The following is a 72,089-nucleotide window of genomic DNA, read 5'->3' as shown; positions in this document are numbered from 1 at the left end:
ACTTGCTCGTGTCGGGATTCCTAACTCCTTGGAGGATCTTACTCACCTAGCCACACAGATTGATCGTCGGTTGTGAGAAAGAAAGGCCGAGCGGGGTTCCACATCTTCTACCGCATTTACTAACCGTTTTCTGGCACCTTTTCAGCCCCCACTTCAAACTAGTTCCACCGAGGAACCTATGCAGATTGGTCTAGTGAGGGCCCATTTAACACCTGAGGAGAAGACTTGACGCTGATCGTTGAATTTATGCATCTACTGTGGTAAACCAGGACATTCGTTCCAGGACTATCATAACCGTCGCCGTTTACAGGATGGTAAGATTACCTCCATCCGCACTCAGAAAAGACTTATTGTACCTCAAGTATGTACCCCGCATTTATCCATATATCTTTCCTTGAAGTGAACTAAGGGGCCTATCTACTTTTCTGCTATGATCGATTCCGGAGCTAGCGGGTGTTTTCTGGATGATCTAGCTAAATCTCTGAAGGTTCCCACTCAGCTGAAAGCTACACCTATTCATATTAACTGGTCGACGTCAGCCCTCTCAAGTCGGGACCCATTACTCACGAAACGATTCCGCTGATAGTCTCCATAGGCGACAAGCATCAAGAACTTATGCAATTTGACATTGTCCCTGCACCTACATTTCATGGCTTCGTAGGCTTCGTAGACACAACCCTGCTATCAACTGGGAGACTTTTTGAAAAAAGAAATGCTGATATTTTGCCCCCTCATCACTCCTATGACTGTCCTATAGATCTGCTCCCTGGGGCCTCCATTCCTTTTGGTAGGATTTTTCCCCTCTCTGTACCTAAACTATCCACCCTAAAAAATTATATTGATGAAAATCTGGCCAAGGGGTTCATACGGAGATCTACCTCCCCTGCTGGCGCTTGCATTTTCCTTGTTAAAAGGAAGAACGGAGAATTACGTCCATGTGTGGATTACAGAGAACTAAATAACATTACTATTAAGAATCGTTACCCTCTTTCACTGATCTCTGAACTATTGAATCATGCTCACAAGGCACAAGTTTTTACTAAAATCGATCTTCGTGGCGCCTATAACCTCGTGCGAATACGTAGCGGAGACGAATGGAAAACGGCCTTTAGGTCCAGATACAGTCACTTCGAATATTTGGTCATGCCATTCGGACTTTGCAATGCACCTGCTACATTTCAACACTTTGTGAATGATATTTTCCACGATGTTTTGGACAAATTTGTTATCATCTACCTAGATGATATTCTGATTTACTCATCTTCCCTGGCCTCTCACCGTGAACACGTACAGATAGTGCTATCTCGTCTTTGTCAACACCAATTGTATGCCAAGGCAGAGAAGTGTAGATTCAAAACTTCTACTGTGGAATTTTTGGGATTTCTTTTATCACCTAACTGTGTCAAGATGGACCCTAAAAAAGTGACAGCTATTCTTCAATGGCCTCCCCCACCGACCACAAGGGGGTCCAATGCTTTGTCGGATTTGCCAACTTCGGTCGAAGATTTATTTGAGACTTTTTCGGTATTACCCAACCTATTACTGCTCTTACCTCCAAAAGATCTGTTTTTCATTGGACCCCAGCAGCACAAACGGCATTCGAAGCACTTAAGAAAAGATTTACCACAGCTCCTATTCTGACTCTCCCTGAAGCATCCAAACCATACACCTTGGAGGTCGACGACTCGGACTTGGCAGTAGGAGCTATTTTGTCCCAACGTCACTAGAAGGATGGACAATTACACCCAATGGCTTTCTTTTCACGAACTTGAACTCCATCAGAACGTAATTACGATGTGGGAAAACGGGAATTGTTAACAATTAAGTTGGCTTTGGAGTAATGGCGGCATTGTTGTATTGAAGATACTACACCATGTTCAGTTTTATCTTTTAGATTCTATATGAAGATTTATTAAAGATATTTTCCAACACAATTTGAAGGGCCTGAAGCATCCTATCCGTTTGTGAGTGCAATCACAACATCACATATATTTTCAGTACCTATACTTTTCACACTATATATTTATTTTCTTCCCTTACATGTACCTGCGCCCCAACTATTTGGCTATCTGTACATTCGCACCCTGAGGAAGTGTTTTTTGGGCTGCTGCGGTCATTAGGGAAGTATATCATATTCTTATCACCTTTTTATTTTATTTACACTTGTGAACACGGGAATTAGGCATATTGTATCTTGTCCATATTTTAGCCTCTACCCAATCTATTTGGAACACGTTACGCAGATATTCTTCTCCCTCCAACATTCCTACTCAATCCACTCTTTCCCTTCACCAAGGACTATATTACCATCACCAGAAGATATATGTGCCACCCGAGGTCCGTCTTCAGGTCTTACGACTTCATCACGACTCTCCAGCTGCAGGACATGGAGGTATACGAGTTACTAAGGAACTAATCAAACGCTCTTTCTGATGTCCCAATTTGGAACAGGACGTCAATTCTTACGTGCCATCCTGTACTAGATGTGCTAGAGCTAAAGACATACATACTAAACCCTCAGCTCGGCTACAACCACTTCCAATCCCAGGGAGACCTTGGGGAGACATCTCCATGGATTTTATCACTGACTTACCTCCTTCTCAAGGATTTACCACACTGATGGTTGTTGTGGATCGTTTTACTAAAATGGCACACTTTATTCCTCATGCTTCCGAAATGGAGACAGCCACCTTGTTCACTTGGGAGATTTTCAGATCACATGGACTACCTGAGAACATTGTCTCTGACCGAGGGACACAATTCACCTCTAAATTCTGGAAGGCCTTTTGTCAAGAACTTCATATTCAACGTTGCCTCACTACAGCCTTCCATCCACAAAGTTCATTTTCATAGTACCATAAATATGTCCCCATTTTTTTTTGTTTGCTATGTTTACCATCCATCCATGTTTCCGGGTTCCCCTATTCTCAGCCCTGTTCCTTCCGTTATGGAACATATACGTAACCTCATGCATACATATACTAGGATTCGCAACACTTTACGGCATGCTCAACAAAGTTATAAATGGTTTGTGGACTCACATCTATCTCCAGAACCTACGTACCAAGTCGGGGACAAAGTATGGCTATCCACTAGACACCTCAAGGTATCCAACCCCAGAAGAAAATTAGGCCCAAGGTTTATCGGCCCGTATCCCATTTGTGAGGTCATCTCGCCATTAGCCATCAAACTGCGTCGAAAATACACCCTGTATTTTGTGTATCTTTATTAAAACCATGGATCGTGAACCAATTCTCAGGAAGACATGTTTCTCCGCTTGAACCTATCGTGTTGGACGGCGCTGAAGAATACGAAGTGGAGGACATATTAGATTCCAGAATACACAAAAAACAATTACAATATCTCATTCATTGGAAGGACTATGAGGCAGTTGACAGATCATGGGAACCAGCTAAAGATGTACATGCTCCCACGCTAGTGCGATCTTTTCATTCGGACCATCCAGATCGTCCGGGTCCTTTGCGTGTCCAGAGGCCCCGCCTTAGGAGGGGGATCTGTCAGACCCACAGCCACTCACCTGAGTACCCACGGGTCGGTCCTCTGCCGCGTCCACGCTGATCCGGCTGGCACGCACGTCTAGCCCCGCCCCATTTTTCTCCGTCGCCGAGAGGCTGTCAGCTGTGCGCTCTCTCGATTACATCAGCCCGGGAACACTTAAACTCCATCTTCGCTACTGCTCGTTGCTTTGTGTATTTTCTCTGCAGTTCCAGTTTCGTGAGTTCCTATTTCCTGATTATCAATTCGGCTTGTTTAAAAACGGACTTTGCTACTTTTCTGGTGAGCCTGACATCGGCTTGTTAACAGACTTTGCTACTTTTCTGGTGACCCTGTCCTTGGCTTGTTTCCTGGATTTTAAGGACAATCGCCTAAACAGTGCTCGCTGGATTTTGGCTGCTTCTAGGTCGGTCTGCTTTTTCCTGCATACGAGTCTCGTCTTCTTATTGAGGTAAGCCTCGGCGCTGCCCTTATTAGGGCAGTAGAACACTGTATTGCTAGCTATACTTCCGTATATTACAGTGCCGCCGAGGTTCCTGAAGAGCTGTGTCCTCTGCTATGATCACTTATTATCATTTTGAGGACAATAGCCCCACGTGTAGCTCAGCTACGGCTAGTCACAGTGGTAAAGCAGCCCCTTCTCTCTGCAACGCTGGTTCTGTCTGGCGGTGAAGGGGTTAATCGCGGGTATCCCGGTGGCCATGGGGAGGAGGAAGCAAAGATTGGCGGGCCTACCCAGTTGGGGTACAGGTCGGTCCCGTCACAACTTTCTTCTGATGTTTGGTGAAATTATGTGTGTATTTATGCTTCCGTTTCCAATACCTTTTCAAATCACTTGTAACTAGCATCATAAATGTACTTACTGCACTTTTTAACAGGAGGTATGAATCTGGACCTAAGTTTAGACACTTTAGGTGTCCCTTGTTGTATCACTGCAGATCCACTTCTTGCTTTTGCCAATTCAGTGCTTTCCCTCTGTCCATATCAATGAGGAAAACAATTCAGATGGGTCAAACTTGGTAGTAGGAACAAATGAGAGGCCAGTATTAAGAAGTTTTACCTGCTGTAACATTATACTGTGACTCTGGGTATGTCTCTCTATAGCACTTCTCTCAGCACTTTATTTAGCCTTCAATTTTTCTGTTGATGTGCACCGCCGCATTGATATTAATGTACCTCCTAGCATTTACTGTTGACTAAAGGACTGATTGATAGAATGACACACAGGTCCGTTTTTATGCACAAATCCCCAGGGAGGGGTTTGGTGCCGTTAGCTTTGAGGCCTGCACTGGACAGTGAGTTTCATGTGCTAAAGCTTGGCAATAGCATAAACCTCACCATTATCCTGAAATTCTACCATTTATGTACTACAGTCCTGTGTGCCACTGAATGAACACTCACTGCAGAAGTTTTTCAGCCCTGAGTCACCTAGAAATGAGTGGGGCCCCAAGCTAAGCGGACACAGACTTATATGATCCCAATAGTGAGGAAGCTCAGGTGTAGGCAGGTAAACTTCGGTACTGAGTGTAGTAGGCAATGCATAGACAGATTCAGAAACCTGTATACGTAATCTGTAGGCTGGAATCACAGATGGGTGATACAGAATGCCACGTTAATGCAAATTGGATGATCAGACATAGCTGGATTCGGTACACTAAACAGGTAGTCATACAAGCCAGAGGTTGGTACAAAGCACAGGTACGGCAGACAAGCCAGGTACGGTGCAGAGGAAGGGCAATGTAGGATCAGAATCTCTAGGCAGAATAGTAGTCATGCTAGCCGAAGATCAATAACAGCAAACACGAAATCCAACTTCAACAAACAGAAAAGCAGGACCACAACAGGATGCCTGTCCTGAGCAGTTTTGGATTTTTAAATCCAGTGCCCGCTGGCAGACGGGTGACTGCTGGTAATTGGTCCCGATAAGGTGGCACTGTGTCCGCAGCACAGTTTGGAACTTTCTAATTATGCTGACCTATAGACAATTTGAGTAGTCTAGTAGACACGACTGGTCAACAGGTGTCTTCTCATCCTAAAGAAAAAACAATTACTTATATACACAACTAGGACTCATATTTTCCTTAATACAGACTAAGCACTAACTCAGAGTGCCAATTAAATGTCACAAAACTACAGGTAGTAAAATTTTACATTTTCCCCAGGTCTACCCATTTTTTGTATATATCACACTGATTAGCCATGTTCTGCACCTCCCCAAACTTTTCATTGCTGATTTTAGGACATGGGGCAGGGACAGATTATCAACGAGAATTGTCCCCAGGGCCCCCAGTGGTAAGGGGTTTCACTTGCAGATTACTTGTGTTTGTCTGCAGATGGGGGACCACTTGGTGCACGGGGTTCCTCTCCTTAAGCAGGGGTATATACAGAGACAAAGACAGACTCAATTGTGAGAGTATCATCAGTAATGGCAAAGTGAGCTCCTACTTCCTGTCATGTGACAGGTTCTGCCATTAAGTAGTTCATTTTGTTAGTCACGTGTTGCAATCTATAAGAATGCAAACTGCATTGCTCTCTGCTTAAAGTAAAATGGCAAGGATCAGGGTTACTCTATTAGGATGCCCCAGCCAGGCAGCTGCACACAAGCTGACGATTACAAAAGATAAGTATCAGTTGGAGTGGTGTAAAGCAGTGCCCCTCAGGCACACCAACATTCCAGGATTTAGGTATTACTTACGTGTGTCTAAGGTGTTTTTATTTTTTTTTTATTTTCCTACTCTTTACAGTAGTGGCCAAACGTTTTGAGAATGACACAAGTATTGGTCTTCACAAAGTTTGCTGCTTCAGTGTTCTTAGATATTTTTGTCAGATGTTACTATGGTATACAGAAATATAATTACAAGCATTTCATAAGCGTCAAAGGCTTTTATAGACAATTACATTAAGTTTATACAGAGAGTCAATATTTGCAGTGTTGACCCCTTTTTTTTTCAACACCTCTGCAATCTGCCGAGTAACTTCTGGGCCACATCGTGAATGATGGCACCCCATTCTTGCATAATCAATGCTTGGAGTTTGTCAGAATGGGTTTTTGTTTGTCCACCCGCCTCTTGAGGATTGACCACAAATTCTCAATGGGATTGAGAAGGTTGGGGGAGTTTCCTGGCCATGGACCCAAAATTTCGATGTTTTGTTTCCGAAGCCACTTAGTTATCATTTATGCCTTATGGCAAGGTGCTCCATCATGCCGGAAAAGGCTTTATTTGTCACAAAACTGTTCTTGGATAGTCAGGAGAAGTTGCTCCTGAAGGATGTGTTGGTTCTTCATTCTTTATTCATGGCTGTGTTCTTAAGCAAAATAGTAAGCCCACTCCCTTGGCTGAGAAGCAACCCCACGCATGAATGCTCTCAGGATGCTTTACTGTTGGCATGACACAGGACTGATGGTAGAGATAAGCTTTTTTTTACGGATGCCCCAAACAATCGGCAAGGGGATTCATCAGAGAAAATGCCTTTTCCAATCCCTGTACTTTTTGCAGAATAGCAGTCTGAACCTGATGTTATTTCTGCAGAGAAGTGGCTTCTTTGCTGCCCTCCTTGACACCAGGCCACCCTCCAAAAGTCTTCACCTCACTGTGTGTGCAGATGCACTCACACCTGCCTGCTGCCATTCCTGAGCAAGCTCTGCACTGGTGGTGCCCCCATCCCGCAGCTTAATTAACTTTAGGAGACAGTCCTGGCACTTGCTGGACTTTCTTGGCTGCCCTGACACATTCTTCAAAACAATTGAATGGTTGATTTAGGTACAATCTTACTAGCAGCAATATCCTTGCCTGTGAAGCCCTTTTCATGCAAAGCAATGATGACAGTACATGTTTCCTTGCAGGTAACCATGGTTAACAGAGGAAGAACAATGATTTCAAGCACCACCCTCCTTTCAAAGCTGTTTTTCTAACTCAATCAGCATAACAAAGTGATCTCCAGCCTTGTCCACATCAACACTCTCACCTCTGTTAACAAGAGAATAACCAATTGGTTGATGCCAGAGGAGGCCCCTGCAGGCGACCAATAGGCTCACTCACACGGCCTTTTTAACTCCTGACGGCAAACCTACGGATTTCCTCTCCCGTTAATCCCTGTTATGCTGCGTAGATAAAGGGAACGGAATCAGGAGTTAAACTTGGAGCGGGGAGACAGGCCAAGTTCCCTGTCAGGAGTTAAAGGGCCATGCAAGCGACTCTATTGTTCGCCTGCGGGGGCCTCCTCTGGCATCAACCAAGTTGCGGCACCAGGATTTTAAAAGTCTGTACGAGCGACTCTATTATTCGCCAGCAGGGGGCTCGTCTGCCATTGACCAATGTGTACTTCACTGGTTGATGGCAGAGGAGGCCCCTGCAGGTGACCAATAGAGTTGCTCGTACAGACATTTAAAATCCTGGCGCCAAAGCTGCTGCGTAGTCCGTACAGCGTTAACCCCGTATTAACGCCTTCTACAAAAAACAGCAAAAAACGAAGAAGAAAAAATGAACACGAAGAATGTACACGAATATTCGCCTGTACCGAACACAGGAACGGGCGAAAATTCACAGAATGCGAAGATTTACATAATTTACATATATGCATATACGCTAGGGTGACCACATTTTATTTCTGCCATTCAGGGACACACTATGAAGCGCCTGAGATCACACACACAGGTGTGTATATATATATATACATGGGCGTAGGAACCGGGGGGGACAGATCCCCCCCAGTAACTCATGCGGGGTGGACCGATAATTAAGAAATCCCCCCCAGGGCCGTAGGAACCCCCCCAATAGGAACGCCGCAAATGCGGCCCGCGAGACCTCGAGGTGCGGCCCGCGTAAGATCGGCAGCCAGGGCAACCGATCTTACACGGTCCGCACCTCGAGCCCTGCTAATTACCTGTGGGAGGGTCTTCTGTACTGCACAGAGGAACCGGAACCCAGCAGAGTTCACGTGACATTACATCACAGCCTGCTTCCTCTGTGCAGTACCAGAGAACGCAGAGGGAGGCCGTGCCCTCTGCTGAAGCCTGTGAGCGGCATCGAGGAGCTGCAGTGCACGTAAGCGGGTGGGGAGGGTGTTTGAATGAGTATGCGTGATTGAGGGAATGAATCTGTGAATGAATGAGTATATGAATGAATGAGTGTGTGTGTTATAGCATGGATGTGTAAGTGCTGGAACCTAGGCATGATGGGACTGTGATTGCTGTTAGCAATCGCACACCTATCATGCCAAGTCAGCCAGTACATGCTGAAACCTAGCTAGCTGCCCCCCTTGTGTATTGATGCTGCCAGCAGTATGAGGGTCTGCACATCACTTACAGCCACCCTGTATCAGCATGTACTGGCTGACTTGGCATGATAGGAGTGTGATTGCTAACAGTGTGATCACAATAACTAGTGTGATTGCTAACAGCAATCACAGTCCCATCATGCCTAGGTTACAGCATTTACTGGTTGGATGTGTAAGTGCTGGAACCTAGGCATGATGGGACTGTGATTGCTGCTATCATGCCAAGTCAGCCAGTACATGCTGAAACCTAGCTAGCCCCACTTGTGTATTGATGCTGCCAGCAGTATGGGGTCTGCACATCACTTACAGCCACCCTGTACCAGCATGTACTGGCTGACTTGGCATGATAGGAGTGTGATTGCTAACAGTGTGATCACAATAACTAGTGTGATTGCTAACAGCAATCACAGTCCCATCATGCCTAGGTTACAGCATTTACTGGTTGGATGTGTAAGTGCTGGAACCTAGGCATGATGGGACTGTGATTGCTGCTATCATGCCAAGTCAGCCAGTACATGCTGAAACATAGCTAGCTGCTCCCCTTGTGTATTGATGCTGCCAGCAGTATGGGGTCTGCACATCACTTACAGCCACCCTGTACCAGCATGTACTGGCTGCCTGGGTATGATAGGAGTGTGATTGCTGTTAGCAACTCTGCCTCCTGAAATGCCTTACACCTCCCTATATGCCGCTCTGCACCATAATATGCCTTTTAACCCAGAGTGGCATATAGGGGTATAAGGCATTTCTGGAGGCAGAGTGGCACATATGGGGACAAAAGGCATATCACAGGGCACAGTGGCATATAGAGGGTTAAAAGGCATATCATGGGGCACAGTGGCATTTAGAGGGTTAAAAGACATATCATGGGGCACACTGGCATATTGGGGTATAAGGCATTTCTGGGGCAAAGTGGCAAGCCTGGGGGCAGATGTGCATAACTGGGGGGGGGGCAGGTTGGTAAATAAAAGGAAATAAAAACAAAATATTTTTCTCAATCATAGCTTTTATTAAAAAAAAATATTTCTCATAGTTTGCATGAATTAACATTTACAAGCCTTATTCAGGCTTTTTCTTTTTTTTCATAAATTAATATTCAGATTTTGGGGGGTCGTCTTATAATCAGGGTCATTTTATGATCTAACAAATACAGTATATAATTTTTTTTTATTATCATTTATTTGTTTTTTTACATTTTTTCCCCTTGCCTGTCTACAGTTTTTGGAATGTTTCCTGACCATGAAGAACCTGAAGCCTCCTGCCTCGGACCATCCGACCACTCTTGTTGGAGCTTTGTTGATCAACACCAACAATCGCTTGAGGTGACACTCCTTTCTTACGAAAGGGGCTTCTTACTTCTCACTTGAAGCTATAAGAATATAGGAAGCTAATTTTGCAATTATCGATCATACATCTGTAATGGAGTCTATCTGAGAGTCTGCAAATACCACTGTGGCAGGGGAGGGGCAAAATGCACCATCTGGGCTCCAACATCACCCAGCACTCAGAAATAATACTGCATCGAGCAAGCAGCAAGTTGGCCCCCCTAGCCACCAGGGGCAAAAACACCATTTCCTCCATTAATAATCTAACCCTCAAAAATTAATGAAACTTATCTTGATTCAAGTTGCTGCAGAAATTTTTTTGCAGGAAAAAAATATTCTTAACTCAAAATGTCATCATAGATTTTGCCTTGGTTTAACCAAATATCCCTATTAATATAAATAACTGTAAAGTACACTTTCTAATGTTTTAACCATGTCACACAATCTAACTCAGGCATCAATTTATTTTAAGTATAGCAGATCTTCCTGATGTTCCAAATGTTCCTGATTAAATTTCAATTATTTGGATAATCATTATAACCCTTCCATATCCACCTGAAATAACACTGATGACTTGCTAGTCATAGTTCTAGGCAATACATACACTGTACATTTTGCAACCTCCAGAATCTATTTAACTGTGCTCCTGTATAGCATGAATGGAAATTTGAAACTTTCATTCCAGAAGCTGAAACATGGTGCTCATAGGCAACGGTGGACATTCTTCTAATCATATGGAATGGAAAGTCTGGTTTTCCAGACTGCTTCTATTGTTATAGTATAACATTATAGAAAATAGTTTGGTAAAGTCCTTCACCATGCACAGAGAAGTAATAGAGACATATGTGTATTTCTATATTTCTCATCAATGATCCATGTCACCTAAAAACTGCATTAAAACTTTATTTCAGATACCTGTCCAAGCATGCTTGTCCTCCTGTATGTATTACATCAGTGTGGCCTCCTACAACAACTTCCAGTCATTTCAACTAGAAGAACTTCAAGCAATCGTCCTTCCTGTGATGTCATAAATTGGCATGCAGAGCAGCGTAGAGGAAGCAAATGAAGCTGTCCAATGAAAGGTTTGGACCAAGTAACTACATTAAACTGTATATTATTTTAACCTCTTGACGACAATTGATGTGCCAGGCATGTCACGAGGTCAAACATGTTTAGAAAGTGATCTAAGGTCACTTTCTTCTTCAAAACAAAACCAAAACCTGCAGCAGGGGCCTCATCTGATATAGTCAAAGTGCGCTTTAAAAGCAGTTAGGAGTAGACTTGGGCGCCAGCCAACTCTTCGTGTTCGTCTTCGTGTTTGTCTTCGTGGGGGGGAAATCTTCATATTCCTCGAATATTCGCCCGTTCCTCTGTTCAGTTCGGGCGAATACTCGCGTATATTTTAGGTGTTCGGTTTTTTCGTTTTTTTGCCTTTTTTGTAGAAGGGGTTTATACAGGGTTAACGCGGTACGGACTACACAGTAGCTTTGGCATACAAGCAACTCTATTGTTGCAGGGGCCTCCTCTGCCATCAACCAATGAAGTACTCCAACTTGGCTGGCAGAGACCACTTGTCTCCCTGCTTCAACAGTTAAAGGTCTGTACAAGCAACTTTTAACTGTTGGAGCAGGGAGACCAGTGGTCTCTGCTGAGCCAAGCTGCTGCACCAGGATTTTAAAAGTCTGTATGAGCGACTCTATTGGTCGCCTGCAGGGGCCTCCTCTGCCATCAACCAAATGTGTGGATGAATTGTCTGAATGAGTGAGAGTATGAATTAATGTGTGGATGAATTGTCTGAATGAGGGAGATAATTACCGTATTTGCTCGAATATAAGACAAGGTTTTTTCCAGAGCAAATGCTCTGCAAAATACCCCTCATCTTATAATCGGGGTCGTCTTATAATCAGACCTCAACTAGGTCTGACTATGAGACTAAGATCCAGATCCCCCGCAGCGATGCAAGGTGCTTAGTCCGGGCAGCGTGTAGAGCTCTACGCGATTCGTGTACACAACCTCCGCTGCAGCCGGGAGGAGGTGCGGTTGTCTGCGTCCATCGCGCAGACCTTCCCCGGCTGTCAGAGATCAGAGTTCCCCGTGTGAAATGCCTTTTAACCCCCTTAATGCCACTCTGCCTCCAGAAATGCCTTTTAACCCTCTATATGCCACTCTGCCTCCTGAAATGCCTTATACCGCCCTATATGCCATTCTGCCCCATACTATGGCATATAGGGGTATATAGGGGTATAAGGCAATTCTGGAGGCGAAGTGGCACATAGGGGGTCAAAAGGCATATCATGGGGCACAGTGGCATTTAGAGGGTTAAAAGGCATATCATGGGGCACAGTGGCATATAGGGGGTATAAGGCATTTTTAGGACAGAGTGGCAAGCCATAGGGCAGATGTGCATAACTGGGGGGGCATGTTGAAAAAAAAGCTTTTATTTAAAAAAAATTGTTCACATAGTTTACATGAATTAACATTTACTGGTAAAACTTTTTTCCTATAGGGTGGTCTTATATTCAGGCTTTTTCTTTTTCTCATAAATTAATATTCAGATTTTGGGGGGGTCATCTTCTAATCAAGCAAACACGGTAATTAATTTGTGAGAATGCATTAATGAATATGCGTAAATGATTTGTGTGAATGAGTGAGAGAATAAATGATTGTGTGAATTAATTATGTGAATGAAAGTGTGAATTAGTGTGTGACTGTAAAAGTATGTGTATCATAGATGTATAATTGATTTGTGGAAAGACAAAGATGGCACAAGCAGGATGTTTGAGCCTTGGGGACCAACATGGCACAGGCAGGGTGTTTATGGGACAAAGATGGCATAGGACAGGCTGTTTGGGTACAAAGTTGACTCATGTTGGGCTGTTTGGGGACAAAGATGGCAAGTCCTATGCGTGTTATGGGTTTGTGTGTTATTCTGTTGATCCATATTTGCTATGCTATGTTTCCATATATTATTTATGTATACCTTCAAATACAGGGTTTGTATGTCTTATTCAGTTGATCAATACCTGCAATGCTGTTTCCATGTGTTATTTGATCTATACCCTCAGTGCTGAGTTTACATGTGATTTACAGTTGATCTACACCTGCAATGCTATGTTTCCATACATTATTATTGTATACCTGCAAATACAGGATTTGTATGTCTGATTCTATGCCTTCAGTGCCGAGTTTACATGTGAATTTCAATTGATCTATACATGCAAAGCTGGATTTGTGTGTTAATGTGTTGATCTATACCTGCAATGCTATGTTTCCATACAGTATTTATGTATACCTGCAAATATAAGGTTTGTATGTCTTATTCAGTTGATCTATACATGCAAGTGTGTTGTTTATTTGATCTATAACTATTTCTTGGTGTGGGAGCAGAGGGAGTGATTGCATGCTAGGGAGCATGGAGCGGGGCCCAAGGAAATGCTTGTGTAGGGTCCAATTTTTCTCAATATAAAATGTATTGGCAGCAGGGTCTAATATTTATATATATTGACAGCAGGGGCTAATATTAATATATATTTGGGCAGCAGGGTCTAATAGTTATATATATATTGGCAGCAGGATCTAATATATATATATATATATATATATATATATTTTGATATATTGGCTGCAGGGGCTAATATTAATATATATCGGCAGCAGGGGCTAATATTAAAGAAACTGCCAGCAGTTATTTTAATATCATATTTCAACCATGGTCTTCACTTCAAAACTTCAAAGAGATAAGTACATATTATGTAGTTAAAAATGCATGTCTAAACACACACATATACATATATATATATATATATATATATATATACACACACACACACCTGTGTGTGTGATCTCACGCGCAACACATTCATTGAGTCTTTCTATCATGTCTATCTATTAGGACTGCAGCAGAAGATTTTTTAGAGCTGTTTTTTCAATGTAAAAATGTATTTAGAAGCTAATTCCTCTAGTATAGTTCCTAACTCCTGTTAAATTGTTCCTTAGTAAAATAATACATGTATACTACCAGAAAAACCTCCTATTTTGGGACAACACAACACAATAAGTCATTAAAATTGATGACAAAATTAAGCATTAAGCACAAGTGCAATGTATTTCAGTTCTTGAAATACGGTTCCTGAGCTGTGTTTACCTTGCATATTTACATTACTAGCAAAACCTCTTGTTTTTGGACAACACAAAACAATAAATGACTTATATTGGTGACAAAATTAGGCATTGGACTGTGCATGCACGCATTGTATTTTAGTTGTTGAAATTGTGTTGCCGAGTAGTGTTTAAGACGGCAACACATTTATTTTACAAGCAAAACCTCTAGTTTTTGCACATCACAAAACAATAGTAACAATAGTAGTGACAAAATTAGGCATTGGACTGAGCATTTGCGCAGTGGATTTTAGTTCTTGAAATAGGGTTCGTGAGTAAGGTTTAAGTTACCTGTTTATGCTGCAAGCATAACAATGTCATTAATATTGGTGACAAATTACTCAGGGCAGGCCAGGGGACTGTGCAATGCATGCAGTGTGTTTTAGTTCTTGGAATACTATTCATGAGTAGGATTTAACCCCTTAAGGACCAGACTGTTTTTTTACTTTTTGTACCCTTTGGGACCGAGGCTGTCTAATTTCCTATAAAAAAAAATAAAATATGATGAAAAATGTAAAAAAAAAAAACTTTTCTCAAATTTTTTTGAAAAATCTTTTACTCACCTAAAAAAGCTAATGAAAAAAACTGCTAAATAGATTCCACTATTCGTCCTGAGTTTAGAAATACCCAATGTTTTTCTGCAAGTTATTGGGCAATAAGTACAAGTAGGGTTTTGCTATTTCAAAATCATTTTTTTCCATATGTGCTATTTCAGGTATCTTTGAAGCTGGCCAATGCAATTTACCCAATCAAACCCTATATTTTTGAAAAGTAGACACCTCAAGGTATTTCAAATGCTGGTATTTTAACCCTTTCCATGCACTAATTCTACTACCACCCTTTGTCAAACTTTGTGGTAGTAATTTATTTTGTGTTTTTTTTATCACAAAAATTGCGCTTCAGGTATGGATTTACAGCTCCTGGTATACGTCACTTTCAAACAAGACCAATATGTGTTCAGCAATATCTCCAGAGTACAGTGAAACCCCCCATGCATGGGTTTGTCGGGTTGTTTGGGTGGTAAAACGACCACATTTAGGAAGTCTGCATTTTTTAACTTGGAACTTTTACATCTGGTCCTACTGTCCTAAGTGGGCCATCTCTGAAGCCGACTAATTCAATTTACCCCATCAAACCATATATTCTTGAAAACTAGACACCCCAAGGTATACAAATGCTAGTATTTTAACCCTTTCCATGCATGATATTCTACCACAAGCCTTTGCTAAAGTTTGTGGTTGTTTTGTATTTTTGTTCACAAAAATGTTACTTCAGGTATACATTTATAGCTCCAGGTATAAGTCACTATCAAACAACACCCCAATGTGTTTTCAGCAACATCTCCCAAGTACAGTGATATCACCCATGCATGGATTTGTCTGGTGTTTGGGGGTTAAAAGACCACATTTGGGACGTGCACTTTCTTGGTTAGTCTGTGCCCATGCCCTATCAAACCATTCTTTTTTTTTTTTTTTTTGTTAAATTAGACACCCCTTCGGTATGTAAAATGCTTTTACCTTAACTCTTTCCATTGCAAGATTTTTGGGAAGATACAGCGCTAATTTTAGCACTTGCTCATAATAATGGTCTTTATTTTATTTATTTTATTCTTTTAGAACTTTTTTTTTACATTTTGCTGGAGCTGGATGGTTCCTCTGATGCATAATTATTTTTAAATGTTACCACTTTCTTTGTAGCTTTTCCCCCCACACTTTTTTTAAATTATTTTTTAAATATTTTACTAATCACATTGTGATTAGAAAGCTGGGCTACATTGACTTGCATGGTTAAATGTAGTACCTGTATTCAACCTGCAAGTGGAGCAAGAGTTCTCAAGAGGGTCTGGAGACCCTCTATCGAACTTTTCCAACTTTATTATTTTTTTAAAGGACACGCCGCCAAAATCACTCGCAGTGGCGGTTGTGTCCTGGGGTGAGTGTTCGGTGTTGCTGAATGACTCGTTATCAGTGGCGTCGCTGCAGGGGGGCAAGGGGGGGCAATTGCCCCCCTAGGTTATTCCTTGCCCCCCGCCGAATTTGGAACCACCCAGGACAGTCCCGCAATGGGACTTTAACCCCTTGACTGCTAACGACGGCATGGTGCCGTCGCTAGCAGTTCCAGTCAGGTGCTAACAACGACACCATGCCGTCGCTAGTACTACCCTACCTTGATGGAGGGGATCACCGGGGCCACCCGATCTGCCCGGTGACATCTCGCGCAATGTCGCGATGACGTCACCGCACAACTTTTGTCAGTTAAAGAGGTATGGGGGCATGCTGCTTAGATGCCTGTGTCTGCAAATAGTGTACCGATGTAAACTATATATTGTTTTTTCAAGGAGAGATAGAGCTTTCTTTTGATACCATAGTTAGATAATTAGCTGAAAATTTAGGATGAGAAATTTTGTAAAAACTAGCAAAAAATTAATTTTTTTAATATATTTTCCTCTCTGAATCCTCACAAAATTAGGAAAAGTGACAGAAAATTTCATCCAAATTTAGCAATTCTGGTGTCCTGATTTCAGAAATACCTCATTCATATAGAATTTCCATACTTTCTCAGGACTTATAGGCAACATACTATAATGTGTACATTATTTTTTACAAAGCCGTAGAATTGTTACATTAGGTATGATGGGACTGCAACTCTAATTTTAAACAAATAAACCAAAAATACCCACAAAATGTGTTACGGCAGAGAAATCCAGCCTAAATTGTTGAGCCGCCTCTCCTGATTAAGGAAATACATGCATAGTTTTTCTGTGGTTTTCTGGACGTTACAAGGCACAAACTGGACTATGCGCGTTATAGATGCCAAACGTGAAATTTCCACATTTTGCTTTTGTTGACCTATGTTTCATTTGGGCATGTGTAGCACCCCCCTAATTATAAATACACCCATAAAAGTATATATTCCTGTAAAACAGACAACCCAGAGTATCTCATCAGGGGTATTTGGGCATTCTTCATCCTTTGCACAGGGTATGTGTTACCGCAGAGAAAACCTGGCCACAATTGTTCGGCTGCCTCTCCTGATTACGAAAATACCCCACGTCCAGTTTTTTTTTCTTTCTAGAAGGCCATATCCATCCCATACATATAGTACCCTATAGGGTAGTATTTTTTTATACTTATGGCTTAACGGGTTTGGGGGTTGTGAACGGGGGCAGGAAGGTTTTACCTTTTAGATGATGTGTTAGGGCAATGGGACGTAAAGGTTTTTTTCTTTTTTTATTAGTATTATCTTTTTTTATAATTTTTTTGTATTTTTTGTAATAATTTTTTTTTTTGCTGATTCGTTTTTCAGCATGTGAGAAGAGTAAGAAACATGGTTTCTCACTCTCCTCCCTGCGATCCCCTTGTGATCTCTATGCAAGCCCCCACAGACTTGCACAGAGGTCACACTGTGATCTCTATGCAAGCCTCTCATCAGAGTCTAGACAGACCCTGCAGGGGACAGAAGGGTATGCCCGATCGGGCATTTCAAACTGTAACAGTTTACCGGCGTTCAAGCTGGAAGCTGTTACAGATGCACATCGAAGTGATTGGATATTCTGTCCTCTGGTGAACTTTCGGGTGATTCTAACTTTTCGGCTAATTGTAGCGGCTCTCTGGCGTTCAGCTGATCGTGCAGCAAAGAGCCAGCACTCGCTGGCTTCTGCTGACAGGGGGGAGTCCAGGCTGTCAAACAGGCTGACAGCCTGATCTCCCGTGTAGCGGCAGGGATGTGTCCTTGCCACTGCAATAAGAGCAGGACGTACCGGTACGTCCATAGGGGATTCTTGGGATGAATTTTATGGACGCATTGGTACGTCCATAGGGGACTGAAGGGGTTAAGCAGGGTAGGGGACTTTGCGTGCATGCAGTGTGTTTTAGTTCCTGAAATACTGTTCCTACACTAGTACTGCTTCTACCCAGGGTCATAGTAAAATGTGGCATCTTTTTGAGAGTGGGGAAGATGGGCATGATGCAAGGTGCAAGTTGTATCATAAAGAAATGAGCCAGGGTAAGGTGATAGGACATCTCACGAATTCTTATATGAACCAACCCCTACGGGCAGCTTTGCTTCAGGGGGAAACTGGTGCCAACAGCAAACTTGCAACAACTGCAACCACCACCAGCAGAAACCAGAGCAAATGGCGTGGTTTCCAGAGACAGGTAGGGCAGGGACATCCACTGCACCAGCCTTCCTTAGAACACTTTGGTGCTTTCCATTCAAAGGGCATGTCACAGCAGCAGTCAACTAAACTGATATGGCCGCTTCAACAGATTATCGCTGTCAGGTGCTTCCTTCTACCAGATCCCCGTACTCCCCACTACTGCCTCCACTGTCCCACCACCTTCTTCTTCACTCAATGTGCTCTAAGCAGAATATTGGGGTGTGCAGCTCATTGGGCAGAGGGGAAGTGGTGGCAGTCCTAAACCATTCAGGCAGAGTTTAAGCCAGAGCACTGCAACTTTGGACCAGGTCACCCCGTATTTACCTACTGATCCAGAAAATGCATGTTTAAGGCAGTCTAACTCACATTTTGATGTTGGAGCCCAGTAGCAATGGAATCACTGAGACAGAACCCCTACGGTATGACCGCAAGCACGAGCAATATATATATATATTTTTAAAAAATACTAAAACAATTGTATCAGTCCTCAGTAAACCACAATGACATTTGGAAAAAGCAGTTTAGGGAAATAAGAAAAATCTTGAAATAAATGTGACAGTATAAAAACCACTTTTAATAAAATCACAACTGTCGCTAGCAGATCTTTTCCAGTGCAATGCTCGAACTGGGAGATATGGCTCTGGATGGAAGGTAGCCTCTCACACAGGCGAGCGCACTGGCAATCACCGGCGTCTGATGTAACAGTCAGATGATAACCGTCAGTTGTTAACTGTGTGTAGGACCAACTCAGTGATGGTATTCGCTGGGTGTTCGCATGTATTCCACAGTCAATCAGCATACAGGCAAAAAGTGCAAATAGTGCCTCCCAAACTTCCACAATTGCCGCCGGCTTAGCAGCCAGTATCTGAACAGTGTCCAATATAGTAGTGTGTTTAAACACAAGCCAAACGCGTTACGGGGTATAGTAGCTATTAGAGCAGTCCCCTTCCTCGGTAGCTGTAAGTTTAGAGGTATCAGACCTCTCTTTTATACTGACCATAAAAGTCACATGACAACAATAGAACAAAGGTGGAAATGATTAAGAGAGAAAAAGAAAAAACATGGAAAGAGTACGCGAGATTCCATATTTAATTGCTATTTGGTCATTCGTTCTCTTTATCTACATGAAACTAAAAGAGTAAAAAAATAATAAATAATAAAAAAATTTAAAATAAATAAAAGATAAAAATAAAAAATAAAATAAAAAATAATAAAAAATAAAAAATGAAAAATAAAAAATAAAATAATAAATAATAAAAATTGAAAATAAGATACAAAAAACCTCTCATGAAAATACCAGTAGGTGATAGGATCCCTCCCGGGGGCCACTCTACCAATTGTTCCAGAGTGAGTCACGGGTAGGGAGCCCATCTTTCTACATAAAACCAAAAAGTTCTATACTTGAATTCCAGCCATGTTGTTCCAAACTTTGGAATTCATAGATCTTTTTGGTTTCTGCCCTCGACATCTGAATAAGATAAATGCCCCCTCGCCAGTTTCTTTCAATGTAGAGCTATAAAACTCAGTTCTAACGGATTTTTATTGTGGAAGTGGACAAAATGAACAGATAATGGATGTTTTAAATTTCCTTTTTTGATATTATAGACATGTTTTACCACTCTTGTCTTCAACGATCTCTTTGTACACCCTACATATTGTTTATGACAACTACATTGTAATATATATAACTCCTTTAGTGTTACAAGTGATTAATTCTCCAATTTCCCACTTAAAATCATTGACGGTAGACTTAACCATAACCGTTTTTTTCTCACCCTGAATAGACAGGAAATTTGAACAAGACCCACATCGAAAAAAGATGAAGATGAAGCATCACTGTTGACCTCTCAATTTTTGGAAAAAGATCTCCAGATCTATTAGAAAACTCTCTGGACAAAAATAGGAGTGCTGATAGGACATCTTTTTTTGAGGTTCGTGATTGTGAGAAAAACATGAAAATAGCACAAGAATTTTTTCGATGTGGGTCTTGTTCAAATTGCCTGTCTGTTCAGGGTGAGAAAAAAACGGTTATGGTTAAGTCTACAGTCAATGATTTTAAGTGGGAAAATGGAGAATTAAATACCAGTATTTGAAATACCCTGGGGTGTCTAGTTTTGAAAAATATATGGTTTGATGGGGTAAATTGCAGGACCTGTTCATTCATACCTGAAGTAAAATGCAAAAAAAAGGACTACTATAAAGTTTGACAAAGACTAGTGCATGGAAAGAGTTAAAATACTAGCATTTGAAATACCCTGGGGTGTCTAGTTTTGAAAAATATATGGTTTGATGGGGTAAATTGCATTGGCCGGCTTCAAAGATACCCGAAATGGCACATGGAGGGAAGAATTACCAGATTTGGAAAAAATGTTTTTGAAATAGCAAAATGCTACCTGTACTTATTGCCTCATAACGTGCAAACAAACATAAAAACATTGGATATTTCTGAACTCAGGACAAATAGCAGAATCTAATAAGAGTTTTTTTTCATTAGCTTTTATAGATGAGTAAAAGATTTTTCAAGTAAAAGTTTATAGATACAATAAAAAAAAAACTGAAAAAACAATATATAACTTGTGTGGGTTCAGTAAACTGGAAAGAATAAAATTACAGCTAAACACGAGGACCGGTATACTCCAGGTTTCGACGGGGGAAGCCCGGTCGACATCCGAATCCTGACACACCTTACTCCCTGCCCGTTTCCCCCTTAAATGGACGTATGTTCCGCAGCACTAATGTTGTGGCAACGTCCACTGACGTCAGTGGGTAGTCCCGGTCACATCCGGCAAGGGTAAGCTCTGAGTAGCCGGAGCCCAAAAGTGACTAGGTAAGTATATACACCACAAAAACTTTTAAGGACTACTCAGCTATCATATGCATTAAAGCACACATGGTGACAGTAATGGTTAAAATGTTTCTTACCTTTAAAAATGCAAAACATAAACACAGGTTAACGGACCTTAAAACACACCAGCAAACATAATAAAGCACACACACTACAATTTGTAGCACATTGATGTTGCGGTGACCAGATGTAATGTACAGCAAGATCTTAGATGAGTAGTGTTATTGGTTTTTTTTATTCTTTTATCTTTACAGAGTATATACTGGGAGCAGTTGTGGTGCATAGAACTGAACATGGGACAGCTTGTAACAGCATTCCAGTGGGTTTTCTTGGCAATACATCCATATTTAGCTTTTTCCCTGAATTGTTCCTATTTTGCCTTTACAGCCTCACCTGTGCTGCTCTCATTTTTTTGACATTGTAAAAAAAAAACAAAAAACTAAAACCACTATAGTTTGAATTTATTTTTCTACAAAACAATAGCAATCAAATATATAGAGGTGGTGTCGGGAAACAGTTTCACACGGGACAGGGGACTGAGTGTTTGCTCATGGATCTGTGCTTGTTTGAGTGTGTGTTAATGTATGTGTAACCAAGGACCGGGGGTGGGAATTGCTCTATGCAAAGAGTGGTTCTCAAAACAATCACTCATGTGCGGGGCTATCTACCATCACTCAGGGCCAACTGCAGTTACTGTATGAGTTTACGCCATACACCTGTTTATTGCTACATAGTGATACACATCTAATCAGACAGCACATCTAATCACTATGGTTTTCGATATAAGCTCTGAGATTCAGCAATCTTATACTGTATTCCTAACAAAGCTGCACAGCAAGCATTCTACAGCTGTAGCAGTCACTCCACATCTACATTGGTTGTATGCAGAGATGTTAGTGTTATCTATCAAAGTGACACATCTTGATATCACACATTGTATTACTTTTTTTTACCTCTTTTGGTGTAACACGCAAGTGGCCAGCATGTGTATCTTGATTCTAGGCAGATTTAGACAAATCGTCACCTACCTTTGCTGTCAGACTTGTATCATTTGAGCACTTTACTCATTTATCTTAGACACCAGTACACTACAGAAATCCCATGCACCTGTGCATACAGGATGTGTTTATCCCTCTCAGTACACTAAATTTTAAAGGTGCTTATAGGTATCTAGAAGTTTTTATGTAATGCAACTCACTGTTCTGTGATTTTCCAGCCCAGTGGGGAGTGAGTCAGAGAGAATCTTGAGAGAGACTGGAGAGAAAGAGAAAAAAAAATCCTGCTGATCATCACTTTAATCATTGCATAGACAGCATCTGCCTTGTGAACACTTTTCACTTTTTCTTCAAGAATCCGGTTCACGCACCACAAACGTACATATTATCTTAAAGGCATACCTGTCAGTAGACTTGCACATTCGAGGCTTCTAGCTCGGTCGCGGTGCTGGCATTTCATGCTGAGCGCTGGAATATGATGTCATATACCAGCACTCAGCAGTGAAGCAGCGCACACTGTGACAGAGCAGGGAGAGAGAGGCCTTGCGCTCTCACCGCAGGACTTGGTAAGTGAATTCCAAAGGGGGGAGAGGGTAGATAGTCAGAAGGGTAGATAATAAGAAGGGTAGAAAGTGGGGTAGATAGTAAGAAGTGGGGGAGAGGGGGGAGATAGTGAGAAGGAGGAGAGGGGGTAGATAGTGAGAAGGAGGAGAGGGGGTAGATAGTGAGAAGGGAGGGGATAGATAGTGAGAAGGGGAAGAGGGGGTAGATAGTGAGAAAGGGGGGTAGACAGTGAGAAGGGGGAGAGGGGGTAGATAGTGAAGGGGGTGGTAAGAATATTGAAATAAAGAGTGAGAAGGAGTGAGAGAGTGAATGAACGTGTGGATGAATTGTGTGAATGAGTGAGAAAATGAAATACCGGTAATTAATGTGTGGATGAATTGTGTGAATGTGTGGGAGTATGAATGAAAGTGTGGATGAATTGTCTAAATGAATTAAAGAATTTGTGAGAATTCATTAATGAATATGTGTAAACGATTTGTGTGAATCAGTGAGAGAATAAATTATTGTGTGAATTAATCATGTGAATGAAAGTGTGAATTAGTGAGTGACTGAAAACGTGTTTGTGTGTATCATAGATGTATAATTGATTTGTGGAAAGGCAAAGATGGCACAAGCAGAGTTATTGAGCCCTGGGGACCAAGATGGCACAGGCCCGCCCAGCTGTTTGGGAACAAAGTTGACTCATGCTGGGCTGTTTGGGGACAAAGATGGCAAGTCCTATGCCTGTAATTTGGGTGCTGGTCAGGATCCATGTGGCCAATGGGGATGCCAGGGCTGGCTTTTGGGTGTGCAACCTGTGCCTGTAATTTAGGGGGTTTATCCATACCTTTAATGATGAGTTTTTATGTGAATTCCAATTGATCTATACCTGCAAAGCTGGGTTTGTGTGTTAATTTGTTGATCCATATGCTATGTTTCCATACATTATTTTTGTTTACCTGCAAATACAGGATTTGTATGTCTTATTCAGTTGATCAATATCTGCAATGCTGTTTCCATGTGTTTATTTGATCTATACCCTCAGTGCTGAGTTTACATGTGATTTCCAGTTGATCTATACCTGCAAAGCTGAGTTTGTGTGTTCTGTTGATCTATATCTGCTATGCTATGTTTCCATACATTATTATTGTATACCTGCAAATACAGGATTTGTATTGTCTGATTCTGATTCAGTGTGGAGGATTTGATGCAGGAAAAATGGAGTGATTGCTAGGGAGCGTGGCCCAATTTTTTCAATATAAAATGAATTGGCAACAGGGTCAAATATTTATATATATATATATCAGCAGCAGGGGCTAATATTAATATATATATTGGCAGCAGGGGCTAATATTTATATATATATCAGCAGCAGGGGCTAATATTAATATATATATATATATATATTGGCAGCAGGGGCTAATATTAAAGAATGAAAACTAACTGCCAGTTCAGCTGTTACCGTATTTGCTCTATTATAAGACGACCCCCCAAATCTGAATATTAATTTAGGAAAAAAAGAAAAAGCCTTAATATAAGACGACCCTATAGGAAAAAAGTTTTACCAGTAAATGTTAATTCATGTAAATTTTTTTTTTTAATAAAAGCTATGATTGAGAAAAATATTTTGGTTTTATTTCCTTCTATTTTCCAACCTGCCCCCCCAGTTATGCACATCTGCCCCAGAAATGCCTTATACCCCCTATATGCCACTGTGCCCCATGATATGCCTTTTAACCCTATATGCCACTGTGCCCCATGATATGCCTTTTGACCCCCTATGTGCCACTCTGCCTCCAGAAATGCCTTATACCCCTATATGCCACTCTGGCATTAAGGGGGTTAAAAGGCATATTATGGGGCAGAGTGGCATATAGGGAGGTTTAAGGCATTTCATAGAACACTCTGCCTCCAGAAATGCCTTATGCCCCCCATTTAACACTCCCCTGCCCCCCCCCCAAAACTTACCGGTGCTTCTGACTCCCCTGTCATGCAGCCGGGGCAGTGTGTAGATGTCTACGCGATTCGCGTAGACAACTTACGCTGCAGCCGGAAAGAGGTGTGGCTAGCAGCGGGGGTTGTCTGCGTCAGCACCGGTGCGGGGAAGGTCTGCGCGAATCTCGTAGACATCTACACACTGCCCCGGCTGCACACCGGGGACTCAGAAGCACCGGTAAGTGGGTGGGGGGCAGGAGGATCCAGGTCCCCTGCAGCTGCGGGGGATCTGGATCTTAGTCGTCTCATAGTCAGACCTATTTGAGGTCTGATTATAAGGCGACCCCGATTATAAGACGAGGGCAATTTTACAGAGCATTTGCTCTGAAAAAAACCTCGTCTTATAATCGAGCAAATACGGTATTTTTAAATCATATTTCAATCACAGTCTTTACTTCAAAGAGATAAGTACATATTATGTAGTTAAAAATGCATGTCTAACGCATATATTTACCTGCCCTGTTGCAGACCTAGGTATCATCTACAAAAAGACATACAATATATGGAAAAAAATATTTGAACACATGACCATTACACTAATATGGACTTTTATGGCATCTAACATAGGCATTCATATGTAGTTGGTTTTCCCCTTTTTCAGCTATATCAGCTTCCACTATTCTGAGAAGGCTTTCCACAAGATTTTGGAGTGTTTCTGTGGTAATTTTTGACCATTCAGCCAGTAGAGCATTTGTGAGGTCAGGCACTGATCATCGACAAGAAGGCCTGGCTTGCAATATTCATTCCAGTCCATCCCAAAAGTATTCGATGGGGTTGAGGTCAAGGCTCTGTGCGGGCCAGTCAAGTTCTTCCACACTAAACTCATTCAACCATGTTTTTATGTATCTTGCTTTGTGTGCTGGGGCATAGCCATGCAGGAATAGAAAAGGTCTTTCTCCAAACTGTTCCCACAAAGTTAGAAGCATAGCATTGTTCAAAATGTCTTGGTATGCTGAAGGGGACATACCAAAACATTTTGAGCAATGCTGTGCTGTAGGTGAATATTTTAGTTATTTCCATTTAAACCAATCGTAAGCTTGATATTTCTGATAACAATTTCTAGCATTTCAACAGGTGATACAAAGGATACTGTTGATTTGATTGGAATTAGTTTAATTGTGTTGTCATTGGTAGGCCTTTGTATGGCTAAGTTGTGTCCAGTGTAAAGGTTGCCTTATTTGTTTGTACTACAATGTTTTCCATCCAAGTAATTTTACATGTTTTTGCGTGGACCTTGTGCTAGGTTACCTGCTTGATAGCAGTGCTTTGTAGAAGCAATTCAATGAATTTCCAATCATATTTGAATGAATGTTTCAATGTGTCTTCCAGTGCTGCCAGGATCCCCATGTCTAACGCCTGAGATTTTGAGTTGTAAATCTTATGATATGAACTAAGCTAAAAACATTTAAAGGCTTTGCAAATTGGTCAAGGATATTATTGGTTTTAACTGAAAGGATGTAAGGAAAGGTAGGTGTATTACTGGTGAAAACCAGTAACCTTTGGGTTTGTCTGATTACAGCTCCAAGGTCAGAAGATAAAGTCAAAAGCATAACAGGTTGTCCCTGGCTGGTGCCATTTGTAATGGGAACTGGTTTCAACAGGAATCCTATATTGAAAACCGGAGCTGCTGGTGAATTATATAAGGTGACTACTGCATTCAAAAATGTTGGGTGTAGGCACATTTAGTTTCCCACAGGTAATCCCAAATGGAATTGATGAAACCCATTATTATTATGTGGCTAATTTGGTAACATTAAAGAACATCCTTATTTTGCATACCATTTTTACACACACACACACATACACTGCCCTTACACACACACATATATATATATACGTTCACTGCCCTTACACACACACACACATACACTGCCCTTAGACACACATATACATGTATACTGCCCTTACACACACATACACATATACACATACACTGCCCTTACACACACATACTTGTACACTGCCCTTACACAAACACATACACATGTACACTGCCTTTACACACACACCCATACACTGCCCTCACACACACATATATACAAATTCACTGCCCTTACACAAACACATACACATGTACACTGCCCTTACACACACATATATTGTAATGTCTCTGTTGGTAAATGCAGGTAAGGAATCGAGTATGCAGGAAAGGTAGCAACAGGAACGGTTCGGACAGAGTCCAAAGAATAGTTGAGCAAGCCAGGTCAGGAATGGAGAAGGTAACATAGTCAGGAGCAAGCAATGGTTCAGCAACAGGAGGATCCTTAGACAAGCCGGGTCAGGAGTGGAGAAATCAGAATAAACAGGAACAAGCCGAGTTAGCAACGAGAGGGTAATCAGACAAGCCGGGTCAGGAGTGGAGATATCAGAGTAGCCAGGAACAAACCAAATCAGAAGTAAACGCAATATGCAGCAGGGAACAGCTCAGCTGGGAACAACAACCGAGCACTGACTGAGTGTCAGTGCTCAGGTTTTAAACCTGCCGCTTCTCCAAGCCCCGCCCCCAGCTGATGACGTGGGGCTGTGCGTGCAGCGTGATCTCCACTGAGGCATAGAGAGAGGGAGGGGGCGTGGCATGTGTGCGTGCGGCTCCTCCCTATTCTGGAGGGGCGGCATGGGGAGCAGCAGACCCCGAGTGCCCGCCGGACGCGGGCATCGAAGATTGGGCACCGGGGAAGGTAAGTGGCGAGTACCCGCTTTCCGCGGGTACTCGGGAGAATGGCTCCGCTGCGGTTCGGGACGAAAACGTCCCGGATCGTGACATATATACACATACACTGCCTTTACACACACCCATACACTGCCCTTACACACACATATATACACATTCACTGCCCTTACACACACATACACTGCCCTTACACACACACATACACTGCCCTTACACACACACACGTACACTGCCCTTACACACACACATACATGTACACTGCCCTTACACACACACATACACATGTACACTGCCCTTACACACATATATACATACACTGCCTTTACACACCAGCTAGCAAATACCTATACTGCGCTTACACATACCGACCCATACACACACAGAAGCTTACAAACACATACATACACATACACTGCCCTTACACCCCTTTCTCCCCATCTCTTACCTTTTCCACCATCCTTCTGCCTCCATCCTGTATCCTGCGGTGGGAGTGCGAGGTCTGTCACTTCAGCAAAGCGGGACAGAGGAAGGCATAGGCGGGACAGAGACCCTAAATCGTGACTGTCCCGCGTAAATTGGGATAGTTGGGGGGCATGTTGTTTTGTCCAAGGGCTGTCTTCCGAGGCTGACCCCAATCTTGTCATCTCCTAGTAAGGCAGGGAATAGTCTGGCTATCCTTCTCGCTAGTATTCTCACTAAAAAGGCCAAATATTGTGTAGTAGATTTTTTTAGCTTCATTATATATCACAAATATATCTGCAATTATTCACAGGTCACCTAATGTAGTCTTTGCATGAGAATATACCGTATGTAGGAAAGTAGCTTGTCTAAATTAGCATTGGTCCTACTTTCCTTTAATAGCATAGATTTTTCAGTTTTTGCAACATAAATGTTTTTCTGGGTGAAAAGGTAGACTTAAATCTCCACACTGGATTGTTTCCCTAATTTCTATATTGAACACTTTCTGTAAAAAGTGTATTTGGTTGATTATCAGTGCATGAGTACATTTGAAAGTGCAAAGGTGGTTGGGCCTGCATTTTAACATAACAATAGCTGATGTACCAGTCCTTAAAATGACAGTAGGAGATCCAGGTCCGCTGCACAGTGATGTCAGTGTTACAGATACAGAGCGGCAACGTTATATATATTACCGTATATGTGGTAGCCCTATGCATCATGGTGCTGAACAAATGATTAGTAGTCTTCTGTTTTTTCTGAAAGCAAATTAGCTGTGTCTTGTTTGTTTCTTCAAGAATCTTCTCTTGGGTGGAGAATTTAGATTCTTTACACCCTAAATGTTCTATAATTTATGATGTGCATGTAGTGATCCGTTTAAGTAAAATAATTTCAGTTTACGGTGTTCCAGGATCACTCATATTTTTTAAGGTTTTATTGCAGGATAGTTGCAAATGAGCTCCTACTGAATAAGCTCAAATTGTGATCAAAAGCTATATATATATATATATATATATATATATATATATATAAACACAGGAAAATACATTAACAGAAAGCATAATGTATTATGTTATCAATTTAATTGGCTAGCTTGTGAGTAGTATTCAGGGCACATTTTTCCTCTTGGGAGACCGAACTATTTTTTTGTAGTTTTGCTATAGTTGACTTTAGGTGACAAACAGTTTATACTTTAGCTAACAAAAAATTCTACTTACCGAGATTTCTCTTTTCCCTGTTATCACCTTGGTGGCACATTACTTGAGAGATAGACTCATCCTTCCTAGGTAGGCAGGACTCAAAAAGTAAGAGTACAAATAGCCCTTCCATCAAGGCCTCCTCAGTGAATAAAATAGGAAACTCAGGTACATTTTATGCTGCAAAAAAAGATTTTTTTTGTGTGTGAAGATTCTCACACATTGCTGGCTAACATATTTTATCTAGTGAAGCTAAATTTATCTCTGCCCAAGATGTAGCCATAGCCCTGGCGGAATGGCACTTAGCCCCAAAGAATGTGTCCAGCTCCCAGGCAGTGGCGTCGCTACAGGGGGGCAAGGGGGGGCAATTGCCCCCCCAGGTTATTCCTTGCCCCCCCCGTTGCCCCCCCCGCCGAATTTGGAACCATCCAGCGGATTGCCTAGGACAGTCCCGCAATGGGACTTTAAGTCCTGGGCAGCCTGAAACGCTTTTTTTTTTTTTTTGGACGCGGAGGAGAGAGAGGGGCGCCTGGCAACCACTCGGCCCCCCTCACTCTCCTCCACGAGGCCTCTACCTCCGCCGCAGTGCCGGCGTTTCATACTGAGCACCGGTATATGACATCATATCCAGCGCTCAGGAGTGAAGACAGAAGCCTCGTTCTCCCGCTCCAGGACTTTAAAGGTGAGTGAAATACAAAGGGGGTGAGTAGGGAAAGAGGAGGGATAGGGGTTAGAAAGTGATAAGGGAGGGAGAAGGGGTAGAATGTGATAAGGGAGGGAGAGGGGGTAGAATGTGATAAGGGAGGGAGAAGGGTAGAAAGTGATAAGGGAGGCAGAAGGGGTAGAAAGAGATAAGGGAAGCAGAAGGGGTAGAATGTGATAAGGGAGGCAGAAGGGGTAGAATGTGATAAGGGAGGCAGAAGGGGTAGAATGTGATAAGGGAGGCAGAATGTGATAAGGGAGGCAGAAGGGCTAGAAAGTGATAAGGGAGGGAGAGGGGGTACATGTTAATGAGTGAGTATGAATTAATGTGTGGATGCATTGTGTGAATGCGTGAGAGTATGCATTAATGTGTAAATGAATTGTCTGAATGAGGGAGAGCATGAGTTAATATGTGGATGAATTGTCTGAATTAGGGAGAGCATGAGTTAATATGTGAATGAATTGTCTGAATGAGGGAGAGCATGTGTTAATATGTGGATGAATTGTCTGAATGAGGGAGAGCAGGAGGTAATATGTGGATGAATAGTCTGAATGAGGGAGAGCATGAGTTAATGAGTATGTGTGTATCATAGATGTGTAATTGTGGAAGGGCAAAGATGGCACTCACCGGGGAATTCTCTCTGACAGCGGGGGAAGGTCTGCGCGATGGACGCAGACAACCCCCGCTGCTAGTCACGCCTCCTTCTTGCTGCAGCGGAAGTCTACACGCTGCCCGGACAACACACTGGAAGTCAGAAGCACCGGTAGGTTTTTTTGTTTTTTTGGGGGGGGTGTTAAATGGGGGGCATAAGGCATTTCTGTAGGCAGAGTGCTCTATGAAATGCCTTTTAACCCCCTTAATGCCACTCTGCCTCCAGAATGAAGCCCACGGGGGCCAGAATGGACTAGAGTGGGCCCTGACAGAGTGCTGAGCAGGGCTAGGCTAAGGCAGGAATTGTGGATTTTAGGGGAGGAGTTTTGGTAGGAGGATATTTAAGTTTGGTGATCACAGGGGTAAGGATCCATTTTGTTTAACCTTACCTGGTGGTGTTTGTCTTTCCCTGTCTATCTCTTGTTGTCTCTCTTGTATACTTGGCTGTTTCTTTTGTGTTCCTTTGCTGTCTGTTTCTCTCTTGTGTCCTGGCGTGTCTTTGTTTTTTGTGTCATTTTGTGTTTGGGTCTGTCTTGTTTCTGTGTTTTTTTCTGTCTGAGTCTTTTCCTTTTTATCTGGGGCTCTTTTTTGTGTGCCTGTCTGTTCTTTCTTTGTTCCCCCCTTTTTTCTCTCCCCTCTTCTTGTCCCCTGCAGGTGTCTGTATGGATTTGAGGTTCTGCAGCAGCTGTTGGACCTTGTGGCTGCAGGAGCGACTAGGCCACATGCTGGATCCGGCTGGAATGTTCCTGAAGGCTGGCATGGAGGACTGCAGCAGCGTTGGAGCATAGGAGCAGAGGCAGACCTGAGGAGGACGACGCAGATAGCCCAGGACGGGGCCTGGGAGTCAAAGCAACCCATTTGCAGGCCTTCAGAGGCATACTGGTGTGCAGTGCAACGGCATGGAGGAGGCTTTGGCCCTCGCAGCGTTCCATCACAGCGGGCCAGAAGGGCCCATGGGAAGGCAGTGATTTCAGATGGCCCAGCTGGGTGTCCTGTGGCTGCTGGCCGCTCCCCAGATGGTAAAGGGGGCACGGAGTGCAAGGAGTCAACAGTTGCAGGAGGTGGTTCGGCCTTGTATAGGCCTCTGAGGCCTACCGCAGTGTTTCCCCAGATGTGGGTCCTCCAGGAGTCGTCCAGGGAGGCAGAGAAGCTGGCAGGACGGCCGGGTGCAGCCTGCACTGCGGCCTGTGCAGATGTCATGGTAGGGAGACACCGGAGAGAGGCCTAGGCAGTTACCTGGGGCAGCTGCCGTGGGGCAGGAGGTTTTGGCTATGGGGCTGGGGAGGCCCCTCTTTTTTCCAATCTCCATCCTGAAGTGGCATATGGGGGGTTTCCGGCTGCAGCACCCCATCCCTTGCACAGACACACGCAGGCACACCCTAATTGATGCATCCATCAGGATGGGATGAGTTGGTGGGAATCTGCACACCAAGGAGGTGGTTTTGGTGCTGCCACTCCTGCGGTGTTTCTCTGCGGTGGCGCAGGATCATACGACCTTGCTGTACGGGACGACCAAGGGGTCCATTATTAAGGTTTCTTTTTTGCGTGTTATTTCCATCGGGTGCACATGTGTGGGTTGATGCTGAGATGTTTTTCGGGGGCTGTAGTGTGGTATCTATGGAGTGTATAGTGGGGAGTTTCCTGGGAAGTTTATAGATGTGCTGGGCTTGAGATTCTTTGCAGGTTACATTGCATTTGTTTGTGTGGTTCTGGCAGGTTCCGTAGCAATGTTTTATTTGCAGGCAGTGGAATGGTTTTAGGTCACGGTTACTGACGGACAACTGCAGGGGGAAAGCATGGCTCTTGAGAGCTGTCAGTCTAATCGGTGGTTGGAGGGAGGTGGAACTTGGTAGACAGACGTGATGGGGGATATGATAGTAACGTTTAAATGCTTAAGGGGAATCAACAAGTTAAAGGGAGAGATTTTCTTTTAAAGTAAGTACTACCACTGCAAGAGGACATATTCATAAGCTAGAGGGGCAATGGTTTAAAGGTAACATCAGGAAATATTACTTACTGAAAAGGGTAGTGGCTGCATGGCATAGCCTTCCAGCAGAAGTGGTAGATGTTAATACAGTGCAAACGTTTTGGCCAGGCATGGGATAGGCATAGGACAGAGTTAGATATAGGATAAGGGCAGGTACTAAGGAAGGTACTCAGAGATTGGGCAGACTGGATGGGCCTAATGGTTATTATCTGCTGTCGCTTTCTAAGTTTTTATATGTTACGGTGTGTTGGAAATGTTTGTGTGCCCCCCCCCCTTTATTGCCCCCTCCTGTAGCTGCTTCTTGAGTGGGTTGCACAGGCAGCTTTACACAGGGAACACTTGCTTTGTTGTGGTGTGAAGCTGCATTTGTCCAGGTTGCTTGCAATCACGTAGGGTCATGCTGGGGTTTTGGGGTGAGGGGGTAAGGGTTATCTGTTGATGTGACAAATTGCATCGTTGAAGGGTTGCAGCAGTAAGGCGATGTTGATGGTTGTTTTTTCTGAACGGTGTCCCCGGTTAGCCTGGGGGTCGTGTTAAGATGGAGGGGGGGGGGACAAGAGGCATGAGGGAAATTGTTTCTGGCTTCCTCTGGGAAGCGTGGATGGGACGAGGTTAAGGAAAGGGGGCTACGGTACCGCGGTTTTCTGAAACTTTCGGTACTGGGGTTCGGCATGACTGGGGTGAGATGTATTGGAGGTAGTCTCCTGACTAGGGATCTGCTCTGTTTGTCAGGTTTGTTGTATGGGGGTAGCGTTTTTGGTGGGGTCGCCATAGAGAGAGCTGTTTTTTTTGGTGCCTAGGGGATAGCGGTGGGGGACCAAATGGTTCCGTCATGGGGTTTGAAGCTGATTCTGTTGGGATGGTTGATTCGCTTTGCAGGAAGATTGCCTGTCAGCATTTCCCGGGGCCATGGGGTCTACGGTTTGTCCGAAGATTTCAAGCAGGCTGGGGTATGTACTACATGGCCCAAGGTGATTTAGTGGGGCTGCGGGGCGAGTCTCCTGTTTTTGGGTGCCGCTGTCTGATTTTGATCTGCTTCTGGTACGTCTAAGAGGTCACCATCTTTGGAGAGGGGTGGTGGTGTTCAATGTCTTTTCTGGGTTCCTTCGGTTTTTCGTGCACTTACTCTGAGCGATTGGAAACTTGCTGGTGCATAGGTTTGTTAAATTTCCCTGGTCTTGATTCGGTTTAGCTTTTCGGGAGCTGGAGGGCTCTGATTCGGGTAACTGTGTGTGGTGGGGTGAAGCAGGTGCTGAGAGCTGACTTGCTGGTCAGTGAGCTCTTGCTGCACAGGCTGCGGGGAAGCGTTTGGGACAATTGGTGACGGGGTTGTCCAGGGGGCCATTGGTTCATGTTAGTATGGCCTGAGGTCTGGGATATATTCGCCCTCTCCTTGTTTTCTTTGAACCGTTCCACTTAGTGTTGGCCCTGTTTTTGGGGAGTTGGCAGGGGTATTGGTAGGGTGGTTTTGATGGAGCTATATCGGAAGAAGGGCACTTTGGTTCTTATGGTTGGTGGCTTTGGTGGATGTTTTTGTGCTTGGTGGTGCATGTTTTCGTTCGGGTGTTGCATAGAAGTATCGCTGATTCTTGTTCTTGCTTCATTGGAAGTGGCCTCGGCAGATGGAGTTGGGGGTACGCCATTCGGGGGCTTGCCTTGCCTGGCAGTATAGTGGACTCCCGAGGTCACAAATATTGGCATTGGTGGGATTGTTTGCGGTGGCAGTATATTCAGTGGGTGGCCCACGTAGCCATGTTCAGGTGGTTCCTGGCAGGGGCGACCCCTTCCCAGGTCTATGGGTTAGGGCTGGGTGATGCGCTCCTTAGTTTGTGGATGTGGGATCAAGTGGTGGGCGTTCCTACCCCCCCCCCCCTATTGGGATTTGTGGGAGGCGGTTAATGAGGTTTCACTGTCTAATTTTGCTTTGGACGTTGCTGTGCGATAGTGCTGGTGCGGATGTCTTGGTGGGCTGGTTTGGTTTGTCTACTGTGCCCGATGATGCCATGTGGATGGGCTTTTGGGGGTTATATCAGCGGATTGTGTTCTTCCGGGTACATCAGGATGGATGTTGGCTCGGTCTGCTTGGCCGCCTCACCATGCAAATGGTGTTTGAGGCTGGGGGGGGGGGGAGCTCGGGTTGCTTCTCCCCTCTGTGGGTTTTTTCTTCGGGCCTCTTTTGGTAGGCGGGTTATCAGCCATTCTCAACAGTAATGACCCCGACGGGGACCGCAGTTAGGTATAGCGGTTTGCAGCTGGGTCTCCCAGGGGTTTTGGTGCTTGGTGATGGAGTTTTTGGTGGTGGTTTGGTTGCCATTACACAATTTTGGTTATGAGTAGGATTGTTTTTGTTCTTCTTCTTGCTGGGGGGGTGCCGGTTTGTGGGGGTCGCCAATTGGCATTCACTAGTTTTGGGGATGTGGCGGAACTGTGGTTGGAGAACTGAGCCCGTCGGTGGGGGCCGCAGTTGGGCATAGCGTTTGTGCAGCTGGGTTACCCAGAGGGTTTGGTGCTTGTGGGATGGAAATTTTGGTGTGGGTTGTTGGACCTTGGTGGCTCAACATTACAAAACTTGTTCAGTTATGAGTTTGTTCATTTATGTTGCTGATGTGGGGGTTGGTCACCGTGAGACGGTTGATTTGGTTTGTACATGTGCCGTGCCTGTTGTTAGCACCTTACGTGAGTTAGAGGGGTATTGAGCATTGCCTGGGCGTCATGGTTACGCTGCTGGTGTGCTTTGTCCAGAGGCAGCAAAGGTGGATGGGCTGGTTTGTGGTGCTGGATAGGTTTTTGTAGGCATTTGGCGCAGATTTCTTGATTCTGTGAGTGGCGGTGGGTTTTGAACGGGCCAAGCTTTCTTTTGTGGGGGGAGCCCATCCGGCTTGAGGTGTCAAGGGATGGGCTCATGGCGGTAGCTTGCCAGGTATCCAAGGGGTTAATGTGGTGGTATGATCATTGGTGGTCATAACCGGTGGGAGGTTCCTTGCAAGGAGTGGTGCTCGGAACCTCAGGTCCGGGTTGGGGCATCCTGGTATGTCCCCTCCCAAAATTGGTGTGTGGTATGGTACCTGGATAACTTGGCAAGCTAGGTTGGTTTTGGTTACGTCATTGTTTCTGTTAACGCATCTATGTTTATTATTTCAGGTTTTACAGGACAATGACTGTTAAATAAAACGGCTGTGGCCTTTTCAAACCCATCTTGTGTGTTGGTGTTTTATTTAATTGAGCAAATGAGCCAAGCCTGGCCCGTGAGTCGAAGCTACATCTGTCATGAAGCCCACGGGGGCCAGAATGGACTAGAGTGGGCCCTGACAGAGTGCTGAGCAGGGCTAGGCTAAGGCAGGAATTGTGGATTTTAGGGGAGGAGTTTTGGTAGGAGGATATTTAAGTTTGGTGATCACAGGGGTAAGGATCCATTTTGTTTAACCTTACCTGGTGGTGTTTGTCCCACCCTCCCTCCCATTATGTGGTTGAGTTTGTGGAGTAGTGTTGCTGCATTAGTCACAGTTGTGGGCGGTAGCTTGCCAGGTATCCATGGGGTTAATGTGGTGGTATGATCCTTGGTGGTCATAACCGGTGGGAGGTTCCTTGCAAGGAATGGTGCTTGGAACCTCGGGTCCGGGTTGGGGCATCCTGGTATGTCCCCTCCCAAATTGGTGTGTGGTATGGTGTTGCTGCATTAGTCACAGTCGTGGGCGGTAGCTTGCCAGGTATCCAAGGGGTTAATGTGGTGGTATGATCATTGGTGGTCATAACCGGTGGGAGGTTCCTTGCAAGGAGTGGTGCTCGGAACCTCAGGTCCGGGTTGGGGCATCCTGGTATGTCCCCTCCCAAAATTGGTGTGTGGTATGGTACCTGGATAACTTGGCAAGCTAGGTTGGTTTTGGTTACGTCATTGTTTCTGTTAACGCATCTATGTTTATTATTTCAGGTTTTACAGGACAATGACTGTTAAATAAAACGGCTGTGGCCTTTTCAAACCCATCTTGTGTGTTGGTGTTTTATTTAATTGAGCAAATGAGCCAAGCCTGGCCCGTGAGTCGAAGCTACATCTGTCAATGCCTTTTAACCCTCTATACACCACTCTGCCTCCTGAAATGCCTAATACCTCCCTATATGCCACTCTGCCCCATAATATGCCTTTTAACCCCCTAAAGGCCAGAGTGGCATATAGGGGTATAAGGCATGTCTGGAGGCAGAGTGGCACATAGGGGGTCAAAAGGCATATAATGGGGCACAGTGGCATATAGAGGGTTAAAAGGCATATCATGGGGCCCAGTGGCATTTAGAGGGTTAAAAGGCATATCATGGGGCCCAGTGGCATTTAGAGGGTTAAAAGGCATATCATGGGGCCCAGTGGCATATAGGGGTTTAAGGCGTTTATGGGGCAGAGTGACAAGCCTGGGGGCAGATGTGCATTACTGGGGGCAGGTTGGAAAATAAAAGGAATTAAAAACAAAATATTTTTCTCAATCATAGCTTTTATTAAAAAAAATAGTTTACATGATTTAACATTTACTATAGGAAACTTTTTTCCTATAGGGTCGTCTTATATTCAGGCTTTTTCTTTTTTTTCCTAAATTAATATTCAGATTTTGGGGGGTTGTCTTATAATCAGGGTTGTCTTGTAATCGAGCAAATACGGTAATACCTGCAATGCTGTTTCCATGTATTTATTTGATCTATACCTGCAATGCTACATTTTATATATTGTTATTGTATAGCTGCAAATACAGGATTTGTATGTCTGATTCTGTTGATTTGATATATACCTTCAGTGCTGAGATCACAAGTGAATTTCAATTGATCTATGTATGCAAAGCTGGGTTTGTGTGTTAATGTGTTGATCTATACCTGCTATCGGCAGCAGGGTCTAATATATATATATATATATATATATATATATATATATATATATATATATATATATATATATATATATATATATATATATATATATATATATATATATATATATATATGTCAAATAACAGATTTCTTGTGATAATACCCTTTTTATTGGACTAACAGAATTTTGGAATGACAAGCTCTCATGAATGACAATTTTGATAGTTTTTGATTGGTAGCCTTTCAGTTTCATAGATTTGGAGAGGTCGTTTAGATGCAGGTTGCGGTCGTTGGGGTCAGAGCATATTCAATGGTACCTGGTTGCTTGGCTGTAGATCAATTTATCTTCAGCAGTGCTAAAACCTCCCCTCAAAATTCCCCACTCTGGAGGGAGTCATATGACCTCTGGAGTTTATGACCCTCTGGAGGGACACATACTTTTACAACATCTCACCCTCCCTTATCAGATCTGGGTAGTAAGCCCCCCTCCCCTGCCACACAACATTGAATTCTATGTGTCGTTTTGCTCAGAAATGTTTTAGACTTGAGAAAGGGAGAAGAGCTCCCGAAAGCTTGTCATTCCAAAATTCTGTTAGTCCAATAAAAAAAGGTATTATCAGAAGATACTTATTCCATCTGTTATTTGATATTGACACCACTGGACTAATACGGCTACAACCTCTACTCTACTATATATATATATATATATGTGTGTATATATATAGGCAGCAGGGACTAATGTTAATATATATCGGCAACTGGGGCTTATATATATATATATATCAGCAGCAGGATCCAATATTTATATATATATATATCGGCAGCAGGAACTAATAACGAAACTGCCAGTTCAGCTGTAATTTTGAAATCATGTTTCAATCATAGTCTTTACTTCAAAGAGATAAGTACTCATTATGTAGATAAAAATGCATGTCTAATGCGTATATGTGATGGGCCATCACACAAATCAATAATAAAAGGAGGGGCTTGCTGGGGGCATTAATACAAATAGTGGTGGCTGGAGGCGATTATACAAGGGTGTGGGGGCACCACATTAATCTATACTAAAAGGGTGCTGGCTGGGGCATCAATACACAAGGGTCAAAAACACTAAGGGGGTATAAACAACAATGCAGTGTGAAAAATCGATCCTGATGTAGATGTCAGTGATGTAGATTGTGTCCTGCTGTTGGTGCGGCACAGCCTGTCCTGGTGTGTGTGTTCGGGTGTCGGTGTGGCAGAGCCTTTCCTGGTGTGTGTTTGGTTATCTGTTTCCTGGCAGTTGGAATTATTTAATTTATACTTATCCAGAGATAAAATGCCCTCCTGAAGTTGTAGTGACTTCAGGGGACAAAACATTCAAGGCCCTTAAATCATTTAGTGGAAAAGTTAAGGTATTGTGTTATTTATGCTATAATATTTATTTCAAGGATTAGTCGTACTAAATTGTGGCTTCAGGCTTCCCATGTTGAATGACCGAGTATTATGTTAGTCCAATAACAAAAGTATCATTCCATAGCACATTACTTTTGGCAATATATATATATATTTTCTCAGTGGTATGATTTAATGGTGGAAATTATGAATGCCCCCCCCAGTTTGACTGTGGTATCTTGTGTGCCCCCCCTATATATTGTTTCTAGAGTCGCCACTGCTCCCAGGTAATTAAGCAGTTTGAGTAATCCAGTGTAATGACTCTTGGTAGATGCTGCGTGGCGAGTGAAAAGGTTCGAGACGTACACCACTGTTCTGTTCTGGAAAAGTAGATGGGTATAGAGCAAGGCTTCTTCCTAATTGCTAGGGCTAAGAAAGAAGGAAGTTTAATATCTTGTTTTCTGTGAAAATCATAATTTACCTTAGATGTAAATTCAGACAGCATGGAGAGAACTACTCTGTCAAGGGCAAAACCACAAAAAGGGTTCCCTTGACGACAGGGCCTGCAACTCGCTCACTCTTCTGGTAGAAGTGATTGCTCACTCACTTTATATATCTTTAATATTTTTGTATGTACATTGAGTATTTTGGAAGTAGCACTTTTTAAATGGTATTTATATTTAATTTATTGCTAGATGTGTTAGCCACTAGGAAGACCGTCTTCTGAAATAACAAGGAGAGAGGTGCCAATTCTAGAGGCTCAAAAACAGACTGAATCAATTGATGGAGTACAAGGTTTAAGTCCCAAGGCATCACCTTTAACAACTGGTGAGGTCATAGCCTGCCTATGGATTTAGTGAACATTCAAAAAAAGTCTAAAGGAAGACAAATCTGTATCACGTATAGCACTGAGCACAGAAATATGTACCTTAATAATGGCCGGTGAAAGTCCTTTATCAAATCCTTCCTATAGAAATCTAAAATAACTGTGTCAGGACAGGACATAGGGCAAAACCTCTTAGAGGTACACCAGGATGAGAAGGTCTTCCAGATTTTCAAATATTGTAGTGATTTCACCAACTTTCACCAACTTTCTGGTGTGCAGTAAGGTCTATGTGACTGGTTCTGATAACCCCCTGGTAACTGACTTGCACAATGCACACTCATACATCAACTGAATAGGACTGGGGGCTGTAACCCCTTAACGTCCAATGACGGGCAAGGCACGTCACACAAAAACGGTCAGGTAACGATATGACATACACAGTATGGCGGCAGGTGCCCGTTTTAAAAGAGTTTAGGAGGCGATCAAATGTGGCATTTTACCTCTCAAACAACCCGACATCACTGGTATCACTGTACTCGGGAGATGTTGCTAAACACATATTGGGGTGTTGTTTGACGAATACATGGAGCTATAAATTCATACCTGAAGTACAATTTGTGTGAAAAGAATAAATTACTACCACAAACATTGGCAAAGGCTGCTAGTAGAATCTCATGTATGGAAAGGGTTAAAATACTAGCATTTGAAATACCTTGGAGTATCTAGTTTTCAATATATATATGGTTTATGGGGTCAACTGAATTAGCTGGCTGCAGAGATGGCCCAATTAGGACATGGGGGCCGTAAGACCAGATGTCAAAGTTCCAAGTTGTGGCATTTTACCTCCCAAACAACCCAACAAACCCATGCATCTGGGTATCACTGTACTTGGGAGATGTTGCTAAACCCATATTGAGGTATTGTTTGACAGTGGCATATACCAGGAGCTGTAAATCAATACTTGAAGTGCAATTTATGTAAAAACACAAAATAAATTACTACCACAAAGTATGACAAAGGGTGGTAGTAGAATTAGTGCATGTAAAGAGTTCAAATACCTTGGAGTGTCTAGTTTTCAAAAATATATGGTTTGATGGGGTAAATTTCATTGGCCGGCATAGAGATACCCGAAATAGCAAATGGGCCAGAATGACCACATTTGGAAAAAAATTGGTTTTGAAATCACAAAACACTATTTGTACTTGTACTTATTGCCCAATAACTTAGAAATTAGATGATATGATTAAAAATCTAAAGATTCTTGTCATGAAAAAAACAATATATACCGTATTTCCCCATGTATAAGTAGCACCTTAATTTTGGGGCCCGAAATTTGAAAAAATATATAGGTACAAAGTTATTGTACTGGCTGCCTGGGCATGATATGAGTGTGATTGAGGACCGCGGTTGTTTATTTCCTTATTAAACGCTCTAAGTGGGCCACGGGTGGAAGCTCCATCTCGCTGACCTCAAATGCAGACTAATTGAGCCGTTAATCTGTCCTCCTATACCACTGTCCGAATAGTGAGATCGCAGGCCTGGAAGCCCGCTAAGGAGGTAAAATCTTGTTATTCTGGCAATATTGACCTGGGTCTATTTGGTCCATCTTAGCTTAGTCACTCCATATAGACTGAAGTGCTTTTATCTGATGTGGGCAGAACAAAGAATGAGGAGCCCTTGCATGAGTCTGTCTCTCAGCTAATGTGTGACCAATCTGCAGATTTTTCCTTTCTTTCAGGAAGCTACTCTGTTTTCCATTGAAGAGGAAACATAGAAAGTGACAGCAGATAAGAACTATTTTGCCCATATAGTCTGCCCAACCTTAAATAAGTTCCTTATACCCTGGGCTTATCTTATATCTAGCTTGCCTTATGCCTATCCCATGTTTGCTTAAACACTGTTACTGTATTAATCTCTACCGTTTCTGCTGCATTTACTACCCTTTCAATAAAATATTGATATTCTTTAAAACCTTAGTCTTAAGCTAGAGGGGCAATGTCCCTTGTAGGGCTGCAACTAATGATTATTTTCATAATCGATTAGTTGGCCGATTATTTTTTCGATTAATCGGGTAAAAAAAAACCAATATGCACATTTTTCGTTTATTTAAAATAAAAACTTATACCGTATTTGCTCGATTATAAGACGAGGTTTTTTCCAGAGCAAATGCTCTGAAAAATACCCCTCGTCTTATAATCGAGGTCGTCTTCTAATCAGACCTCATTCTGTTGGGGCCGTGCTGCTTACCGTGCTTTGGTCGCGAGCAGCGTCTGTGCTACTAGCAGCAGAACGGGAAGCTAGCACAGTCCTCACATAACTCTACCTCCCCCCTCCTTCCTGTGGGGGCGGGGCCAGAGAAGTTGCTCGCACAGCCGGGCCCCTGCATAATCTGCAGTTCAGGTAAGGGGTGGAGGGAGGGTTTGGGAGGCTGTAATCACACCAGGTTCCAGCATGTACTGTGTTAGCAGTTATATATATATATACCTCCAGAAATGCATTTTAACCCCCTATATGCCACTCAGCCCCATGATATGCCTTTTAACCCCCTATATGCCAGAGTGGCATATAGGGGTATAAGGCATATCATGGGGCAGAGGGGCATATAGGGGGTTAAAAGGCATATCATGGGGCACAGTGGCATATAGGAGGGTATAAGACATTTCTGGAGGCAGAGTGGCATATAGAGGGTTAAAAGGCACATCATGGGGCAGAGTGGCAAATAGGGGGGTATAAGGCATTTCTGGGGGCAGACTGGCAAGCCTGGGGGCAGATGTGCATAACGGGGGGGGCAGGTTGGCAAATAAAAGGAAATAAAAATATATTTTTCTCAGTCATAGCTTTTATTAAATATGAAAATTAGTTTACATGAATTAATATTTACTAGTAAAACTTTTTTCCTATAGGGTAGTCTTATATTCAGGCTTTTTGTTTTTTTCCTAAATTAATATTTTGATTTTGGGGGGCCGTCTTATAATCAGGGTCGTCTTATAATCGAGCAAATATGGTAAGTTACAATGGCATTTCACGATTTGCCTTCTTATTTTACTGACATAATAATTAAAGCTATATTTTAAGAACCCCAAAAATACCAAAAAAAGCTTTACTAGTAAATATTCATGTAAACTATTTTTGCCCAGTTATGCATATCTCACCCCCAGCTTGCCTCTCTGTCCCAGAAATGCCTTATACCCCTATATGCTACCCTGCCCCTATATATGCCTTATACCCTCCTATATGTCAGAGATGCCACTGTGCACCCTTATACCTTCTATATGCCACTCTGTCCCCTGATATGCCTTATACCCCCTATATGCCACTGTGCCCCCTGATATGCCTTATAGCCCCCTATATGCCTTTTACCCTTGATATGCCACAATGCCCCCTGATATGCATTTTACCCTTGATATGCCACCATGCCCCCTGATATGCCTTTTACCCCTATATGCCAGAGATGCCACTGTGCCCCATGATATGCCTTATAGCGCCTTCATGCCACTGTGCCCCCTGACACGCCTTATAGCCCCTTCATGCCACTGTCCCCCCCTGATACGCCTTATAGCCCCTTCATGCCACTGTCCCCCCTGATACGCCTTATAGCCCCTTTATGCCACTGTCCCCCGATACGCCTTATAGCCCCTTTATGCCATTGTCCCCCCCTGATACACCTTATAGCCCTTTTATGCCATTGTCCCCCCTGATACGCCTAATAGCCCCTTTATGCCACTGTACCCCATGATACGCCTTATAGCCCCTTTATGCCACTGTCCCCCCTGATACCACTTATAGCCCCTTTATGCCACTGTCCCCCCTGATACCACTGTGCCCCCTGATATGTCTTATGCCCCTCCGATATAAGAAAAACTGACATCGCTAAAATAGGTTTTTTATATTTATATTTATTAAATATAGACCAAAAAAATAAATACACAATACAATATAAATATATATAAATAAATGGACAATATCAACAATAATTCAAATATTACAGACATCAAAAAATAAAAAACACAAATTAAAGAATGCACATAATTAATGGATCCCGCAAAAATTATACCTGCCCCACCAAGGGTTAATATATCAACAGAAGAAACACAGGGTAAATGAGCATAAAAATAAAGATAATACTTACCCAGTGCTGCTTACTTGTCCTGTTTTTCTTCTGTTGATATATTAACCCCTGGTGGGGCAGGTGGAAGTTGCAGTACACAGTGCACATCGCGCACTAAAATCCAAACCCCCTGTAGCGCTGCACGGGACCTGGATCCTCTTCGGCAGCCGGTAGGGGTCTGTGCGATGCGCGCAGACAGCTGGTTCTCCCCTCCGCTTCCGTTGGGGCTTCCATGATGGTGTGAGATTTTTTTATGGTGGGAGGGTCATTTTCGCCCAAGTAAATGCTGAATTTTCGGTTTCGGTCCAGAATTTTCATTTCGGTGCATCCCTACTACTAAGCCAGACGCTGAAGTGGTAGGCCTACACAACATCAATGTTTGGCTTAGTATATAGTGATAGGGGTTATGCTGCACTATTGTCAATGTCTGGCTCAATGTATAGTGATAGGGATTACGCTGTACCACTGTCAATGTCTGCCTCAGTTTATAGTGATAGGTGTTATGCTGTACCCTCGTCAATGTCTGCTTCAGTATATAGTGATTGGTGTTATGCTGTACCACCGTCCTTGTCTGCCTCTGTTTATAGTGATAGGTGTTATGCTGTACCCTCGTCAATGTCTGCTTCAGTATATAGTGATTGGTGTTATGCTGTACCACTGTCAATGTCTGCCTCAGTATATTAAATAAATGTCACCGAGTACTATTTAGACATGTATTATAGTTATTTTGCAATATAAACAAGAACACACAACCAACTAATCATTCACCAAAAATAACAGGGCTACGTGTTCAAAGTTTTTTTTATTATACCAAATTACAAAGTGTTAAACAGAAGAGGAGCAATTCATTTAAAGGCAAGGGTTAAATGATACCTTGGATGGCCTAAGGCAGTGGAGGATGTTAGAAAGATGGGTACGGTGGGACCCCTGGTGGTAGGTCAAAGCAGTGCATGGCAGGAACTGTATATGGTAAATGGGTAACCCTACCTGACTTAACTCTTAGCTATCAGAACCATATGATTTCCTGACTTAGTTTTCAGTGCCTTGTAGACATGTATAAAATAGAGTTTATTATTTTAATGCTACTAAGTTTTGGATAAAGGTATGAAATGCCCCTTTATAAATGGAAGTACATAAAAAATGGCATTTGGTGAAATATGCACAACGTAATATTTCGTAAAAACCTGGCACTCCATGTGACAAAACCTTTTATTTTGAATGTTTACAGTGTCATAAAAACTCGCCTTCCTAAGACAGGAAATTAATATTTAAATCACTATGGAAAGAGCATGGAAAATAAACGATGCAAAAAAAAAAGCAAGGCACTGGAACAAGATCAGAAGATTAGAGGTCATAAATAGATCAAAAGAATGAGGGGGAAAAGGAGGAAAATATGTAAACATTTTGAGATGGTGTAAAAGTCAAATTCCAGACTAATTCTGTTTATTTTTAATTCTCTATTATTTTTTTGCATCAAATCTCCTTTCCCTGTTGCCATACAGCAAAGCTGAGGAGGTAGCATTCACCCACCACATCTTCCGTATGGTGTGTGAAAATAATTAAACTTTACACACTTAAGCCTCTCCTGTAAAAGCACACCTGTTATGGTTATCTAGATAGCTCAGATGATATTTTCTCTTTTGCCTTGAACATCAAAATCCAGTTAGCAGATGACTCCTTTCGTTGGACAAGCTTAAAATATATACAAATTATGGGGCTGAGTAAAAATAAATTTTTAACCCACATTCAGAGGCGTATCTACTGAAAATAGCGCCTATGGCAAGCACTGAAATTGTTCCTCTGTCCAAATATTTAAAATCCATCTTTTAGATCACTTTCACAAAAAAAAGGTACCCCTAATGGAATTCCATCGGTGCTGGAAAAAGTTAAGTAAATAAAGGGGTTTTTAACCCTTTACACACTGGGGTGCTAAGGGGTGTGAGGCGCTAAGTGAGGGGGTACACACACACATATATATATATGTATTTGCATACAATTTCAAATACACTGTTTTAGATACATATATGCTCATTGGCGCACTTACACAAACACTGGCACACACACAGAAACCCATAGAAATACCCATAGAAATACAGTGACACACACAAACTGGCTATACAAACACACACTTTACACATTCCTTACTAGTTGCTCTGTGCCAGTTTGATTTCTTTCTTCACACAGCTAGTGCAGATCCTGCAGGCTGCATGGAATCAGGATGTGACATCAATGAGGAGCCAAGACAGAAAGGAAGAGCCAAGGTCACCACGGTGGAACAGCGACTCCTTCATGCTTCCCAGTGGAACAGGTATAGGGCAGCAGGTGCTCAGTAGTATGCCTGCACCCTCTGCCTCAAAACTGTTCCGTACACAGCAGGAAAGCAGGGAAGGAGTCCCTGCTTCCCCCACAATGGTCTGCACCTGCACTGCAGCTCACACCCCGGCCTACAATGGTTTATTCCTCTCTGCTCCCCTTCTCAACTAACTAGCTTGCACCGAGGCCGCCCATGCTGAAAGCGTCCACAGACCTCAGATCATACAGAACATCTTGTCTGATTCTTATGTTGTGGCTGTGCCGAATCAGACGAGATGTTCGTTCCTGACAGTGACAGTTGAGCTCTTCAGTGTTTAGATGCTCAGTTGATGCTGTCACTGTCAGGATTAAGCGTTAGCCCAGCCGCTCACTGATGCCCCACCTTTCAAATGGCGCCTATGGCACAAGCCATAGGTGCTATACCTTACATATGCCTCTGCCCACATTCCTGGGTAAACCAGCCATAAATAGAGTATATTTTGCCCTGATATACTTTTTATGGCTTATCTCGACTTGACTCTCTCCTGTGCAGTCTATGCTAAATGTTGCTGCTGGGCTTATTTTCCTTGCATGCCACTCTTCTTCTGCTTCCCCACTTTGTGAAATCCACCACTGGCTCTCTATTACCTTAACCCCTTAACGTCCATTGCCGGGTCAGGCACGTCATGCAAAACAGTCAGTTAACGACCTATGACGTGCCTGACACGTCATGGCGTTAAATTTTTTCAGAAAGCAATCAAAGATTGCTTTCTTCATTCAGATGGTGTTGCTGTAATGCCTCGACATAGAGGCATTCAGCAACACAGAAAAAAAACGCCGGGGAGCGGTTAGATCGCTCCCCGGAGCGTTTATAATAGTTAATAAAAAAGACGGCGTTTCGTTTAAAAATGGCGGCGCCATGCCGCCGGTAAAATTGTTTAGGAAGCGATCGGCAATCGTTTCCTTCACTAAGTTGGTGTTACTGAAATGCCTCGATATCGAGGCATTTCAAGAACACCAACTTAGTGGAAAAAACGACCTTTGATCGTTTCTTAAGCTAAGTTTCTAGTGGCAGGGAGCCGCCATGCTTACCTTGCCTTCCAAGATGGCGCTGCCCTTCTCCTGGCAGTAGCCTCAGAAGCGATTACAAATCGCTTTCATCACTCAGGGGGCGTTGCTGGATGCTATCAGCATCCATTGATTGACACCCAAAGTCTAAAGATCACTCAGGAGAGTGATCTTGATTTGCTCAGTCAAAGGCAATGTGTATAAACATTGCCTTTGACCGGTAAAGATCTGCCTCCCTCCATCACTTGCTTTTAGTGAGGGAGAGAGACAGATCGTGAGAAAGCAGGTACACTTTGATAAAATCTTATCAAAAATAAACATTTACACAAAAGGCTCTTATAAGAGCCCCTCTTTTTCTTTTTAACCCCTTCCTTACTGTTGATCACTGCATAGGCAGTGATATTGCACATCAGCACTTTTTTGCTGTTTGTGCCCTTTTATTTTTTTCAGGTTTATTTTATATTGTTTTATTATTTTTAGCACCTTTTTTGGTTACTGTATTTTTTTTATATATATTTTATTTTATTTTTCATTTTACCGGCTAGGAGTTAATGATGAAGCGCAGGTATACTGCGGAGGAGGCGTATGATTTTTTGGCCTCAGATTCTGAGGCCACTGACACAGCATCAGATTTTGATGTTGGTCAGTTCACAGATACATCTAGTGATGTATCTGTGGCTGCTGGGTCCGCTGCCACAAGTAGTGGTGGCAGGGCACCTGAGGAGTGGGTAGCACCTAATAGGCATAAGCCAGCTATCCCTCCTTTTACTGCAATTCCTGGCATCAATATTGATGTTAGAGGATTCACCCCATTGCAGTTTGTGCAGATTTTTTTGGGAGAAGATATCTTGGGAGACATTGTCTCCCAGTCAAACCTTTATGCCCAGCAGTACCGTGCTGCTAACCCCGACTCCTATTTTGCAAAGCAGCCATGGACCCCCATTGACGTGCCAGAATTTCTTAAATTCTGGGCGTTAACTATGCTGATGGGAATTATTAAAAAAACCCTCCATCCGCTCCTAGTGGAGCACCAGCCCCATCCTTAGTACCCCCATTTACACCCAGTCCATGGGTAGGAGAAGGTATGAAATGATTCTTCATTTCATGCATTTTAGCGATAATAGCCTGTGCCCCCCTAAGGAACACCCACAGTTTGACAGGCTCTATAAAATCCGCCCCCTGATTACCCATCTCGCTGCCAAGTTTGCAGAGGCTTATACACCTGGAAGGGATATCTGCGTGGATGAATCTCTGATGAAGTATAAAGGAAGGTTGGCATTCAAGCAGTATATTCCTTCCAAGCGCTCCAGGTATGGCATAAAATTGTATAAGCTCTGCGAGAGCGAGACTGGGTATACTCAGGCTTTCCGGGTATACGAGGGAAAGGATAGCCACCTTGACCCTCCAGGTTGCCCAGAACATCTGGGCACCAGTGCCAAGATTGTGTGGGACCTAATATTCCCCCTTATGAACAAAGGCTACCACTTGTATGTTGACAACTTTTATACAAGCGTCCCTTTGTTCAAGCTGCTGTGTTGTTTTGACACAGTAGCTTGCGGTACTATTAGAAAGAACCGCGTGGGTTTCCCACAAGATCTGGCACAAACCCGACTACGAAAGGGGGAGACCTCAGCTCTACGTCAAGAGGAGCTCTTGGCATTGAAGTTCATGGACAGAAAAGAGGTGTGCATGCTGACCACCATCCACGATGAGAAAACTGTGGAGGTTTCTGTCCGTGGCAGAGCTGGGGTCACTAGAAAGCCAGTGTGCATCAGGGCCTATAATAAGAACATGGGTGGAGTTGATCTGTCAGATCAACTCCTACAGCCCTACCTCATTATGAGGAAGGCAAAGGCCTGGTACAAGAAGGTTGCAATTTATATCATGCAAATTGCGATCTACAATGCTTTTTTGTTGCACAAAAAAGCAAATCCCGTAATGGAACTGTCTTTTTTGCAGTTTCAACTTCAAGTTATTTTGGGTATCTTGTACCAAGATGCACCTGTTCCCCGGGCGGTGACACCGTAGAATAGTAGAATTGGGGCTACCCATTTTATTTTTAGGCTTCCTCCTACAAAGAAGAAGCAGAGTCCCCAAAAAAGATGCAGGGTATGCTACAGCAGGGGGCAAAGAAAGGACACCATGTTCTACTGTCCAGATTGCCCTGGAGAACCTGCACTCTGCCTTGGTAACTGCTTTAAGCTGTACCACACAGCTGCCCATTTTTTATTTTTTGTTTGTTTGTTCCTGCTCCACTTTTTTATTTTTTTAGATTTTTTGTACATTTACTGCTTTTTAGATTTTTTTTTTTTTTGCTGCACCATTTTTGAGCCTTTATTTGCACTGACAAGTGACCTCTGTGTCTTTCCCATGGCATGAGGGAATCGCTTAACGGTGCTAGATCAAATCCCTTCTTGGAGAAAGTCCAGGCTTTCTTGTAGCTTGCCCCTTCTGAAAGTTGGGTACAAAAAAAGTTTTTTTAACGGATGTCAAAATTTCAAATTGAAACCGTGAATTACGCATGCCCCAAATGTTACCTTTTAGCCCCCACACAACCTGACAAACCATGCATGTGGGGTATCACTGTACTCAGGAGATGTTGCTGAACACATATTGGGGTGTTGTTTGACAGGGACATATACCATATATATTTATATGTATAACTAAAATCCAATTTGATGTGAAAAAAAAAAAAAAAAAAATTACTATTACAAAGTTTGACAAAGTGTGGTTGTATAATTAGTGTATGGAAAGGGTTAAAATACCAGCATTTGAACTACCTTGGAGTGTCTAGTTTCCAAAAATATATGGTTTCATGGGGATAAATTGAGTTAACCGGCTTCAAAGATGTTCCAAAGAGGAGATGGAGGCAGAATGACCAGATTTGGAAAGAAAGGTTTGGAAATCATAAAACGCTACTTGTACTTATTGCCCTATAACTTACAAAAAACAGCAAAAAAACATAAAAACATTGGGTATTTCTAAACTCAGGACAAATAGTAGAATCTATTTAGCTGTTTTTTTTTACTTGCTTTCGTCGATGAGTAAAAGATTTTTCAAATAAAAGTCATAAAAGGTGTTTTTTTTTCAAATTTTCACCATGTTTTATTATTTTTTTTTATAGTAAATTAGATGATATGATCAAAATAATGATATCTGAATAAAGCCCATCTTGTCCTGAAAAAAACAACATATAACTTGTGTGGGTACACTACATGGGTGAGGAGAAAATTACATTTAAACACGAACACCGCAAAAGTGTTAAAACAGGCTCGGTCCCAAAGGGTACATAAAGAAAAATAAGCCCGGTCCTTAAGGGGTTAATTAAATTTAAAATACTTGTACTAACATATAAGGCCCTCCATACCACTGCTCTTTGTTCCCATGGGGTAAGGCTCTCCTCCCTTATCACCTCTTGGTAGAACTTCCATATCACTGATACAACACTACCTCTTACGTTTCTCTGTTCCCTCAAGATTGTAAGCTTGCGAGCAGGGCCTTATCCACCTAATGTATCTGTTTGTTTTAGTCTGTCAATTCTAGGGGGGGGGGGGGGGGGATTCAGCAGAAAAATTTATGATAGTTCCATGGTCCGTTTATACATTAAAGTGCATATGGTGGTGGGCGTGTTCCTTCAAAGACTAAATAGTACGATGGTGGTAATAAAGTTCTCTGCAGAGAAATTACAGAAATGTGTAGTATTAAACTAGTAATGTAAAGGTTATATTACTTTTAATGCTAACATTTAGCATTGGATTCAATGTTTATTACCTGAACACACTAGGGCAAGTGGCATTTTTTCTCTTACCCACTCATCCACAGAGATATGACAGTAAAGGAGTTTCACCAAAGAACTTGCTACCAAAAAAGAACATACATTTTTATAAGTTCAATTAAGGTATGAGAAGTTTTAAACACACTTGAGACTGTTTGTGCGAGGTTTTTTAGTTGCTTGTATGGCATTGGAATCCCAGCCCTGACCCCTATGCAGCCTTTGTGGCATAATGCTATAGAGTGTATTAGACCACAGAAACCTTATTGGACAGTGACCTTCCTCTATCATCAGAGAAGCAATTATGAGATACAGAAGGGTCTCTGCATCTTGAGTGATCAAATGGTTAAATTGTACAAGGGCATAGTGTTCTCTATTTAAAGTAAACATAACATTTTAAGTATCAACCATACAAAATAGACTTTTTTAACCACCAACACCCCCAAAATGGGGGTTTGAGCAATGTTTTAAATCCAGAGATTTTCCACGCATTCCCTTCAACCCACTTCTTTCCCATATTAAGTAATATAGATAAATCCGCTATGATTAAATTTTCATTTTAAAGTTTCTACCCAGGAGCATAGTGGAAACAAAATAGAGAAATCCAGAATACATTTAATTCTTAAAAAAAAGCAAGCTACACCTAAATTAAAATGTGACATTTTCCTGTAATTTAATAAGTGTGTGGGTTTAATCTATTAAACAGGGGTGTATATCTAGAAATTAACCCTTTTTTTTAGTAGTAGATTTTTTGGTTGTCTGGCCCAATGCTACTTTTCCAAGTACTGATTTTACTGTTGATGGTCAAATGATCACGTCATGTAATTTAAAATTTCTAAAAATTTAAAAAAATCTCTTTCCATAATCTGACAGTTTGTTAGGAAAACAGGATTCAATTTACCAGTAACCTGAAGCTTGGTTTCTTAAGCAGCTATGTGTCCTGGGATTTTGAAATCTAGTCTCAAAACTATATTTCATAGCCCGGCTATGTTGTGACATAGTAGTCTGATAAAATGCTAGCAAACCCCAGAATAACTGACATGCCCCCCCCAACTGTCATGATTTAACCAGGACAGTCCTGATTTTGTGTCTCTGTCCCGCTTTGCAGGGGCAGAGGAAGGGTGAGGCGAGATCAGTACTCACCTCAGCTACAGCTGCGGGGGCGGACAGCCGCCCGATCAGCAGCTGCTGCCTGCATACTAGCTGGGAGATCGCAATCTCCCTCTAGTCGGCTCAACAAGTGAGGTCTGTCACTTCAGACCCCGCTTTACTGCTCCCTCATCACTACCCGCTTGCAAATAATGCAGAGCGTGGGGATATGACATTATCTGAAGTGACAGACCTCGCGCTCCCACCACAGGACGCAGGATGGCGGCAGAAGGATGTTGGAAGAGGTAAGAGATGGGGAGAAAGGGGTGTGAGGGCAGTGTATGTGTATGTATGTGGAGAGGTTATGGTTGGTTATAAACACACAAAAAAACATCCCACGGAGCAACATTAAATCCAGTATTAAGAAATGGAAACAATATGGCACCACAACAAACCTGCCAAGAGAGGGTGGCCCACCAAAACTCATGCACAAGGCAAGGAGGGCATTAATCAGAGAGGCAACAAAGATAACACTGCGGGGGTTGCAAATCTCCACAGCGGAGATTAAGGCATCTGTCTATCGGAGCACTTTAAGCCAAACACTACACAGAGCTGGGTTTTATGGAAAAATGGCCAAAAAAAGCTATTGTTTTAAGAAAAAAACAAACAAACAGGTTTACCAAAAAGCATGTAAGAGACTCCTCAAGCATAAAGGTCAATGTAAACACTATGTCTGGCATAAACCCAACACCTCTCATCACCCAGAGAACACCATTCCCACAGTGAAGCATGGTGGTGCCAGCATTATGCTCTGGGGATGTTTTTCTTTGGCAGGGACTGAAAAACAGGGCAGGATTGCCCTAGATAAAGGTTGGTACTAGATAAAGGGAAATTCTTAAAGGAAACTTGTTTCAGTCTTCCAGAGGTTCAAAACTGGGACAGATGTTTACTTTCAAGCAGGACACTGACCCTAAGCATGCAAAAGCAACACTTTAAGGGGAAACATTTAAATGTCTTGGAAAGACCTAATCAAAGCCTAGACCTCAATCCAATTGAGAAACTGTGGGGTGACTTATAGGTTGCTTTACGCCAGCAGAACCCATACCACTTGAAGGAGCTAGAGCAATTTTGCCTTGGAGAACAAGCAAAAGTTCCAGTGGCTAGATGTGCCAAGCTTGAGACTCGCAGCTGTAATTGCTGCAAAATGTGGCTCTACAAAGTATTGACTAGGAGGGGGGCCGAAAACCATCACCCCTCATCCACCTTGCTTCACAGTCAAAACTGGCGCAGTGCATTATGGCCAAACATCTCCGCTTTGGTCTCGTCTGTCCAAGGACATTGTTTCAGAAGTCTCGTGGTTACTTCAGATGCAACTTTGCAAACCAAAGCCGTGTTGTCTTATTTTATTTTTTTTGAGAAGTTCCTTTCTCCTGGCAACTCAAAACTGTTCCGTCTAATCATACTGCCACATTCTGATACCTGTAGAGTCTGAAATGTAACTCTTGGGTTTCTAATTTCTCTGAGCATTACATGGTCTGACCTTGGGACGTCCAGTCCTAGGAAGGTTGTCAACTGTCCCGTTTTCCACTTTTGAATAATATTTCTCGTTGTAGAATGACCGTTTGCAAATTACCTTATAACCCTTTCCAGATTGATGGGCAGCAACAATTGCTTCCCTGAGATAATTTCGGATGTTTTTCTTCCTTGCCATTGTGTTCACACACCTGAATTCTCCAAACAGCAAACTGCTAAAACTTCAGCTTTTATAGAGGTGGTCACACTTGCTGATGATCAATTAACCAAGGGCATTTGATTAGATGCACCTGTCTGCTACTTAGTATCTTAATTCAACTGAAGGCTGAAACACTAATGCACAAACTATATAAGTTATGTATGCAATGTTTTTTATATGTATATCACGGAAGCCTTCGTGTCATGGGCTGCTGGAGGGGCCCGAGGGCCAGCCTCCTTCCTACAGACTATGGCCCTGGCCTTGGAAGGGGTTCTGTTTTTGGGGACATGGGTACATGGGGTCCATTGGGACTACTTCGAACCCCTGGTACAGAGTGCCACATTTCCCCAAGCTCCAGACACTCTATAGACTATGGAGCTCAGACACAGATTTGCGGCACCTGTATTTGGGGAGGGTGTTTATGTGTGGTGTTGTACATCTGTGGTGTTGTACATCTGCTCAGTATTTGCACCGGGCTCTGATATTCAGCAGATTTCAGCCAGAAATCAGGGAACTGCCCATTTTTACCATCCTCCCCACAGACTACAATAGCAACCCCCTACTGGGCCGAGTCCTAATACCGAGACATGTGCAAAGGAGGCCTGATAGAGATCTGTGTGGTTTGCTGTGTCTATTGTATGTAAATTATCCCTTAAATACTGGTGTATTTTCAATAAACCAGAGTCCTATTTTCCCCTCAACAGTGGTGTTGTTTGATGCTTGGTGTGGGCTTCTGTAATACCTCACTGTCCTTTTGTACATGCGTTGAGTATACTAAGCTACAGCTAGCACCAGCACCAAAGCAGCTAAGGTGCAAGCGGCACTCCCCTTCTCGCTACAACGCTGGTTCTGTCTGGTGCGGGGGTTAACCTCTGGTATCCTGGCAGGAGGACATCCCGTCAATGTATATAAGCACAGGCATACCCTTGGATGATGTTGCATTTTTAATATACTAAGAATTAAGAGGAAAAAATGGTCATTTTTTTTTTTTTTTTTAGAAACATGAACAGAATTGCCAGAATAGTGCTGCTGAAGCCGTTTAAACGTTCCCTGTAAACAAAGCAATATCTGAGTGCATCATAGGTTTTTCATTATAAAATACTTTATATCATCTCCAAAGAGTACATATGACCTATTTAAAACCTCAAACTCTATTATACTTGATAATGCTGCTCCCTACAACATAATTCTGTTTATTTTTTTCACATAAGTGATCACATAAAAAAGGTCAGTAACAGTGAATATTTTTGCATTAACCCCCACACCTTTAAAACATACTCCTACCTTGTAGGTATTAATCTGGATGTATTAAAATAAAAAAATGAGCTGCAGACCGCTATTCATTGGATCACACTCATCCCTGGATTTAAGTCACATAGAGAACACTGCACTTACAGAGAATTTGATATTCAATCAGTTTTTGTTAAGGATCTTAAACTGGGACTAAAGCTTAACTTGGAGCTACGGTCTGAAAAATACTCCACCGGTTTTCCACTTTACCCAAAAACTGATCCAAATATGCCCTAAACACTATGGCAACACAAGTATTTTCATAAAAGCATCATGAAAACAGTAATGTGTGATTTACATGCATAATTTTATGCTATTTATGTGTTTATACACAAATGGATGTCCCAACATAACCGAGGTTGCTCCATCACCATTGTTCTTAATTATTTAGCTTCTTTAGTTTCAAGGTCCCAGGATGTCCAGTATTCCATCCCTCAACCATGACAGGCTACATGCACCTGTCAAGAATTCTGATTCTGGTAAATAGAAGCTTTATCCTTCAGAAGATCCAGACATAGGTGACAACTCCAGCTCCCTGTAGAGAAAAAAAAAAAACGTTAAGAACTATTAAAAAAAAAAAAAAAAAAAAAGTGATGTGTCTAGATATGCAAACCAAGGATAGCTCACCTTCAGGGGGCTCAGCCATAGGTGGAGAGAGGCAGTACATGTGATATCCACGGTCGCAATCATCACAGAACAGCAACTGATCCTATGGAAACAAAGAACTCAAAACAGCTCTACAGAAAAGTCTGAGGCATGTTGCCTCTAGAAAGGGGAAACATAAGAAAACTTACAAAAAAATTCACTACTACAAGTTCATATAAAATATAAAGTACACCTATATTTAGCAAAACAATCTTAATTTCCACTTTAGATTACCTGTGATCCATGTAGGAATTTCATCATATGAAAAATGGTACTGGCAAGACAGATATGGTGTACACTATCCAAGCGATATAGAAGCCTACTTACATTTTTGAGATAACATACAGATGCAGAAAAGGCTATCTTAAGACCAAGACTGATCTATACTCGCAAGCCTTTTATTTGGATAAAGGGGTAGAAGATAGCTTGTTGACTTTCAAAGGCCGACATTTTTCACGTTCAGCATTGTCTGCACTATAAGGCATTACAAACTTCTCCATGACGAGTCACGTAAGCTTTGTGGAGAAATGTCTTCCAGTAATGGGTATCTGAATCAAGACTATCTTCTCTTTTACTAACTTAGCAATATGTATTTTTGGCCAACAGAAAATGTATAAGTGAAAAAATATGAATACTTATTGATATAATGGCCAATACACACAGCTGCAACCCACAAAAGACTCTCTCCAATATACAACTACAAATTCAAAGTGGGGCACTTCTGTAATACTACGAGTATAAAAAGGTATAATACATAAAATAGCAATCAAATCATGCTAATAGGTACTATAAGTATGATTTGATTTCTATTCTATTGTATGCATTGTAACTTTTAAACCCATCCTAGTTCTACACAAGCGCCCCACTTTTTTGGTTTTGAATATGTAATTTTGGTTTAGAGCAAACTGCTAGCTTCACGTATCTTCATTAACAACTTGAGACTTGGGAAGACTAAACCCTGCAGAGTACATTTTCAATGAAGTCACACAGACACTTGGAAGTTTTCAATAGATTAGTTGTACAAGAATAACCACTTAAACCAATGTTTACTCACATCATTCTCAGAGGTTCCACAGATGTTGCAGCACTTGCACTCGATACACTGCCAACGGTAAGTCTTCACTGCAGCCATCATCACTGGTGTGAACTGCAAACAGGAGGGATGTCCTGTGACCGCAAGAGAGAGTGGGACTCAGAATGAGTCTTCGTGAGTATAATTTTGTATTGGGTGTATATTAAAAATATGTGATGCACATACATTATCCCAAAAACGTGTACTGAAATCATATACTATGTTACTGCCATATCCAGTGTGAGAAAAAAAAGCTAACTTTTCCATGTGGTTACCTTGAAGAAGTGTTGCCCATGCTAACTGTGTTAGTATAGAAAACTAATTTACTTTTAAAAATGTGTTTGGATGATATACTTCATTCAACCAATTTTTCTCCCTAGGATATTTTGGGATCATGCTGTAATTCAGCTTCTCTTGGTCCTGTCTGGTGTCACACCTGCCCTCTCAATACAATACTACACACCATGGTAAGGCAATAAAGAACCTAAACCAGAGAGATGCTCATATCATTGCAAAATTCAATCTGAGTGCCACGTTAAATCTCGAAACATATTGCACAGAAAGAATATTACCTCAGGATGTTAGTATTCCGTCCCCACCCCTTATCTTGTTTAATTTTGTAAACATTCGTTGATAATATGGTTCCAATAGGCAGTTTCTATGGTTCATTAAAGGCCATTTTTTGGGGGTGCCAAGGAAACTATTACTTTTTTTTGCAAACTGAAGGCGATTTCAACATAAGATCAAGTGGCCTCTGGATGTCACTCTTCCCAGTACTACAAAGCTATACCATATTTAAGAATTAATAGCGCAAAAGCGATTCTCTTTAATATAGTCCAGTATAATACTTTATTCACCTTTTAAGAAACCTCACAGAACACCATCAAGCATTTTAGTATTGGCTTTGTTATGCTGCAGGGACAGGCAATTAACAGCATTAGCTACTTAAGCACTTTATTTAAAACATATCAAATACATCTAAGGAGCTGCTGAACACAACACAAACAAGCTGGAACATTTTCATAGTTATAATCTAACTGCATGCAATTAAAAATCTTCCCAGCTTACTTTCTGTAAAGAGACAAAGCACATTACAGGAAGCAAATGGCAAAGGTAAGTTCCTGTGATTTTTTTATTGCTTATAGTTAAATTACATAAATGAAATAAGGCTTGTTAAAACATCTTAAAATAGATTTTTAAATTAAAAAAAGTTAACGGCTCCACAATCTCTAGCACACGCATTGCACTTAATTGGCTCCGATTAGGAGATGCATCACACATGCCTACAAGGCAAGCAGGCAACAAGTATTGGTCTGCATTTAGTTCTTGTAATCAACAGCCTAAAGAACTTTGTGTGTCAACATTTGAAAACGTTATATATACACACAATTTGGCAGGTTTTTTTTTTATTTGAAATCAAATATTTAAAATTTCATTTCACTTGATCTGATGATGTATTTCAGTATCCAACTGACCAACCTGATTGACCATTAAATGTTTTGAATCAGAAGGCACAAAGAGAGTGGTAGAAAAAGTCCAAAATGCCCGATACAAAGTGAGTTCCACCACAGGCAGATCAAAATCTTTTATTACAAATATCTCAAACTGCCACATGATGTGACTAATGCTATGCAATGTTTACGTTAATGACAATTCTGCTGTAAACATGTCTGGATTTACCCTATGTTAATAAAACAGAGCAAGTAGACCATGTGTGTATTTTTCAAAGATTAATCTTCACCTATCTATACCTAGTACTTTTTAGTACTAACACAATTACCTTTAAGCTGAATGTATTTGTAAATGTCAATACAACTCATCAAATAAGCAAATTCAACAACCTATGCTATGAAATGCAGTTCTTGTTACTGTATAATTTGTTTTATTCACTACTTTATTGTAGGTCTGCACTGTGGTATAGATAAGCATAAAATAGAAACCTGTAGAGTTTTTGCATACATTACGACCTTTTTATGTAATACATTGTTATCACAGAACTGTTATATTAACTTCATATAGCTATATAAAAAGAACACACTGTAATCCATACATTATCGATCAGAAAAGATACCATTTAGTCAATTAAAATGATTGACTACTGACCAGAAATAGAAACTGGGAAACCTGTTCACATATTGTTACAGGCATGATTAAATTTACTTTTGTTAAAGGAGCGGCCTGGTCCCCCATTTTGTTTAATTTTAAATGCATATTGGAGACCATTTTGCATGGAACTCAAGGGAAATTGCTGTATGTATTCTCTAGTTCTTAAGAGTTAGAAAGTGAAACTTCTGCCCTGTTTAATTCGGCCCTGACTGCCTCTACTGAAAGCAAGGAGTACACATCTTGCACATGATTATCGGTGTTCAGCTACCATACATGATATTGGCTGCTACTAATCCCACTTATTCCAATGGAAATCCATCTCACATTAAATGCATTGAGTAGTACCAGCCATGAGCAGGAAGTGTACTTTAGTATGCTTCATCCTTTTCGTAGAGGCAGCTGAGGAGGTGCTTAAGTAGAGGTTTTATCTTCTAATGCCAATAACTAAATATTTTATGAACACAACAAATGGATGCCAATGCGCATTTAAGATAATAGGGTAGAAGTTGTACTTTCATTTGTAAGGGTGAAAAATGAAATCTAGTTCACAAGACGTTTAGACTTTGTGTGTCTATAAAGCTAAAAGCACTAGCACCTTTTAGCCATTCCAGCTAGAATAGCATTTACAATAATAAATTAACATTACTTTACACGTGAAAATATATATTATAGATACATACTTTGGGGTAAGCTTACAAATGTGCGTTTGAGTTAAGCAATTTGAGGATGTTATGAAAGAGCAATAAAACTGAGAATGCAAGACACACTGGAGGGTTCCTACTCCAAAAGAGAAGCTGGCGCCTCGTGCAACTTAATTCAGCAACAGATATTTTCTGGGGTCTGGCTGAAACTCACAATCTCACCTTGACTTAACTGCAGTGAAAGCTTTTCAAAGTATGCTACCTGACCCTAGTCATTGTCATCTGAGATACCCAAATCCTGTAATCTGAAATTACCACACTGGTGGTGACTATCCCTACCCAGACAGACTTTTGACAATGGTGGTTGATCATAAGGTCCCTTTCCTTTTTCCCCTTCCTTTCATACCCGAACGACCGCAGTCTGAGCAGGAAACCAGCTCCTCTGGCTGGTTAGTTTTCTTGTTGATCTTGGAGTCCCCGAGACAGAAGTCACAGTAATTGTTAGGCAGTGCAAGACCATCGGGACCCTTCTTTGCTGCATAAAGAAAAACAGATTGAAAGACATTCAGGTGGAGATACAGATAAGAGTGTCACACAGCAGGACACATGGAAATAAAATCAAGAGAATGAGGTCTTAAAAGCAAAACACTGAGAAAAGAAGTGAATAAAAGTGTATGTAATAAGATAAGCAGACTATTGGTGGAAAACACGCAAGAGGGAAGGGTAATGAGAGTTCTTAAATGGAATAGAACATGAAGACTGCACAGTTGCTTACATTTTTGCTCCTCTGGCCTTTGCATAACGGGAGTGGGTGGCTGGGAATCTTCCTTGTCTTCGGCTCCAGCCCCTTCCTCATCAACCAAGTGTGAGTGTGCATAGTGATAACTCAGGCCTGGACGGTTCTTGTAGCGCTTTCCGCAGACTGGGAGACAAAAAGGGAGCAAGAAGTATGTGTTTTGGGGTGGATAAAAAGGGAAAACGGAACAGGTTAGGAGACAAAGAAGGAACAGAGCAAAAGGGAGGTTGCAGGGGTTAAGTGGCATTGAGACCACGAAAGCTTTCAAAACTCTTTCTACCTCTTCAGCTCTACATGCAACAACAAAGTAAAATGCAAAAAAACACAACCCCCCCCCCCCCCAAAAAAAACAGACAAGGAATCAGGACAACAGTGAGCATCACTTTACAGACTGCAAGCTTATTGGCCCAGCCGCAACACCCCACTTACCATTGGCTCACACTCCATTGTATACTGAGCTTTATCTATGAGGTTCATCTTGTTTATAGACAACTTTCATGGAAAATTTATTTCCTGCTTCTGTCTTAACTCCAAACCACTTTTTCCTTATTACCTAAACATGTTTTTTTGTTTAAATTGAACACAAAAAAAAATCTAATAACCCCATGGAGAGGCCAAAATGTTACAAGATCATGTGTCAATGCATTGAAGAATTGATCTACATCGCCATGAAACCACATACATACCCTTCAAAGCAAAGTGTTACAATATGGCATGTTATGTTTTTTGATGGAAAAATGAAAGGAGAGAAGGTTAGCAATTTCTGTGACACAAAAGGGTCAAAGGCCTAAAGGTCTTTACAGATCATATATGGCTAAAATGTTTCTTCTTGCTTTGATGTATCTCTATTAAAAAGGAAAGCGTGATATATACTGGCATTATATGTTTAAATATTTTCAGAGGATAGCCATTATGATAATTTAAGGACAAGTACCACTAAAACAAGATGGTATGGTAATGAGGTCACTTAGTGGCCAACTCTGTTAAAAACTAAATGAATTAATTTAATTGAACACGCATATATGTTGACCTACAGTAATTATCTAGAGATCAATGCCCAATTATGTTTATTCAAACATACATTTTCTTTTTTGCAATGCACTGGTTGTTCCTTTGATGGATATAAGGTAAATTAACAAGGAGTTGTATTTAATATACAAAGAAGCTCAAATTATTATTACAAATCCCGAATTTCTAAAAGTTGAATGACAAAATATAAAAGCACTACACCAATGAATCTATAATCCACTGCTGACATTAAATAGAAAAATTATGAATCTGAAGGCTCTAAGCGAGGTCTTATGTTGCCTGCGAGAAGTATCCACACTTGAAACTTGAGCTTCATATATTTCTATTTTCCATAATAAGTAGAAGGAAAGTCAAGCTCCTGTCAACTAGTCAAAGGATCTCTCCACAAAAAAAAAAAAGGTATTTTTGAAAATATAACCAATGTCAGCATGCCAGTTGATACTCTTTGCCAAATGAAAAGGAACTATAAAGACTAGTACACGCAGCATATAGATTCCAAAGCATCGCATCAACCCTGAAAGAGTCCCGATTAAAGGAAAATGAAAATCTAAAAAAAAATTGTACGGTTTTAATCTTTGAACAAACCATATTTAGTGGATACAGACGTTTATTTAGAGAGCTGTTATCTTCTATTTCATTGCAGGAAACCCCGAAGCTACTAGCCTCTTTTTCGTTATCAGTTGTGGTATTTATAGAATTCCCAGGATGGACTAGGCTTTTCAAAACAGGCAGTGAAAGGCTTTTTTTTTAAATTATAAACTCCTTAATAGGATTTTTCACCTGTATTGTATTACAAAAAACACTGTTTCCCAAAGGCGGGAAGCAGAATACTACAAGGGTCATAATTCTGAAACATTAATTTCCATTTCTGTTATTGCCTTTGGAGCTCCAGACAGTAAACAAATTGCCAATATCTAGTCTTGGGGAACAGAAATTGTGCAATGCATTAGCCAATGATATCCAAATGCGATAATGTCTATGTGAAACGTCCCATGTGCAGATGTCAGTGATGAGCGAAGGCAAGTTTTGTTTTACACAGAGTTGCCAATTTAGAAGTAAATGGGATATCAGAGACTTTAAATGTGTAACTTTGTTTATTAAATTAATACCAAATTACTACACCTGGGAAAACTATTAAAGTTTTAACTTAAAGTATATGGATAAGACTGGCTTCGGTTATCCACACTTACGCCTCAGACAAGTCTGTGTTAGAGCAAAGCTAAAAGCTACGTAAGACTTTTATATCTCAAGAAATAGCAATTCATAAGGTCATAAAACAAAATCTCAAATGCATGAAAAAGGAATATTTAACAAACATGCAAGATTTTTTTTTTTTTTTTTTAAACAAGGTTGGTTGAAAATGCTATGTGATGTTACAATATAGATATAATTTCTGGTAAATCTATCAGGTTCCAGTGTTCCTTAGATGCACGTTACATAAAACTTCAACCTTTTTTTCTTTAACTTAGGGATGAAAAGTCAATGTGCCACGGACACATTTGCAAAATGGGGTCGCAATGGACACATGGATGCAAGTTTTCAGACCCTCCCAATAGGGCAATGGCATGAGTGAGAAAGACATAGGACATGGCATGCTAAGCTGCAGGGCCAGCAGAGACGGGCAGAGTGGGGAAGATGCCAATCTAGCTGCACAAACAAGCAAGTTCAACTACCTCTTTCGGAGAATTTCGAAGTTTGCTTTAGTTTGTTACTGTCTGAAATGAGGAGAGAAAGACACACAGAAAGACAGGAGTGAGTAGATCAGCCACACATACAGAGCAGAGAGAGCAAGTGAAGCAATAGATTTGTTGATACAGGGGTACCTTGTACCTCTTGAAAAAGCCAAGTTATTCCTACCCAGCAGAGGCAGGAGAATAGTAAATGCTCAAATATTTTTTTTTTTATATGCTGATTTTCTGCTATAGAGTGCAGGGAGAAAATTTACAGTCACTATGGATAATTAATTGGCTTTCTTTGCATAGTAAAATTTAAATTTACAGACACCAGATGCATAAGTTTAATTTACAGTAATGCCCACTGTCATCTATACATACATGGTAAGAATTACTCATTTGATTACATTAAAAGGGTATTGTAAGTGTTGACAAGACAAAGGCAAATTAAAAGCTAGTTATGGTCATTTTTAATATTTCTAAAATGGAAATATTCCATGCCCAGACAGCTGGCCTCTCTTGCTCTTTCCTGCGTGATGAACTGCTTTTTAAAAAAAGGACACTTTAGGCCTCATGGGTTGGGTTAAGACACTTCAATCCACTGACCTAATTACATTTGATGAAAACGTAAATAACCCCAGTGAGATTTTTCTGGACGAAAATGGCACTGAATAATAAACATAGGTAAATCAATGAAGGTATCCAAGAAATCTTTCCACATACACCAGGCATTTTAACTATGCATGATAAAGCAGCCTCTTACAGGAAACTCTTATCAAGGTTGGTCCTTTAATAAAGCATTGTGAATTCAATGCGAAAATTAGAATAAACCCCTTTCTTAATAACAGCGTAGACTAAGAATTCAGTGCCACTAAAAAAAAGGGACACAATTCTGGCAATAAGTGGCTTACTCGACAACATAGTATATGAATATATTGATTAATATAGTTTTAAAACCAGAAAATTAACCCTCCCCTTTGTACCTCAACTTCATCTATAAAAACACAAAAATGTAAACATTTGAAAAGATGCAAATGAACAATCGGCAGGAGAGATGCATGGCGGTGAATATTCCTAACACTTAAGATATTTATAATGTCTGTACAATAGGTCCTTTTTCCGAATCCAAGGACCAGATTTATTTTTTTCATTTATAACACGTTTGTTAACCATTAATCTCCCTTTCCATCTTTGATGAACCTGCACAAATTACACATTGTTTCGTTCAGAAGTAGGTCCTTTTAAAATCAGAAATACATAAAACAATTAGTGGTAGATATAAAAAAAAACCTATCCTAAAATAGAATAGTTTTTATACAATAGATGCCACAGCGGGAGAATGGCCCAATTTAGGTTCCACAACATCTCCAGATTAAAGTCACACATACATATTTTTATGTCCAAGAGGGCCACATCAATGCTTTACATACTACCTCATATCAATTTTTTTTGTTAATACTATATGCTAAGGGGCATTTCAATGTATTTTCCCTTTTTTGTTTGGCTTGAGATGCCTGGGCTCCCAATAAATTTTATTTAACCCCCTCCTTGATTTTTCCTCATCCTGATCCAGCTGTGCTGTGTGTTTTATAGTCCTGCATTGCTGATTGCAGTGTGTGACCAGCCAGAAGGGGGAGCACAGCAGGGCTCTCCTGCTCTCAAGTGAACTTCCAGTGGCTGCCTGCATGGATGCCTACAGGAAGGGAATGCCCAATCGCATGATTGAGCATTCCTTTTGCGACTATGTACCAGTGCATGTGACGAGCTGCGCAACACCTGATCAGCAGCAGGAAGATGTCCCTGTACCAAAGTGGGTCCCAATGGACTTCTCGGCTCAGGTTTTAACACATATAAGTCCTACAGAAACTGGAAGGGTTAAAATGTATTTCACTCACGCAGCAGATAGACAAGGTACACTGGTTAAAAGTAAATGTTTAAATGGATACATTTAGGGATGCTGAGTGGTGTCTTCGACTGAGCAAGGAAAACTGAGGGAGAAAGCACATAACCACAATCTACTAGACTAGATGATTGGGACACTGGTATTAGAAGAGTACTGTAATGCTGGAGGCAATGTTCAACCTATACGATGTAGTTAAACAATAGTAGAAAAACTAAATTAGAAGTAACCAGGGGCAAGTTTGCTGGTATTAACATGAATACATTTTCTGGAGAAGTAGAAATGACTTGGCATAATAAGCACACCTGCTAGGGTGGTTAATTTTATAATATTTGAGTTGGGATCGCAGTGGAGAGACGTATACTAACAGCATCCACTTTAAATATGCATGCATTTGGTAATCTACTGTATCCAGAATAATTCATGTTAAACTAATCAATGGAAATTGAGGGTAAGATTGGATGTATTAAAATTATTAAAATTGTAATCCAAAAAAACATTTGACGTTTCTGACAAATAAGGTACAAAACTAGGAGAAAAAAAACAAAACCAAAACAAATAAAAAACAGCTTTTATCCCACAAAACACAAGACCTGTAGAAATATAAGTGAACGTGTAGTGGAAGGATGATAAATAAGACTTACTGTCGCAGGCATACGGCTTATCTCTATCATCCAAAGCAGCTGCATCCAACTTCTTCCGGGCACTTCCCATGCCTTTCCCCTAAAGATTAAGAAAAGAAAAAACACACAACAGTAATTAAGACAAATTAAATCAGGCAATGGTCTTTTATTTCCCAGCCCTAAATCAATTCAACAAGATCCTGGGAAATGTGGCGTTAATCTGCAAATGTCACCTACATGCTGCCAGTAGCATCAACAAAAAGGTGATATAAAAGACAGACAGCGAGCTTGATTTGCATTTCATGCTTTCATGTTTACGTCAAATTCTGGCCCTGCCATCTGAATGTTGCAGCTGGAATCGAGACTCATCAGATCAGGCAACGTTCTTCAAATCCTCCTTTGTTCAATTTTGGTGAGCCATTTGGAGCCTCAGTTTCCTGTTCTTAGCTGACAGGAGTGGCACCCGGTGTGGTCTTCTGCTGCTGTAGCCCATCTGCTTCAAGGTTCAACGTGTTGTGCATTCGGAGATGGTATTCTGCATACCTTGGTTGTAACGAATGGTTATTTGAGTTACTGTTGCCTTTCAGTCATCCTGAACCAAGTCTGTCCGTTCTCCTCCGAGATCAACAAGGCATTTTGGTCCGCACAACTGCCACTCACTGGATATTTTCTCTTTTTTCGGACCATTTTCTATAAACCCTAGAGATGGTTGCACGTGAAAATCCCAGTAGTTTCTGAAATACTCAGACCAGCATGTCTGGCACCAACAACCATGCCATGTTAAAATTCACTTAAATCCCCTACCGTCCCCATTCTGATGCTTGGTTTGAACTTCAGCAAGTTTTCTAGACTATGTCTACAACCCAGACTTAAGGCTTTGGTATGGAATTAGAATCTATCACTCTATTGTGGAGACAGAGAAAGAAAAAACACCCAACAGGAATTCAATAACCCAAACAGTACCATAGAATCAATGATCTATATAGAACTGCTGCTACGTTGACATACGAGAGTCTGCATAACAGTGATGCAGGACTTGTGAACACCAGGAAAGACAACTAGCTTTTAAAGCGAAATACAGAGAAGATATTAAACCGAATATACCTGTGGACTGCAATAAGCACTTTTTATTTGCACATAAATGCATTTTTACTTTCACTCAGCAATTCAGCTCTAAGCCGTAAAAAACAAGTAACTCTAAAACCACACCTTTGCTTTGCCTTTACCACGTCGTTTTGGTGTATCTTCTTCGTAATCTTCATCATCAAGGTCATCCAGGAAATCATCAGGCTCCAGAATACGCTAAAATAAAGAAAGAGATTCAAAAAGCTTCCCTGAAACATCACAAGCCCTCTGTTAGCCATCATCTAAAAAAATCTTTGAAAGAAGGCATTCAACCTCTTTTTGATTACTTTGGCAGATCTAAACGTATGTCTGTTAATATTTTGTCTTATTATGCATGTTTCTCCATATATGAACCAATATACTCCTTTCCTCCAGATCCATTCCTCCTCTGGAGTCCTATAGCCATAACGCCTCCCTTTTACTACCTTAATTTCCTCTCTTATTAATCTCTCTTTTTCTGTAAACACCACAAGCCTTCTGCTAGCCATCATCTTAAGCCAGTCACAGATTTACACATACTTCAATTTGAATACATATGACAGACTGTAAATGAGGATCATAAGAGATATTTCTAATAACGTCTACAAATGTGTCTCTAAGAATCCACAGGTCTAACACACACACAAGTCAGATATGCGCATAAAAGTTAGAAACACTTGTATTTACATGAAAAATTCATACATTTACATGATCACTAAGGAGTGTAAATCAGCGAATTTGGTAAAAATAATACCTTTATTAGCTATCCAAAGTCAAATGAATAGCAAGCATTTGAGACCATCTAGGTCTCTTCCTAGGAAACCTACGTAGTCCTGAAAGGTTCGCAATAGATCACAAACTATTATACTTAAGTTAGCTGATAAAGGTATCATTCTTACATTTTATATTTTCCTTTCTATGGCTTAGATGGTACAACTATTTACTGTAAATAAATATTGCGTTGATGAGGGGGACATCAGTTTAAACTTCCTTGTCCCACCAGGCTGTGTATGTGGCCTCACTGTCTTTACCGTGATAACTCCACTTGCTACGTAACGCTGCCTTGCGCCGTAGGCCTGTACCTTCCGTGCCCGGCTGACAACACCTGGGAATTCAGTTAGGCTGTCATCATCACGAGGATCCGGCACAATCCGCTTCTCAATAGTGTCTGAACGAAGGAGAGCTTCTAAGCTGCTTCCATCCTGTGGTATCAGACCTTCCTTTTTCATCATCTGATCTGGGTCTTAAAAAGGAAAGGGGAAACAATTTGACAAAGCGATTAGACACAGGCCATGACATCAACATGACTGACAACAATGGAAGCCTGCAGATAAAGTGAGTTTATTGGAACAAAAAGTAAAAACAGGTTTCCGTCATTGATAATCAACTGTATTTTATACTCAAATTGAAAAATATTTTTTCAATGGCTTTCCCCTTTAATAAGTGGATAGCAAGTCACATTACCTGGTTTCAGAGAAGGAAACGAGAGCCTGGGGTCCTCCGGTGGGTGTGCCCTCCTCTTTTTGCGCCAGCGGCGGGATGGGTATGTGTATAACTGCCCTGGTGCTGTACCTTACATGAAGACAATAAAAAGCATAGGTGACATTGACCTATCAGCTGGGTATGGACAGTTCAAACATTTTTATGCAATTTACTTTTCACTAGAAAATATTTTGTAAAATGTGTTTTTCGCTTAACAGAAACATACACTAGTACTATTCATGTAAATCCCCTTACATGACATGTACACAATACAAGTCAACAAAAGTAAATAGCGTTCAGGGCTTTAGTTTAACCATGCTAAATGAATAGCTTGACCCTTTGGCAAATTCTGCTTTGCTGCCTAGGCAGAATCATTAGCAATGCCCTCTAGTTACAGGACACATTGCATTGCAGAGGTCTACAAAGACCACAAATGAATCTAGTTCTGTTGAACAAAGTAAAGAGAAAACAGTGAAAAGTGTTAAGACAAATTCACCACTAACATTACAGAAATGGTTTACAATATATAAATTCTATCCATGAAATAAAATCCTAGTTATTGTACCTAAGATACTTAACAATATCACAAGCTTGTCAGAAATAACATGTATCCATCCTACCTGGACCCCTGTGCCGCTTCTCCATCCAGATGTAACAGTTGCTTTGAGCAACACCAGTCTGTGAATCCAGGAAAGGCAACCGCACGCTGCGCTCTGCACACAATCTGGCATTATAATTGTGGCACTGCTCCATAGCATCCTTGTAATACTGCTCTCCAAGGCTGCATGGGAGGATAAAATCATTAAGAATTTGTCATATTAAAAAAGGTTTTTCATATAAGAGGTGCCTGGATAATAAAAAATGTAAACTTAAATTCTACCAGTGGATGAACTAGCTAGACTGTCCTTGTTAAACTCGCCCGAGTCTAGAACTCACGTGTCCAACTGTGAACCATTCTGGTATAACCAAGTGTAGTTATAATGAAGAACAAAGCACACAAAATCTATACCCACAAGTTTAGAGTCACCATTTATTAAAATGAGTAAGAAATGTCGTCATAATGAGTAGCCCAAATGTGCGTAATCTGGTCTGTATTTTTTTTTGCACTATAGAGAACAGCCATTTTTATTGGTGTGTGGACATTTATTTTCATCACTAAATTTGGTTTTAAAAAAACAATCAGTTGGGTAGAAAATTTCACAACGGCGAATTGTTTAGATAAATCTGCTACTCAAGGCGAGTGGGTCACAATTTCCAAAACTATTACACTGACAGCACAACACCAATACCATCTATAGGACATTTTGAAGAATTTAGTTAAGTAACAGCACAATAGCAATTTAAGTTAAATAAAAAGACACAAGTTGGAAGATATGGAAGAAGGCAAACCCCCTAACCACCACCTTGCAGGCTGCACTTTATTCAAGCTTGATATTGTCCTTTGACCAGTGACAAGGCTTACACTGGATATTCAAGGTGGTTGGGAAAGCAAAATTATATATTGCTCCTTTGAATCAATACCCGTCTTTATACATAATTGCTTACCGGCCTATGCAGCATAAAATTATTCCCAGTTTAATGGATTTCCCAAACACAACCCCATTTACTTTTATTTTCTCAAAATGCATAACGTTGCATTTATGAATATTAGATCCCATCTGCACTTGCATTTCCAGATCCTCAAAATCACTCTGCAGGGATATCACATTTAGTTCAGACAGTTTTCTAATTTAGTTTCATCTGCAAACAAAGAATGGTCTTTAAACAAGTTTTCAGTCCAGATGAATGCAAACTCACCTAAGCCTGTCTTTTTTAATTTATATAGTAACCTTTTAGTTGGAACTGTATCAAATAAATGACATCCACTGAAAGAAAGATGATTTACTTTTGCTCGCCTTTTCATTATATGCGATTACATCAGTCTAACAAGATCTGTTGATTCACTATAGAGACAGAAGTCTCGCTCACAAATATACAGACTTAACTTTATAATAGACTCCAATATATATCCAGTAGGATCCTCCACAACCCGAGCTTGTATATTCTAGACTCATGTGGCATCATATAATTAAAAAGATAATTGTTTGTAGTGTACAGAACATCAGATTTAAATCTGTGATGAATGTGGCCTTCCAGCAGAGAACGAGCTACTAGAAAGCTAAGTAACGTGAGATATTGGTGAACAACCCCCCCCCCCCCCCCCCGCGCTTCTTGGCTGGGAATTGCAGTCCTAACGCAGTCCTAACACATTTACGCAGCGATAATCTGCCCAAGCGGGAGGTCGATCGGGGGGCTAAACCTCTGAAACCTTCCACTTTTTAAAACTCTGTTTCTTTATATACTTTTTATCTTGTCCCTTGTTTGTCTCACCCCCCCGCCCTCAATTAAATCGTAACCATTCATTTTCCCTCTCGTGAGCTACCAAACTGTCTATATGATTCCTCTATGTTACATTCATTTTTGTGCATTTGGAACACGGCTATAAATCTGTTTCACCGACAGCACTCAACTCACATCTTATCCACTGCAGCGGCCATCTTCTCACTCTCTCCCGCGACACCAGCAACCTTACGGAGTCTGCGTAAGAGCGACTGACGTCACTACCAAGCATGCGCACTAGTTGCTGCAAGAAAGCGACCAGCATGTCTTGCGTATAGGAAGTCATTGTTACCGATTTCCGGCTGTGAATCGGTTGCTTAATGATAGGGAGTTCGTTCTTTGTGGGTCTTTGAAAACTGTTTTGCTTAATAGTATTTTTTAGAGATGTATGATTCTAGTATTGACCAAAAACTCGCCTTTTAGTTTGTTAAACGATACATAAAGTTTTCGTTCTCCCACACTATATTGTAGCTAGGCTGTTACGGCGTTATGTGGGAAATGTCGTTATGTACCTTCCATAATCTGGAGACACAGCTGAGCAATTTTGACTTGATTTTACTGCCATGGCATATAACCAGTGCAAAAAAATAAGGAATTATAGAAATTATTGCTATGGCAGACTTTGACATTGGTGGCCAAACAGCTGCATGACAAGTGTCCAGAAGTTTTTAGCTACATACCTGTTCACAAAAAAGGGGAACAATGGTTGAAACAGCACATAGGAGAAATATCTCCGTTGTGACGGAACCCTCCATCACTGGGGAGGCCCAAGAGCCAGCCTCCTCCCTATTGATTACGGGCCCCGGCTTCGTAAAGACTTCTGTATCTACCCCCAGAAGTTTATCTTCCCATCACTTGCTGAGAGGATTATCTCTGGCAGCCATTGTTTCAGTTTAATGTCAGAACCTTCTGCCATGGTGCATTAATGTGTTGTATAAGTCGGTCTCTTCTCCACTACAGACATTTACCCTGGCCAATTCCTGGAACTGATTTCGGCCAGTAATAGATAGTGGAGGTTGGGACCCCATTGTATTTTTAACCCCTTAAGGACCGGGCTCGTTTTTTCTTTTTGTACCCTGTGGGACTTAGGCTGTTTTAATACTTTTGTGGTGCTTGTCTTCAGCTGTAATTTTCTCCTCACCCATTTAGTGTACCCACATAAGTTATATATTGTTTTTTTCAGGACAAGATGGGCTTTCTTCAGATACCATTATTTTGATCGTATCATCTTATAAAAAAAATGAAAAAACCATGGTGAAAAATTGAAAAAAAACACATTTTATGACTTTTATTTGAAAAATCTTTTACTCACCTAAAAAAGCAAGTAAAAAAACTAGCTAAATAGATTCTACTACTTGTCCTGAGTTTAGAAATACCCAATGTTTTTATGTTTTTTTGCTGTTTTTTGTAAGTTATAGGGCAATAAGTATGATTTCCAAACCTTTTTTAACAAATCTAGTCGGTCTGCCTCCATCTCCTCTTTGAAGCCGGTTAACTCAATTTAACCCATTCAAACCATATATTTTTGAAAACTAGACACCCCAGGGTATTTCAAATGCTGTTATTTTAACCCTTTCCATGCAACAGTTATACAACCACACTTTGCCAAACTTTGTAATAGTATTTTTTTTTTCACACAAATTGTACTTTAGTTATAGATATACAGGTTCTGGTATATGTCACTGTCAAACAACACCCCAATGTGTGTTCAGGAACATCTCCTGAGTACAGCGATACCCCACATGCATGGGTTTGTCCGATTGTTT

General features: G+C 41.5%; 1 protein-coding gene and 2 non-coding genes across 3 annotated transcripts; 2 read left to right on the top strand and 1 right to left on the bottom strand.

Moving 5' to 3' along the window:
• The first annotated feature begins 49,328 nt into the window (after positions 1-49,328).
• LOC149281731 (small nucleolar RNA SNORA35) lies at positions 49,329-49,460 on the top strand. The gene has a single exon (XR_016278022.1). It is a non-coding gene; the product is annotated as a small nucleolar RNA SNORA35 (small nucleolar RNA).
• Positions 49,461-55,334: 5,874 nt separating this feature from the next.
• On the bottom strand, positions 55,335-70,481 carry LOC149281729 (zinc finger protein ubi-d4 A). Its single transcript, XM_089499022.1, has 11 exons — positions 70,459-70,481; positions 68,565-68,725; positions 67,927-68,034; positions 67,545-67,705; positions 66,568-66,660; positions 65,380-65,458; positions 60,113-60,259; positions 59,744-59,872; positions 56,573-56,685; positions 55,501-55,582; positions 55,335-55,408 (listed from the first exon to the last, which is right to left on the bottom strand). Exons 1-11 carry the CDS (start codon positions 70,479-70,481, stop codon positions 55,335-55,337), a joined length of 1,170 nt encoding a protein of 389 aa, XP_089355148.1.
• On the top strand, positions 60,864-60,985 carry LOC149281730 (U6atac minor spliceosomal RNA). The gene has a single exon (XR_016278024.1). It is a non-coding gene; the product is annotated as a U6atac minor spliceosomal RNA (small nuclear RNA).
• Positions 70,482-72,089: the final 1,608 nt, after the last annotated feature.

Source organism: Sceloporus occidentalis, unplaced genomic scaffold, assembly GCF_023333645.1.
Source record: "Sceloporus occidentalis isolate IW3139 unplaced genomic scaffold, rSceOcc1.0.p SCAF_128, whole genome shotgun sequence".
NCBI lineage: Eukaryota > Metazoa > Chordata > Lepidosauria > Squamata > Phrynosomatidae > Sceloporus > Sceloporus occidentalis.
The sequence above is the reverse complement of the archived record's forward strand: the minus strand, read 5'-3'. Positions and strand labels throughout refer to the sequence as shown.

Excerpts from the sequence above, each read along its gene's own strand:
- LOC149281729 (XM_089499022.1), bottom strand. The coding sequence starts at position 70,481 with ATGGCCGCTGCAGTGGATAAGAT. Across the intron at positions 68,726-70,458 it reads GCCGCTGCAGTGGATAAGAT|CCTTGGAGAGCAGTATTACA; the intron begins GTGAGTTGAGTG and ends CCTCCCATGCAG. Across the intron at positions 59,873-60,112 it reads AAGGCCAGAGGAGCAAAAAT|CAAAGAAGGGTCCCGATGGT; the intron begins GTAAGCAACTGT and ends TTCTTTATGCAG.